The sequence below is a fragment of the Corvus hawaiiensis genome, chromosome 1 (genome assembly GCF_020740725.1).
Source record: "Corvus hawaiiensis isolate bCorHaw1 chromosome 1, bCorHaw1.pri.cur, whole genome shotgun sequence".
Classification (NCBI taxonomy): domain Eukaryota; kingdom Metazoa; phylum Chordata; class Aves; order Passeriformes; family Corvidae; genus Corvus; species Corvus hawaiiensis.
The window spans coordinates 1,995,873-2,066,019 of record NC_063213.1 but is presented as its reverse complement, the minus strand read 5'-3'; the positions used below and the strand labels follow the sequence as shown (position 1 = coordinate 2,066,019).

The following is a 70,147-nucleotide window of genomic DNA, read 5'->3' as shown; positions in this document are numbered from 1 at the left end:
TGGGAAGGCAGCTGGAGGCCGGTGGGGCATCCCACGGAGGATTTTAGATGGCAGGAAGTCGCTGTGGATAAACCCCACTGTGCCTCGAGGTGCAGACACCAAGATTTAGATGTTTCAATGTGCATCCAAATCCCACTTTTTCGAGGTTTGGAGGTTCATCCAAAGGCTTCCTGTGGCCAGCAGAGCTTTAGGGGCAGTGGTGAACGAGGAGAAAACAGCCAAATGGGTGAATTTCTGGCACCGGGGACCTGGGGGTGCTTTTCCACCCTCCGCATCCTTTTCTTGGGCATGAGCTCTGGCACCAGGAGTCTCCTAAACAGTCATGAGCTGCCCTGGGCTGCTGCCAGAGTCTCCTTTGGCCACAGACCTGAGAGCCCCAGAGCTCAGGTTTTATTGGGAAGTGATAAAATAAAACCATTTGCTGCAGGAACATTCAGAAGGGGAATCCCCAAGGATCAATGTCAGGAGTTTTACCCAAGCTGGTTTTGCAGGGATCACCTGGTCAAAAGCAATGGCTTTGTAAAGGACTGGGAGTTTAAACCCTGAAGCTTTTTATTTAGCTGAAAATTAGTGTGGCAAACAATTTAGAGCTGCTGGAGAGAGAAACCTGGCTGGGGACAGACCTACTGGTTGCTTTTATTGGTTTGCAATGATCTGTGCTGGGCATTTTTGGGGATCATCAGCCTCTCCCTTCCCTGGAACAGCCAGGAATTTTTTTGTTAGGATGGTGAAAAGGAGACAAAAAAGCTTTAAAAGAGTGAAATGAGGAAACTGGAGACTGGCTACAAGAAGCAGCAGAGTGATCTGCAGGGAGGACTGATATAGAAACGACTGATGGATGGCCAGATCACAAATTTTCTGTACCTTGCAGATTTCATCAGCAGAAAAGGAGTTGGGATTTGAATTGAAACTGAAGTTCATGGGCTGGACCCTCGGAAAAAGGACAAGTGGCCTCACAAAATGTAGCTGGTCAGACTGGAGAAAGCTCCTGTGCCTCTCATCTGCTGCTCCGTCCCTGGAAGTGTCCAAGGCCAGGCTGGAGCAACCTGGAATCGTGAAAGGTGTCCCTGCCCACAGCAGGGAGTTGGATGATCCTTAAGGCCCTTCAAACCCAAGCCACTCTGTGATTTTGTACCAGCCATTAATGTGCCTTTAAGGTCCTCCTCGGACAGGTTTTTCCTGGATTCCCAATGGAAAACATCAGCCTGGCAGCAAAGGCTTGAAATCAAAGGAATTAAAGCACAGGTGTCTTCCAGGGGATGAGATCCCAAAGGCTGGAGGGTTTGTTGGGATTGGATGGAGAGGAGCTGGGCACAAACAGAGGGGACAAACAGGCAGGTGTGGACTGTGTTTATTTTAAATAGGTTAATTTTTTGTGCTGGCGATGGTTTTTTGTGTTACTTTGCATTTCTCTCATGTCAGCTTTGTCTTTGCTCCCTTGAGTAAAATACTCTTTGTTATTCTGCCACTTGCCGTGGTGAATTTTAGCTCCTGAGTGAGTTTTCTGGGTGTCCTGAGGTTCCTGGAGTTGGAAGCCAGGCTGGTGATTTCTGAGTGACCCCTCCACGCCCGAGCCCTGTCCCTGCTGCTGCCAGCCAGGCCTGCAGACAGGTCACACTAATGTTTAACTCCAGCCTGTGTCACTGCATTCAGAGCCTGTTTTCCCTCCCCTCTGGACAAGTTTATTCCCTCTGCTCCCAGCAGTGCCAGTGGATACAGTGACCCCATCACCTCTCGGTGTCCCCTACACCAAACAAGGCTGTCCCTCCACTGCCCTTCACAGGGCATCTTCTGAGAGCTCTTTTCATCTCAGCTCCTGGGCTCTGACCCTCTCCAGGGGGGCCACATCCTTCCTTGGAGCAGAAGAAAGGATTTTTGTTAGGAAGAACAGGTGGATTCCTGTGCTGGGATGAGGATGAGGTCCTGAAACAGGTCAGATTCAGGGCTGTGGGGTGAGAGGGCTCTGACTTCCTGTCCCTGAGCAGAAGAAAAGCCATCTCTGTTATCCTTTGATGGCGGATTTGCTGCGTTATCTTCCACTTGCAAGGTTGGATATTTCGGTCAGGGCAGTGAGATTACCTTTATGACTGATGGTTATGATATGGTGATTATGATTATAATGATTTTATGTTTTATTATTATCTATAGTTGTAATTATTAGTATGATTATTATGGTTATGTATTTTATTATATACTATTGTCATCTTTGGTATGGTTATGATTGATGATTATTGATGATGATGATGATGATACCAGGTTATTATCATCATCTGCAGTACTGTGCTGTGGGCATTGTCCCACAGGCTACGCCAGGAATGCAGAAACCTCTGGCACAAGGGCACATGGAGAAGTTCCTGCCTGGACCCATGGCAGAAAGATCCCTGCCAGCTCAGGCTGGCTGTGTTTATCTCAGTCTAATTCCTCGAGGAGAAACATGTCCCATTCCCCCTGATTTTAGAACCTTCAGCACATTTCCCCCCCTGGAGACAGGGACTAATTCCTGCTGCCGATCCTCTTCTCCAGCCTGGTGGCCACGACCTCTCCCCAATCATCCTGTGCAACGTTTGCTGCTTAACAACAACAAAACCAGCTCAATGACAAAAGAATCCGGTGCTGGTGGAGCCTCTCCAGGTGGGGAGGGAACCTGCACTTCAAAGCTTACTCATCCCTGCCCTGGAAGGCTGGAAGTACTTCCCAACTTCCTCCGGGGAGGAACAAACACTCCAAGTGTTTGCAGACCATTCTCCTCTTGCCTCTCTCCTTCTGGGATGATGACAAAAAGTCAAGGCCGTCGTTCCTGGAGTGGACTTGAAGAGTGTTGACCCTGCTGAGTCACACGGATCTCAAGGCTGCTGAGGGCAGTCCTGTGTCTGCTCTCTCAGCCCTGAGTGGCTGAGATGTGACTTTTTCCCTCTCGGGTGTGGTTTCTCGGTGTTGGGCGGCCGGGCTGTGTGTTTTAGGAGATAGGAGAATTGCTATATCCTGCTCAGGGTGATGGGAATGGATAAAGGGGAGTTGTAAAGGACATGTTCCCAGTGTATTGGGGTGGTGTTTGCTCCTATCAATTCCCTGTGGGAAGGCACAGATGCTCTGGAAGTGACCATCTCAGGGGAGTGAAGTGGGATGCTTAGTTTTGATTACGTGTGGAATCAAACTCCTGTCAAATTAGGGTGAATCATAGAATCACAGAATATCCTGAATTTGAAGGGACCCACAGGGATCATCCAGCCCAGCTCCTGGCCTCACACAGGACACCCCAACAACCCCACCCTGGGCATTCCTGAGGGCATTGTCCAAACGCTCTTGGAGCTCTGGCAGCCCCAGGGCCGTGCCCATTCCCTGGGCAGCCTGGGCAGTGCCCAGCACCCTCTGGGGGAAGAACCTTTTCTTAAACCCAACCTAAACCTCCCCTGGAACAGCTCCAGCCATTCCCTGGGTCCTGTCACTGTCAGAGAGAGAAAAGCTCAGTGCCTGCCCCTCCACTTGGGCTGAAAGTGCACATTTGTCACTGCCACACAGAGATGTTCAGGTCAGGATGAAATAATGAAGTTTGATATTTACTGAATACACTAAGGGAGAATATTTGACCCAGAGGCTCCTTCCTTGACACTGGCAAACTCTGATTTCTCATATGGATGAGTCCAGGTGGCCAGGTAGGTGTCCCCAGGGACACAGCAGATGTGGTGCTTGGGGACACGGTGCCAGTGCACCTGTGGCAGAGCTGGGCGAGTGGTTGGGCTTGATGATCTCAGAGGGTTTTCCAACCTTAATAATTCCTGGAATTCACATTGAAACAGTGAATGTCTTGGGGTGACTTTATGATGTGTATCCCCTAGCACTGCTCTATGCCCAGAAATTAATTTTGTGCCTTTCTGCACCTGTAAACTGACCCTGAGAGGGGGGAGAGGAAAAAAACCCGAGCAAATTTCTGAAAGCAGTTGTTCAAGGACACGGACACACACTCCTCTGCATTCTCCTGCTGCAGCAGCAAGAGCAGAGGAAGCACCCTGCTTGCTTTCCAGCCAAGCTTTCGGCTCCTCTTCTCTGGAGGGAGACCGAGAGTTGAACTTTGTTTTCCTGGGACTTTGGCTTTTCCCTTCTTCTCTTCTGGACTGTTTCAACATCAGAACACACCAGGAGAATTTTCCACCAAGGCCCCAGAGGTGGGCCCACACCGACCCAGCTGCCAGGAGGAGGAGAGAGACCACACCTATGGAAGGACTCTGAAATCCTCCCAGGTTTCTCTCCACGGCGAGAGGTTTTATTATTTAGCATCATTATCCTTTTCCTGTGTGTTTGTTAAATAAATAGTTTTTTATCTCTTTCACTTTCCTCCAAGAAAAATTTCTTTTTTCCCGAACCTGGTGAGGCAGGGCTGGTTGTAACCTGCCTTCTATCAGAGGATATTTTCCTCCAAATTTGTCCAAACAGGCACAGTGGAGTATTCCATGTGTTAGACATGCCCAAGCGAGAGACACCTCCAAAATCACACCAGTGAGTAGAACTGGACCCCCTGACTGCCCCACAACATCTCTGATGGACCTATTCAGGTGTGGGGTGTGATGTGCAAGGACTTGCAATCAGAGTAAGAGCAGATAACGCTGAGACCCTGAAATCCTGAGTGGTGATGGCCCTCAGTCTGACCCGCTGCTAAAAGAGTTTGGAGTGAGTTTTGCCTGTCAGCTCCCAGCCATTTGTGCGAAATCATCCCACCTGCTCTAGGGGAAGGTGCCCAGCCCATGGCAGGGGGCTGGAACTGGGTGATTTGTAGGGTCCCTTCCAACCCAAGCCATTCTCTGATTCTGTGATATCTGATAATCAGCTCATTTAACTCTTCCACAATCATGTGGGGTGGCAATATTGATTTTACGTGGATCTCTGCGTGTTTCTGCTCTACACACGTTGTTGCTTGTGCGTGCAATGTGTGTTTGTACAGACACATACGGATTTATGCGTGGTTTTGCTCACGTTGTAACCACCACAGCCTCCCAGCCTGGCACTTTCCCTCTCCCTCCTTGTCCTAGTGTGAAATCCTTTCCCTGCTCCCGCCGGGAAGTCAGCCTGTCACATGAACCGCAGGCCAGGAGCATTATCTGCCTGCCTTTCCCCGCTGAACAATGTGAGTAAATGATTAACCATTAAAGCAACACACTTTGCTGAGCCATTAACCCGAGAGGAAGGCCTCTGCTCCGCTGAACAATGGGTTCCACACAGAAACCAGCCCTGCCCGTTCATCCTGGAAGTGCCTCTCGGACAGAGCCGGCTGGATTTTGCCACAGAATGACTCGGTTTGGGCTCTCATGCAGTCAAGCCCGTGCTGCTCCCCAGCTTTCCATCTGCCCCTGGAAGTTGATCTTGCCCAAATCCATGCTTTGGATCAAATCTCGGGAGGCTTAGGAGCTGCCACTCTTTTGCACGCTGCAGGAATGCTGTGGGGGAATTCAGGAGCTCCTAGACCAGCCAGATTTACTCATCTGGAGGCAATGGCCAGACACATGGGATGGAATTAATCATTTCTCTCTATCTAATAATTACTAATGAAAGCCTTTTTTGGGGATAATGGTGTTCCATCCCATCCTGGCTGCATCTGTCAGATTCATCCCCAACCAAACCACCACAGAATCACTGAAAGGCTTGGGTTGGAAGGGACTTTAAACACCATCCAATTCCATCGCTCCTGTGTTTTAAAATCCACCCACTTCCACCTGGATGTGTGTTTTAGAGTCCATCTTTTTGTGTTTTAAAGACCATCTAATTCCATCATTCTCGTGTTTTAAAGACCATCCCATTCCATGACTTTTATTTTGGGCTCATTCACGCTCAGCTGTCCCATAATTATCCCCTGTCGTTCTCCTTGGTGGGTGGCACTGGAAAATCAGGGAGTGATGTGATAATACAAAGGAGGGAATTCTTCTGTCTGGATGTCATCAAAATCAGGATGTGACACAGAAACTGGATACTGTGATGGGAAGATTCCCTCTTTTTTTTTCCCCTTCCAAGGCGGGTACATGGATACAGACTGGGGGGATGTTCTGCAATGGGTACATTTGGTACATGGAATATTCCTTTGGTCACCTCAGGCTTCCCAGGAATGCTGAAACAGGAAATCCCCCAAAGGCAGAGATCCCTGGAGTTGCATTTGACTCGGATTTCCAAAGTTCTTTAGTACAGTGGACATGAAAGCAGAACACAAAAGATTTCTTTTGGGGCTGGGAAGAAGAGTGAAAAAAAAGGTGAAAATCCTGCATTTGGAGATCCAGTTTTGGGGTGATTATGTTGGTGCTGGGTTCATGGTTGGAGAGGATGATCTTGAAGGTCTCTTCCAACCTTGATGACTCTGTGAATTGAATTGAAACTTTGAGAAAAACATTTATTTGAAACAAATAAGGATGAACTCCCCTACATACTGAGCTTCATCTCTGCTTCCCCCCACAAATCCCTTGAAAAATTCCTTGTCAGGTTAAGCAAATATATGACAGCAGTCGGAGTTTGGGCCAGATCTGGAGCGACCGAGTCGGTACCTCTGGGATGAGTATCTTGCCCTGGAGTGTGCACATCCATCCCAGCTTTCCCCTGGCATGGGCCCTGCTTCCCACTGCTCTGCTTCCCAACCATCCACACCCCCCACATGATGATGTCACATCCCAAACACCCACCAGGCAACACAGGTGGGCACATCCAGCCCTGAGGGCACAGAAACCGGGATGCTCCAAGATTCCAGGGCTTCACGTTGTCTCCCGAAGTGGATTTGGTGTTGAGCTGAGGCAGATGACAAAGGGTGACAGAGAACACAGAAGGCCCTGGTGACACTGAGATTTTCCCCAGCTGTGAGTTACCTGCTGAGAGCTGGAGGTTTTGTTCTGCTGCTTAGCTGAAAACAAGCAGGGAAGGATTTCAGGGACGTAGCAGGCTGGGATGGGCTTTGCCAGAACTCGAGCAGCAACTGGAACTTGTAAAATGATTATTTCAGTATTTTGGCTGGGCAGGGAGGCAAAACCACTGGCAGCAGACAGGTAGAGCAGCAAGAAAAATACACTCCAGAATCACAGAACGGTTTGGGTTGAAAGGGACCTTAAAGATCATCCAGTTCCACCCAGGGACGCCTCCCACTATCCCAAGGTGCTCTGAGCCCCGTCCAACATGGCCTGGAACACTTCCAGGGATCCAGGAGCAGCCACAGCTTCTCTGGGCACCCTGTGCCAGGGCCTCACCTCCCTCACAGGGAGGAATTTCTTCCCCATATCCCATCTAAACCTCCTCTCTGTCAGTTTGGATCCATTCCTCTTTGTCCTGTCACTCCAGGCCCTTGTTAAAAGGGCTTTTGAATGTGAGTTTTCTTTCAAAAGGCTCATTTTACTCACAGGAGCGGGGAATCACTCATAGGAGCCTTCTTCTAACTTGGCCAAAACCTGGCCGTGCTCACAAACCAAGCCAGGTGACAACACCCAGCTCCCAGACACTCTGGCTGGGGACCAGACAGATGACAACCTTCAGGACAATGACATTTCAGTTCCAGCAGGAAATCATAAGCCCAGTTTCAAAGAAAGCAAAACACAGTGAAATAAAACACTTTTATTAGCACGAAACGTCCAAAAAAAGTGAAATAACACCACCGGCATCACCCGTCCTCTAAAAATAAAAGCAAAGAGAGAGAGTTCTCAGCAGGGCTGGAAAATCCCCGACACGCTTTTGATGGGTGGGTTTGATGTTGTGGCTACAAAAATATTTCTGCTCCATTTGTTTCTGGCTGTTTTGCAGCTGAAGGGTTGCCAGATCTCTTGGCTGGATCCCTTTTCCTTTGGCATTCCGTGAGATGGGATTGCTCATCCCAAAAGGCTTGGAGAGACGGTGGACTCGGGGAATAACTCCCCTAAATGTCCTAGAAATATCCCAACATTTTGAGCCACAGCAACTGTCAACAATTTCAGAGAAATTGCTTAAAAAAAAAAAACCCCAAAATTTCATTTTTCTCCAGCATTTTGGACAGGGAATAGCGGGAGCGAGGAGCAGCACTTTTCCCATTTTTGTTGAAATAAGCGTGGCTGCCCACAGGATGGAGGAGCACGAGGAGGACATGTCCCTGGGGATTCTCCTGCCATCCAGGAGCTGCTGGGGAGGGGCTTTGGACAACGTGGGTCTCCCAAGGGACAGGCTGAACCCAAAAACAGGCAGGGGAAGGGTGACAGAAGGAAGTTTGGGTAGGTTGGTAATACCCAAAGGAGTTTGGTCTTTTTTTTCCTGAGGCTTTCCAGCAAAAAGTGAAACTGGAGAACAGAAAACGTCATTTTGGCTCAGCCTGTGACATCCATGGGAGCTCAGTTTTGTTCCCATCTGAGGGCATTTCACTCCACCCTTTCCAGCTTTTCCTTTGCACACAGGGATTTTAGTGTAATTTGCAGACAAAAAGGTCCCATTTTGAAATATCCAAGGAAATCTGTTGATGTTTTGGACCCGCCCTTGGGAATACTTTCATTTTTTTCCCCCACAGAAGATTTCTCCCACCTTTTGTGCCACCCACGGAATTTCAGCGTGGATTTTTTTGATATCTTCTCTTCCCTGCCAATCTCCATTCTCAAAAAATTCACTATTAAAAGACAAAACAAAAACCAAAATCCCAACAAAAGACCAAAACCAATCAACCAAGCAAAAAGAAAAGAGGAAAAGCACTGCCCAGTGCTGCTCCTCATCCGCTGCTTTTTATGATTTTTTTATTCTTGCTGTGCTAAAAACTGATCAAACATCCCATGTCCCTTCCCAGTGGAGCCAATGGAGGGAGGATTTTTTAATTGGAATCATTTTATCAGAGCAGTAATCAATTAGAGGAACTTCCAAAAAAACCCCACCAAACCATGGTGGAATGCAGCCCCCATAGACAACGGGGATGGTTGGAAACTGTTACAAAAATTCAACCAGAAATGAATTTGTAGATATTTAAAGAGGTTTATGTCACCTCTCTCCAAGGTGACAGCAGTGACCACAGCCAGGGACAGCTGAACTCCAAAAAACCAGCATCTACTCCCCACTTTCTACTCTTTTTTCCCTTTTGTTTCCTTTCCCTTTTTTCTCACATTATCTCATCTCTCCTCTCCCCTCTCAGGGAGCTGCTGTCAAGTGGTTTAATGGATGTTCAAGGTCAAAGAGCCTTGACTTGGGCATCTCCCTGGCCACTGCCATCAGTCCCTGACAGGCAGAGGTGGGTGACCTGAAGGACAGAGGGACAGGTCACCTGTCACCCTCGGGGTGAGTAAACAAGAGGTCCTGGAGGAGCAGAGTTGTCATTGTCCCCTACAGATCTGCAGAGGGCATTGGGATATTTACCCTCCCCGTAACCCTTGAGTGTCCCTCTGCTCCCCCAATTCCTGCCCCCACAACCTCCGTTTCTTAATTTCTCCCTTCCAGTCGCTCTCCTGCCACCTCCAGTATGTCCCCAGTAAGCCCAGGAGTGTCACAGCTGGGGAATGTTTCAGGGCTGGCACTATAATGGAATTAATCAGCTGGGAGGAGGTGCTGAGCTCACACAGGGGCTTCTCCCTCCCTGTGCACAAATCCAGGTCTGTCTCTTCCACCTGATTTTCATCAGGAAATGACAATTTTCCAACTGTCCTCACAATCCTTCAAATAATGGCTGGTTAATCCACGTGTTTTCAGAAGTGGGAAGAGTCCCAGCTTCCTTGGCGCTGCTCCTTCAGACCTAAAAAATCCCTCCTGCAGCTCTGCCTCACCAAACTCCTTCATTCCTGACGCGCCCCATTGTCATAAAGACAAAGACCTGACGTTGTGCTGGGATTAATTGTATTTAAAATCATTCTGGTGCAGACTATAAAGTCCATGATTCTCCATGAAATTACCAGCAGAAAGGTGATTTCCAGGTGAAGAATTCCTCAGAGGGGCTGTTTCGATGGTGTGGATGCAATGAAGAAAAAGCTTTGCAAGGGCAGAGCACGACTCTGGAAGGGTGTGCATGGAAGCAGGAGGTGAAAAAAGTCCCTTTTTAGGTACTTTAAAAACTAATTTGCCAGCTCTTGGAAACATCAGTGAAAAGAGATGTGCTTGGTGCCAGAACAAAAGGATTGGAGCTTAAGAGAGGCAAGAAGAGAGAAAAAGAGGGTCATGAAGATGCTCCAAGGGCTGGAGCCCCTCTGTTCACCTGGCAAGGAGAAGGCTCCAGGGAGAGCTCAAAGCCCCTTGCAGGGCCTAAAGGGGCTCCAGGAGAGCTGCAGAGGGACTGGGGACAAGGCCTGGAGGGACAGGACACAGGGAATGGCTTCCCAGTGCCAGAGGGCAGGGCTGGATGGGAGACTGGGAATTGGGAATTGCTGGCTGGGAGGGTGGGGAGGGGTTGGGCTGGAATTGCCAGAGCAGCTGGGGCTGCCCCTGGATCCCTGGAAGTGTCCCAGGCCAGGCTGGACATTGGGGCTGGGAGCAGCCTGGGATGGTGGAAGGTGTCCCTGCCCATGGAAGGGAGTGGAATGGATGAGCTTTAAGGTCCCTTCCAACCTTTTCATGCTTCCATGGTTCTCTGTGCAGCCACCTCGAGCTCACTTCATACAAAAAGGCAAAGAATTGGTGCTTCCTTCTGTTTAACTTGGAAGCAGCAGCTTCCTAAATTAGAGGGAAAGGAGAAAAAAACCTGCAAATCACCCCTTCCTCTTCTTGCACGAGGTACTTCCAAATTATTTTATTCTGTCTCCTGTAATCCACTGAGGGAGGGGATCTCTGGGGGGAGGGAGGGCTTAGGGAAACCTCCACCTTGCTGAGGTTTGAGGGGCCCTGCTGGGGGTCATTTTGACCAGCTTGGTGCCCTGGCTGATTCTGTTTCCACCAGATTGCCCCATTTTGGGGTGGATTTACAGAGGAGCAAGGGAAAATTGAACATGTGCAGCCCAATGAGCCACAGCTTCGGGTCCACAGGTTCCAGATGGATCCCAGATGGATCTCAGAGGGCAAAGCTGGTGGCTCCACACCTTCTGCAGCAGGGGACACACTCAGCCTTACAACACCCCCATATCCCTCAGCCAGCTCTGCTTTGCATGGGAAGAGTGGGCTCCAGGATGGAAAACTGCTCTCATTTGCTTTTTGTTTTCCATAAAACTGCAACGGGCTCCGGAGTCTTTTGTTCACTTGGGAAAGTGGGAAGGGGCAGGACTGGGGGCCAGGGCCACGCTGCTCCTTATTCCAGTGGTTTGCACCATCCAGAGCCCTGGGGAAGCCCGGATGCTCTCAGCATTCCAGCTGAAAGGAACAGGCGTGTCTTGAGCACAGTTTTCCCCCTCAGAATTATTGACCCAGGGAAGGGATGGAGCCGTAACAGCACCAGTAGCTGGAGCTCAGAGCTGTCCCCAGGGTGACTCTTGATGGAAAAGAAGCAGGAATGTGGCTGCCAGGCCATGTGTGGTCACTCGAAGGGAGGAAACACCTTGGAAGTCCACATGGTGGTGAAAAGAGAGTGCCTGGAAATGCAGGAGGCGGTGGCAGGGAAGGGTTGCAGCGTGATGCCAGTGGAACAGACGCTGTCCCGTGGGCAGGCGGCGTTCCCGGCCCTTGTCTGTTATTTCAGCCTCTGTCCGGAGGGCAGAGAAATGCCATGCCCACTTCTAATTCAGGAAACCGAGGAAGGGAAATGTGAGTGGCTGCTCTCGGAGGCGATCTGCCGGGAGGAAACGCTGCCGGAGGCTTCTCAGCTATCCCGGGAACGGCCTCGGACACCCAGCCCAGCCCAGCCCAAGCCTGGTGAGGTCCCCACCTCTCGCTGCCGCGCTTGGGTCACTCCAACCTGGGAGTCGCTGCCAAATATCTGGTGGGGAATCCATGCAGGACTGGCAGTGAGGGATGAGCGGGATGAGCTCACGTGTATTTTCCTTCCCTCTCACCCTGCTGTGAGTCAATCGCCCCGCTGAGCTGGAGTCGCTGCCCCGGAGAGGTTGGGTTCATGCGGAGAGACCTCCACGGGCAAAATCCCGAGCTCTCCGAAGGGACTGGGGAGGGGAGGTGGAACCTGGTGTCGCACTGCAGAGAAAAAACACCTGGAGCAAAGCCTTAGGGGAGTCCTGACCAAACGATGTGCTGGGATTCCTGCAAAAAACACGTGGATGGGAGTGAGGGCTCCTCCGGCATGGGGAAGCCTCAGGGAGCTGAGTCATGGAGCAGGAAAACATGAAGTCACCCTCCAGACTCCCCTGGGAAGAGGCTGACGGTGTGGACACAGCAGTGCTGGCTGAGATCCTGTCACCTGAGCTGCCGTGAGACAGTGTCACCCGCAGGGCTGCGACACGGCGCTCACCCCGGCTCCCGGAGCGGGATGTCGGGACCCTCCGCAGGGTTCCAGACTTGGATCCTCACAGGTCACTCCCACAACCGCTTTGCGGGCAGGAGCTCATTCCGTGGGGTGGGGTTAAGGGGAGGACACAGGGCTTGTGCCGGTGCCAGACCAGAGGTGACAACCGCTCTGGGTCTCCGTGTCCAGCATTATCCCTGCACCCGGCACCTTTTGATCCCAAAGGAGACAGTTTTGACCCTTTGGAATTGCGACTTAAACCATCCAACTCCTCGGCTGCTTCCCGCTGGCTCTGCTGTGTCCCCCTGGCTCTGCTGTGTGCCCCCCATCCCGGACAGAGAAATTCCCACAGCCAGAGCCGCGGCACTGCGCCTGTGTGGCACTGCCCTCTGCTGTCGGTGGCTGTGGGGACACCGCCCACGGCCACTGCTCTGAGGAGAAACACCGAGATTTATGTCACCCGAGGGATTCCTGAAGGACCTGGAAGCCGCAAGGCTGTTCCAGGAGGATGCTGCATCCATGGTCCCCAGGCATGCCAAGCACCAAAGCCCCAATGCCTGCTTGGGCTTCCCTTTTTCCCTGGCTGGAAGCAGAAGTGGGGACTATTTTTGGTGCTGCCTTACTTTGGAAAGAGTCACACACGCCCAGGGCATCACCCCGGATCCGGCACCTCGCTGCGGGCAGAGAAAATGAGTAACAGCGAGGGTCTCACTGCCTTTCCATGACCCACAGCTCTGCCTCGGGGCTGCCTGGAGGAACCGGAGTTTCCTTCCACGTGCTGGGATCACCAGCTTCTTGGGGATGTGAAAAATGACTCTTAAACTGCTTTTTTCCACCACAGAAACGCTCAGGCAAAGCCTGCCAGTGATAACATTGCTCGTCCTGCCCTCCACGTACAGCCCTTCATTGCCTTTTCCCAAGCTGGAAGAGCTCGGGTGGCAGGATAAGGACACCCAACATGACCCCAGCACTGCTCCTATCTCCCAAATTCTCCTCGAGGAAAGGCCTCTAGATGGGGCTTTAATGCAATATTGCTCTGGCCTCTGCCAGGCTGTGATGGCTTCTCACCCCCAGCACCCACGGGGGGCTGACTCGGTGCCACTTCATCCCAACTGCCGGGATAAGGAAATGGAGATATTCCCAGATTTCCCAGATACTGGTGAATCACGGGGATTTGAGGAAGCTGGATTGGATGTGACACCCCCTCCAAGCAAGTTTCAGCCCCCATCCCAAGGGGTGCTGATGCAGAGCCACAGTGGGAGCCCCACATCCCAGGTACGAGTGGATGTGGGAAGCTTTGAATGGTGCTTTTCCACGAGGCCGCTTTTTTTTTTTTTTTTTTTTAATTGGCAAAAATTTGGTCAGGAACTGGGCTGAGATGTTTTATACATTAAAAAATAAAAAAAAATCTTTCCCCTCCCACCCCAAAAATAAACAGAATCCACACAGTTTGCACAGTGCTGGGAAAACTGGAAATGCCCGAGGGCAAGGTCAGTGGTGAGAATAAATTCACCGAGCTCCCAGTGTCACTCCAGGAGCTATTCCAGGACAAAAGGTTCATCGCCATTAAGCCATTCCTTGTGTGGCTCGTGAATTGGTTTGTCCACAGATTCTGGGGGTCAGAAACACCGATGACCCCACTCTGAGCACTCAAGCATCTTGCTGCTCATCACACACCCAAATGTCACCTGCTGGGCACAGCTCTGTGGGGCTGAGCTTAAAGCCCCAGGGATGGCGGCTTTTGAGAGCCCAGTGGTCCTCCTGCCTCTGTCCCCACAGGGACACGGGGTGGCTCAGCAGCGTGACACACGCACACGCTCAGGAGGGGAACCTTCCTGTTCTTGGGTGCTGGAATTACCTCCAGGATGACGATGGCAGTGACGTCGACAGACCTGGAAAAACGCTGCCAGCGAGCCCGGCCAGAAGGGTGACATTTAGGGCATTAACCACTTCCCACCCGGGGCACTCGCTGTCCTGTCCCTGCGCTGCTCACAGCAGTGTGGGTGTGCACACGAGTGCCTTCCCACATCCAACCTCGGCACGGCTGTCCAGATGTGGCAAATCTACCCCTTGCACAGCTGCCTGCCCCTGGCACATCCAGCCCTTTCACGACTGCCTGACCCTTGCACAGCTGCCCACACGTGGCACATCCACCCCTCGCACACGTGGCCCTTGCCCGGCCCCCACCCCAGGCACATCCACTCCTCGCACAACTGCCCTGATCCTTGCACGACCACCCATCCCTGGCACCCAGCCTTTGCACACCCCATTCTTGCCCAGCTGCCCACGCCCGGAACATCCGCGCCTTGCACACCTGGCCCTTGCACTACTGCCCATCCCTCGCCCAGCCGCCCACCCCTGGGACACACATCCCTCTCACGACTGCCCATCTCACTCAACCCTCGTCCCCCCATCCCTTTCGCCCCCAGCCGTGTCCCACCATCCCGGGATCCCCGCTTCCCCACTCCGCTCCCGGCCCTTCGCGCTCTCCCCGCCCCGCCGCTCCGTCCCTCCTCCCGGGGCGTGTCCCCTGGTCCCACCCCGCCCCTCCGCCGTGTCCCGCCCCCCCGGCGGCCCCTCCCCGGCCCGCCCCGCCGCCGGTCGGGCTCTCGCCGCCGGCCGCGCTATAAGAAGCGGGGCGGGCAGCGGGGCCGCAGCGGGCGCGGCGGGGGAACGAGATGAGCAGCGCCGGCGCCGCTGCAAGATGCTGGATGGACACGTCCTGCTGGGATGGCTCTCCTCCTGCGCGCTCCTAGGGCTGCTCGCCTGCGCCCCGCGGCCCTCCGCCGCCTACTTCGGGTAGGTGCCCCCCGCTCCTGCTCGTCAACTTTTGCCCGAGTTTATTTTTTTTTTTTTTTGATGCTGAAGAGGTTTTGCGCCTTGCCCGTCCCGCCCGAGGTGGGGATGCTGCCGTGCGCCTGCGGGCACCCTCCGTGCCTCGGTGGGCGCGGGCATCCCCTCCCGCGGGCGCTGACAGCCGGCCCGGGACAGGGGCAGCGACAGCGCCGTGTCCGCGGCTGTCCCGCGTCCCAGCGCTCGGAGCCGGGCGCCCGGAATCCCCTTGGATTTGCCAGTCGGGGCCGGGCTCTCCGGGAGCCGCGGGTCGCAGCCCCCCGGGAGCTGCCGGTCTGTGCCCCGGGGCCGCGGGCAGGAGCTGCCGCGGGCGAGCGAGCGCTCCGTTCCCCCGCTCCCCGCGGGGGTGACCCGCACGGAGCGGACCTGTAGCGCACCAGCCGCGGGCTGTAACCCTGTAACCCCCGCCCTCCCCCAGCACGGGACAGCCCCAAAAAACTCCTTTTCCCCCGCAATTTAAGCGCGTGCTTCAACACCGGGCGCTGGCAAGCGGGTGCTGCCATCCCGCCGGCGGCGCTGTTGGTTGTCTGGGCGGAGGGGTGCGCGGGGCGCTGCGGGGCCGGGGCCGGGGGCTCCGCGGGTGCGGGCGCTGCGCGGCCGCCGCATCCCCGGCGCTCACCTGTGCGCGGGGCGGGGCGCGGCCGGCAGGGGGCGCTCCCGGCCCGGCGCGCGCCGCGCAGGTGGATCCCGATCCCGATCCTGATCCCGCTCCCTCCCATCCCGACCCCCGATCCCCGTGGTTTTATCCCCTTTATCCCACTGGCCCGTCTCTGTGGGGCGAGCTGGAGGAGCCAGATCAACCCGCGCCCCGCTCCTCTTCAACGACCCCCGCAGCCGCGTCGCGGGGCCTCAGCTCCGTGCGGGGCTTTCCCTCTGTGCTTTATGGGGTGTCGCTGCCTCTTATCCTTAATTTTAAACCATTTGTCCCAAAATGTTGTCGGTTTGAGAGGGGAGTGGGACGCGAGCACCTGTGTAAGAGGTTTTGGTGTAAGTTTACACAAGAGTGGTGATTCTTGCTTTTTTTTTTTTTTTTTTTTTTTTTTGCCCCCCCTTTTATTTGGGATGTTGTGTTGTGACCACTGGTAGGAGCCACTGGACCAGCCCTGGAGAATGTTTTAGCAGACTTGAGGTTTTCCCCCCTTCTTTCCAGTAAAACAAATCCTGGTGTTGAGGCTTGTCCATTGCTTGTGGTCTGGCAAACTTTTCCAAACAGTGCTACTTACATCTTCTGTTTCCAGCTCCAGAACCGTTTCACTTCCTGCTGCTGGGGCTGGTTTTCTAAGGAAACAGCCTGTCCTGTGTGTGCAGGTTTTTAGGAAAAGCCCTCTTCTCCCTCGGCAGTGTACAGAGGGCTGTTCCCAGCCCGTTGGCTCATGTGTCTGCCGAGGACCACCGGCACTGTGCAGCCGAATTGTGCCTTGGGGACTGACAGGCTTTGGAAGGAGCTTGGCTCTAACTCCCCTATTAATCCCTGCTGTGCTGGTATCTGCTCTGGAGCAGCAGGTAACTCATTCCAGTTCCTTCTGGGATTTCTCTCCTGGCTCATGGAGGTTTTAACTTAAGAAGGGACATCCTGAGCCAAGGGCAGTGTCTGTCTGTCCTGACCGCTCTGGGTTATTCTGTCTCTGTGCCGCTGCTGTTTCTGATTTGAGGCTCCCTCCCTGGCAATAAGGAGGGGAGAGGAGATGCTGCCAGATGTGCACCCAGCCAGATGTGTGCTCCAAGTGCTGCAGGGCTGCCGTGGTGTGCAGTGGAGTTTGCTTACGCAAAGCATCCTTGTCTGTGGTTAAAGCCCCAGCGAAGGAGCAGCATCTGCTGCTGATCCCCTCTTTGTTCTTGCAAGAGGCATCGAGCAGAGGTTGCATTTGCTGTGCTGCTGGGGACACGGGGAATAGTCAGGGCTGAAGTCCCAGGTCCTGATAATCCACAGCGAGATCCAACAAATGTGTGTGGAAGAACCGAGCCTTTCTGTCCCTTGATAAGGCAAGAAATCCCACCTGGTAGAAGCTGGATGTTCCTGCAGAACTCGGTGGCTCTGTAAGTGCCCTGGGAAGGCTGGTATTGATCTTTTTTCTTATGCCAGGTGCGTGCAGGAGCTGCTCCAGGTGAGGCAGCACATCTGTTCATTCTGATAAACCCTTGCTAAAAACCTGGCTGCATCACCTGAGCTACAACACGCCCTCCAGGCAGGAGAAGGGATGCTCCTTTTGAGTCCAAGGCATCACCAAAACCACCTTTTGGTGGCCTGCTGGCCCCTCTGGGTGCTGACATCCCTGTCTGGAAGAGGTGGTGGGGCACAGAGCGAGGCTGTGCTAAGCAGATGTCATGCTGGGGCTGCAGCTTGGCTGCTCCCTTCCACAGTCTGGAGGGGGATAGGGACAGCTGTGGGTGATCCCTTCCCCCCGCCAGCCCCAATGTCTTATTTCAGGGAAAGAATTCCGTGTCTCCAAATGTGCGGGCTGGTGGGGAATTAGTGCCCGGGGACAGAAATGGGGCATGGTTACACGATAACGAGATTGTGTCAGCATGGAGTTATGTCTGTGCCTGTGCTGGGGGGCGGTGGGAAGGATGCTGGGCTGGGAAGACCACGGCTGGAGGCTGCTGCTTCCCTGGAAGTCTGGCTCTGGTGTTCTTGGAGGGATGCACAAGCAGCCAAGTAGGATAAGTGCCCTCTGGAAGCAGAGTTTGGGGGCTGTGTGTAAGTTAAAGCCTGGGCACAGGTGGAGCTCTTGCTGCTGTTTTGCTCCATCCCCAAGCTGCCTGACTCGGAGATGTGCTGAAGGCGATGGTCCAGGGAGGGATGGGCAGGTTTTCCCTTTTCCTGAGGGGAATTCTGGCAGCCTGGGTGTTGCTGATCTCTGTGGAGCAGGAGAGGAGCAGCTGCCAGCCTGACCTGAAGCTGCTCCACAGGACCCGAGGTGATGCTGGTGTGCAGCACTGAGCAGAGCTGAGACCCTGCAGACACCTGCTCAGGAGGGGTTTTTAGGGGTTTGGCTCAGCCCTAACCCCTGGGAAATAGCTGGAGGAGCCTGGCTGCAGGGATGTGGTGATGCTACAGCTCCAAAGCCTTGTCCGATAAGAAACTTCTTGATAGAAAGGAGAAAGCGTGTCTGCAAAACTGAGCACAGCCCTGCTGGCTTGTTGTACACTTAGAGCTGCACATCAGGTGACTGGGGGTGAATTTTGGGCTAGGATGGCTGTGGGAGGCTGTCCCAGGCTGAGCCTGCACCAGAGGGGGAGGCATTGCCTCGGGATCGGTGTCAGCCTGCTGGGATGCACTGGCTGCTCCAGAAGTGAGGCTGCTTTTATGTCCAGCCACGGCCTCTGCAGCTGGGCTGTCTGAGCACTAATTTGCACCATATTCCAACTGGCTGCTGGGGGGAGTTTGGAGCAGCCCCAGACTGCCGGGATCCCTGAGAAAGCATTGCATTTCAGTTTTCCTCCCTGCTCTGCTTTCCCGGTGCCTGACACGCTCTGGGCGTGGGCACCGCCCCTCCCTCCTTTTCCTCTCTCAAATGTGGCTGGGGGTGGTGGAAATGCCAGAGCGGCATCTGGGAATTGTGTTGGGAATTGCGCCCTTGGGCTTTGGAAGCGGCAGATGACGGGATTAGCCATGCTGGGGTGACAGGCAGGCTGAGGAACTTCAATCCTGCTGTGTCCTGTGCTGGTGGGAAGGGAAACCAGCCCGTAGGAGCCGCCGCTTTCCTGAGCGGCCCGATCAGTGGATCTGAAGTGACCCGGGCCATAAATCAACCCCCCCCCTCTAATTCTGGGGGTTCTGATTTAGACTTTGATTCAGTTTTGATGCACCTCTTTAAAAAAAAAAAAAAAATAAAAAAATTTAATTCTTGCTGGAAGAAGTGTTTTTCCTGCAGGTTGGGATTTGCTGTGCTTCCCCTACGGGAGCAGAAGGATCCCAGCAGCTCTGCCCCCCTCTGCAAACACTTGTCAAGACAGTAGTAATGTTACAAGTGGCTCATGCTTACATAGTGTTTATATTGACAGATTGCAATGTTCTGCATAAATGTAACTGATCTGTCCCCTGCACGCAGGCAACAGGAACCCTCAAATGCTCACGGGGGGAGAGGGAGGGAGGCAGGGGAAGCATAGCTTGCCCTAATTTACCAGCACGCCGCTCCTGGGAGCTGCGCTGTGGCGTTTGGAGTGTGGGAAGCGCGATGTATTTTTATTCCCTTTGGCAGGTGCAGAATAGGTGCCCTGCCCTGCTGTAGGATAGAAACCTCGGCGTTCAGGCTGTAGTTTTGTTAAGAGAGCCTTGGAAAAGCGCGGCATGTTAGACTGGAAGGGGCGCTCAGGAGCGGGTTCCTGAGCGGGGCGAGAAGTCACCGCGCGAGTTCCCGAGCTCCGTGTGGCGTCAGCTGGAATGTCACCTCCAGTAAAAGCAATCCCACGGGCTCTGCCGCCTGTTTTTCCAGCACGTGGGACTAACCCAGCCGTGGCAGGTCCTGGGTGTGTGTCCCTGTCACTGGAGGGTGGTGTGGGGCCACGCGCTGGCGGCCGCGGCCTGCGCGCTCCTCCACGGCGTGGCCAGGCCGCGGTGGCTTTGCAGACGCACCCGCCGCGCTCTGGCGTGTGTGAGATGGAGCAGCTGCTTCCCAGCACAACCCAAAAAAACAAAACCTGGCCTCGGCTGGCGGGGCAGGAATGCGGCACGCAGGCAAACACAGCTGGAGCGGCCGGAGGCAGCGCCCGGAGAAGGCGGCTTGGCCATCCCGCCCTGAGCGGTTCTGCCTCTTGTCCTGCCTCTTGTTCTGCCTCTTCCACACGGCTCTGCTGGGGTTAAGGTGCTGGATTTGGGGTTTTCCTTGGAAAACTGGAAGGGTTTGCCTGGTCTGTGTGGGTTTTTTTTTTTTCCCTCTCCCTTGCTTTTTTGGAGCTGGGTGAATTGTCACTGCTGCGAGTCCTGCCTGGCTTCTCGCCCGAAGTTGGCCTCTCTGGGTCAACTCAAAGCAGTGTTTAACCTCCATTTCTTTGGAAAGAGAACCCTGTGCCCAGAAGCAGCATTTGCTTTGTAGGCGCTTGGAAGTGGCCCTGGATTTGATGATGAGGTGCCACAAGGGTGGTGACAAAGCCAGGAACATTTGGAAAAACAACTGTGCCAGACCTGCATCTTCATCCCTGGGGAGCAGGATTAGTCCCAAATCAGGCTGGGAAGTACCTGGAAGCTCCTCCTGCCTGCAGAGGATGGAGGAGCATTAACTCAGGCAGGAATTAGTATTTTTTTGGCTTAAGTAGCGGATTGACTACGTTGCTTGACATTTTGGAACCACTGCCTTGTGCCTCAGTTTCCCTCACCTGGGGCAGTTTCTCTCTGAACTCAGGTTAATGATGAGCATTGTTGCAGCCTCCATGTCCAAATACTGCATTTTTCTTTTTCCCAGAACTGTAAATGACACCTTGGAGGGGGAAGATGGCTTGTTAGGAGAATATTGAGTGGATACCTGGCAAAGCAGGAGGCCAGTGACTTCCTTTAGCCTGACTGGCGATGCAGAACCAGAGACCAGGAATCCACAGGACTCTGGTCTCCTGCTGAAAGGCCTGGTCAATGATTAACTTGATTTCTGGAAGCTGCTGACAACAATAAAAGGGAGTCCAGCCCCACAACCCCAACACAAAAAGCCCCTGAGTGTTTAATAATTAAAGGCCTTGTGCTTTATCGGGGTAATGAGAATCGCCTTAGGGCTTATTCAGTGGCAGGTAATTGAATTAGGCTGTGGGATCGGGAAGGGGGAGGGAGTTAAGTGGAAAGTCTGGAATACTGCACGGAGAAGCCTCCATGATGCTGCTCAGTCTGAGTCTTTCTGACCAGAGCAAGTTTTGTCAGTTTTTTGCTGCTTTCTTCGTGCTTCTGTCTGGTCAATTCACTGTGCTGGCAGACTTGGTGTAGTTGCCTCTTGGAGAATCGTGGAATAGTTTGGGTTGGGAAAAACTTTGTAGTTCCAGCCCCTGCCATGGCTTCCACTATCCCAGGCTGCTCCAAGCCCTGTCCAGCCTGGCCTTGGACACTTCCAGGGATCCAGGGGCATCCACAGCTTCTCTGGGAATTCCATCCCAGCCCCTCCTCACTCTCACAGGGGAGGATTTCTTCCTAATACCTCCTCTAAACCTGTTCTCTTTCACTTTAAAACACTCCCACTTATCCTATCGCTATCTACCTGTGTAAAAAATCCTCCCCATCTCTCTTGTAGATATTCCTGGTCCAAGGGTGCTCCATTCCATTCCCTTCATTTAAGGACATGCTGACAGTGTTGTTATTCCTAATAAATGTTGATATTTAAACATTCTTTAAGATTTTTTTTTTTTCGAGTGGAAGATCTGGGTCAGAGGAAACTGCTGAACTTGAGATATCATGGAGGTGGCTGGGCAGCCAGTGGGGGTACTGGACCAGTGGACATCACTGGGGTTTCCATGGAGTGAGGCATTTGTGGTCCAGAGCTGCACAGGGGTGGTGGGACATGGAATCAAAGGTGGGGTTTGCCTTCCCTGTCTCCTGTTGCATCCCTGTGCCCTGATGCCTTCTAAGAGGGAGTTAGGTTGGAAGGGGACTGCGAAGATGTTAAATCGGACTGTCCTCACTGGAGGGAGAGTTTTGAACCTCAGAACTCTGGGGTCACCAGAGGTGGAAGGACTTCTGCTGCCAGAAGCTCCATGTAGATGCTCCCTGCTCCAGTTATGTGGAATAACGTGGCCCCTTCAGGGCTTGGATCCTGTGGCCACCTGAGTTCTGTAGAAGAGAAAGGGGTCAGCTCTTCCCTGATGTTTGAGGAGAGGACTTGGTGCATTAGAAGTGTCTTGATCTGCTCTGTTTCTGCCCCTGTGGTTCCAGCTGCCTCCTGAGAGACCCCTCTGGGGTGGGATGGCTCTGAGTTCATGGTGAAACCTTTTGTTAGACACAAACTTCCCAAGTTCCCAGCTTCTGGGGCGTGTTGGAGCAATCCAAGAAGTCTCCTGGACCTGGTTTTCCAGCCTCAAACCTGCTGAGCCTCTGGCTCCCCTCCACACTGCCGCAGCCCCTTCTCTCTGCAGCCAAAAAAGCTCTCTCGTGGCCTGTGCTGTGTTCATACAACTGGTTCCTCGGTCTGAGCACAGGACCTGTTGTTTGCACTCTTAAATGGTCTGGGGGGACCACAGCTCCTCCTGCTGCAGAACGTGGCTGCAGGTTCTGGGCCAACATGAGCTAGGTAGGATCTGTTTTCCTGACTTTTTCCAGAGCTCAGGAGCCAGCTCAGGTCAAGTTGAGAGGACCCAGAAATTATTAGGATTATTCTTATGGAAAGGGTTAACCCTTTAGGAAGTTTTTTTTGATGTCAAGATGCAAATTTTTTTTTTTTCTCCTCTCCTGTTTCTAACTCTGCTTTTTAAGGTTCCTTCAGATGGTGGCTGTAAGTGCTAATGAGCCTTATCTCTCCAGATACTGTCATAAAACACACTTATGAAGTTTATCAGCTCAGCAAGCTTTACGTTTTATTGTAACGTGTGTTTGCACTTCCCTAAGTGGAACAGGGAGTATTTTGACTCCATGGATAAACACAGCAGTTACAGGGTTTGCTGGAGCTGATAGAAAAATCTATCCTGATTTTTGTTTGGTTTTTTTTTTTTTTTGTTGTTTGGGCTTTTTTTTTTTTGTTTTTTTCCTTCTTTTTTCCCCCTCAGCTCTTGCCGGGAACTCTTGTTTCAGATGGATCAGGCAGCTCCTGCATGTCCTCTGTAGCCTCCCAGTCCGGTGTGATCATAAATAATTATTCTCTAAGGTGTGGGGAATATTTTATTTATTCAGTTGCTGAAGGATTTTAGGGGAAGAGAAAATGACAGGTTAAAAAATATTGAGCTTTTTTTTTTTTTTTTTGGGAAGAACAGAGAAAAACATCTTTTCTCTCCATCCACCACAGAACATGCAAACTCAGCAGTGTCTTGACAGTAATGCTGAGTCTGTGCTGGCTTGGGATGCAGCATGGAATACCCAATTCCTGTTGGTTCCCAATGAGCTGGATGGGAGTTGGCAGGAATTTTATGAGCAGATTCATTTGGCCTAGGTGATTAAAATAGTGTTAATTGGGAAGCCACGTGGTTGTTTGGGGTGAAACTTGCTCCGATTTCTGCATTTGCCACACACTGGATGGAGGAGTTTCCCAATTGGAGCAAAACTTTCCTTTCTTGGAAAAACTTCTTGGAGTCTTCCAGAGAGTGAAGCAGCAAAATCGGCCATGGAGTGTAGCAGGAGGTGGCTTTTTGTGATGTGGGGAAACACATGATCTCCCCTAGACATGAATGAAGCACTGAAAGAAGCCCACAGGGATATCTGAGCTTAGCTTAAAACTCTTCCTGATGGTCCTGGCTGAGGCAATCCTGGGAGGAACGGGCAGAAGTTTAACCAGAACCTTGGTCTGCTGTTGAAATTCTTGGAATTTCTGTGGAGCAGCCTCCCAGCACAAGGGGGTCAAGGCACGGTTGTTTTCAAGGCTCAAATCCTTTTGGAAGGGGTCAATTGATGAGCAAAAGAGAGAATAGTCAAAAATGAGCTTATTTTGAAGTACATGGGCCTGTGTTGAGTCTGAGCCCTGGGTGATGCACAGGAGGTGACACAGGTGACAAAGATGAATTGTTCTGGAGCACAGAGCCCACAGCTTGACACTGGGATTTCTGCTTCTGGATCTTCAGCACCTCTTTGCTCTGGCCATGGAGACACCTTAGAGCTCCTTCCAGTACTTCAAGGGGCTCCAGGAGAGCTGGAGAGGGACTCTGACAAGGGCCTGGAGGGACAGGACAAGGGGGAATGGCTTCCACTGCCAAAGAGCAGGATAAAATGGGATACTGGGAAGAAATCTTTCCCTGTGAGGGTGGGGAGGCCCTGGCACAGGGTGCCCAGAGCAGCTGTGGATGCCCCTGGATCCCTGGAAGTGTCCAAGGCCAGGCTGGATGGGACTTGGAGCAGCCTGGGCTAGTGGAAGGTGTCCCTGCCCGTGGCAGGTTCTTCTCATGACTTGCTGGGATTTTTGCAGCCTTCCCTCACCTGATCCTAAAAGGAACAGCACAGAGGCATTGCTGTGCCCTGCTCCTCATGGTTTTCCTGCAGCTAATTCCCGGTGTAGAACTCAGTGGGAACCCACTGTCAACCCCTGCTGAGTTGGGGGCATTTTTTTTGACTGTTTCAATATCCTCACTGTCACCTCCTTTTGCAGGTTGATTATTTTTTTTTTTTTAAAGATCGATGATCTGATGTTCGGTGTTGCAACAAAACAAAGCCAGGCAGCCCTGGGGGTGCGACTGCACTTTTTTTTTTTAGAGATTGCAGCTGAAGATTTTAGGTGAAGGTGGCTCTCTCCAGAGGACCCTGTGGGGCTTTTCAGCTCTGTTTTAGGACCACTGTCAGCAAACACCTCTCTCCCTGAAGTGTCCGAGGTGTGAAGGTTAATTTTCTGGGCGTTGTATGGTTCTCCTTGGCTGTGGCTGAAGCTGAGCTTGGGGTGGCTTCGTTTTGCCCTGGTGACCATGCAATGCCACACTTGGGATCTGTGGGAGATCCCTGGCAGCTGCCTGCTCTCGGGGTGAGATTTTTGGAGTGGTTTTACCGTGCGGGGCCTTGGTGCTGGAGCTCCTTGCTGGCTGCAGGAAGGGTCGCTGTGTTGTTTGCAGGAGCTCTGCCAGATTCCCAGAGGGGGAACAATTTTGTTTCTCCCCAGATCTTGCTCTGGGCTCAGTGTCTGCTGATTCCCGTGGAAAACCAGGCAGTTGTGTCTCCCATGGGCACAGAACCTCTCCTACAGCGGAGGGGGGTGAGAGCTCATCAGACAAAGCCTTGAAAATTACTCAGATAATCAAAGAAAATGTTTCCACTCGGGTTTGACAGAAAGGCCCCACTGTATTTTGGTGTTTCGCAGCTTCTCTACATCCTGCTCAATGGTATGAGGTATCCCAGCCCATCCTGGTGGGACTGGGAGCCAGCTCAGTGATTGCACTTGGGATGAGTGTCCGCCTTGGACTGGATCCACTGGTGTTGGCTGCAGGGCCTCTCCCAGGGCAATCCATGACTTCAGGGACCTTTCCCAGCTCAGGAACATGGAGTTCAGCTGCTCTCCAGTGCTGCCCATCTCCTCTGACAGGAAACCCAATCCTGCAGCCCAAAAACCCCTCTGGGGACAGTTCACCAGAACTGATACTTGATTTAAAAGAACTGGCTTGTTTGGCTTAATCTTGACAAAATTCTTTTCTAGCCCTAATCCTCTCTCAGCGTAAGGTGAGATTGTGAAATACCTGGCAAACCTGGAGCTCAGCTCTCTCTCTCTGCATCTCTGGGCCTCTCTGCAATCCAAAGGTGAGGGGGGTAGGGGTGTTTCCAGCCCCTGCCGAAGATAAATCTCCTGCTGGGAGCAAGCAGGGAGCTCTTTCCCAGTCTGTGGTTAACAAGTTGATCTGACAGGCCAGAGGTGAAGCAGCCACTTGAGCTGAATTACAGGCTCTGACCAAAGATCCAACACTTCCTCTGGCTCATTAGCACAGCTGTGTTGCATCCCTGGGGACTATTTCTATCTTCTGGCTTGTCCCATGTTGACTCTGGAAATCCGGAGGCTTAGCATGAGTTTGGAGAGAGGGCTGGAGCTGAAGAGCTGCCCTTGGGAGGGTGTGAGCAGCACTGAGGAAGGCTTTGAGCAGCCCCTGTGGTCAGTGTTACGAGCTGTAATGTCCATACTGGTTTGTGGAGCTGAGGAAAATGGGTTTCCAGGCAGAGTCCTGCCTCTCTGCAAGGTGTAGGATGGATGTTGGGATGCTGCTTGGAGGGGAGTGGGGCCAGCCATAATTCCGCGCTTGCAGGATCAACAGCTCTCCTGAGCTTGCAGAGGGATCAGCAACCCTGAATTGATGTCATGGAGATGCTGTAAAAGTGACTGCAGTGTCTGTGGGGATTTTGTGTTCCCCGTGCACGGACTGGGTTCAACAGGGCTGTCCCAGGCATGCAGGGTGGGAGGCACCAGGGTAGGAGAAGGGCATCCTCCCTCAGCACTGCACCCCTGGGCTGCTTGAGGCTCATGGAAAATCTGAGGCTGGCGCTGGGAGGGGGGAGCTGAGCTGACAGCCGGGCCTTGGCTGACTCATGGGGACAAAAACGCCTCAGTTTGGGACTGCATGGGCTCGGTGACCCCATTGCACGATGGCTCTGGGTGTTCTTTGCCAGGGGCTGGATGTTCCCCCTTACAGACTGGGGCAGAGGAGTGGGGGGTGACTCCCTCTGCTCCCAGAGGCTCCAGAGAGCTGGAATGAGGCGAGTTGCTCCGAGGGATGCTCTGCTGCTGCTGGACACATCAGGGGCAGAGGCAGGGATGGGTCAGTGGCCTTGTCCACACAGCTGCTCCTCCCTCCCTGCCTGCCTGCCTGGAGCTGCTCACTCTGCTCCCAGAGCTCTCTGGAGGCTCCTTTCAAGTGCTTGTGATTGCAGTGGCTCTAAAGCTGGTGTCTGACCCGTCTGGATGTGTTCAGTTTTACCCAGCTGTGGGTGAAGGGAGCAGAGTTTGCTCAGGATCTGCGTGGCTTTGGGTGCTTCAGCTGGGACACAGGACTGCTCTCACAGTGAGCAGGCTCTGAGCCGAGTCAGGGATTTGGTGCACATCCTTTGGCTCTTCTTAGAGCCCCAAAGGGCTGTTGGACTATGGATTATATCTGGAAATGCCCTCAGTTCGTGCCTGACAAAGCAGAGCTCGCTGAGTTGGAGTTTCTCCTCCTGTTGCAGCAGTAAAGGGGATCCAAAGACAAATTTATGGGAGTCCTCCTGCTGACTTGGTGAGCTCTGAAGTGTTTAAAAGCAGGAAACACCAAGCTTCAGCTCATGAGGTCTGGCTGCAAAACAAGATGAGTGGTGCAGGCTTCACTTTCGGGGTGCAGCGTTGCACCTGCTCTCCTTTTCCAGAGCCTGGCTGGGAGATGTGTGGCTGGATTTGCAGGGCAGCTGCTGCCCTTGCTTCAAGCACCAGCCACACGTTGCTCTTGCTCCTGTCAGCTGCCCGAGCTCCTCTGTTTGTGTGTCTAAAACTTGAAGGCTGGGAGAAGGAAGAAACCTGACCAGTGCAATGGAAACCTTCAATTCCCCACGGTCCCAGGAGGAGAAGAGCAGCTCCAGGCTGGAGCTAGGAATGAACTCCGTTTGTACACTGCCTCGCCTCTCCAGGAGGAGCAGCAGCCAGGAAAAATATCAACAGTTCCATTAAAAAGTCTGCTGGTTTGCTAAAGTAGTGGAATAAACATACCTGTAGGTAAAACAACCCGAACCGCACAGGAAACATTAACGGGAGCGAACACACGCAGCCTCGCTGCCTCTCCCTGTGGATCTCCCCGGTAAAAAACACTGCATCCATGGCGATGGGGACATCAAACAGCAGCTGGGGGGATTATTCTTAGCTGGGGAAGAACTGCCTTGCGTGAAACAGGGGCTCGGTGCTTTCCTAGAAAGGCTCAAACCTGGGCTGAGCCTGCCCTGCGTTGCTGCCTGGTCAGGGGCGGGGGGCTGGAGTGAAAATCAAGGCAGGATGTGGTTTGGGGTGGTTGGTAGCCCTCTGTTTGATTTTTTTCGTTGCCCCTTCTTGGCTTTCTGATCCCTGTTTCTGTGGGAATGGTGTGAGGCTGACCTGCTTTTGCTCTAACCAGTGGAAAGTGGGAAACACCCTGGGAGCTCGCAGAAGAGCGGGGTGGGTGTGGTAGCGCTAAGTGGAGGATCCAACCACCCCCAGCCATCAGTGTGGGGTGGAGCTGACCCCTTCCCACCTGCACAGACCCCAGATGCATCCTCTGACCCCTTCGGGACAGGGGGAATGGAGGGAGACCTGTATTCCGTGCTTCAGTGAGGGGACGTGAGCCTCGAGCGTGGCTTGAGTGGGAGATGCTGCCAGCACTTCTTGGAGCGGTGAGCTGCCCATAAAACCCAACTTCCCCTTGGCCATGCCCAGCAAATATGGTCCGCCCAGCAAATCCGTGTGGAAAATGCCTTTGGTTGCAACCAGATGGCACCTGTCAAGCACAAGGAGACATTTCTATTAGTGCTCTTATTGGAGTGTTTTGGATCCCTCCCAGGCCAGAGCTGTCCTCCCCGAGGCAGATTGATGGGATTATTGCATGCTAGAGACAGTCCCAGTGCTCCCAGGCCTCATCTGCACAGCCACTTAGCACAACTAATCTGAACTGACTTTTAAAGTGGATTAGTTCAATTACTCTTAACTAGCCCTGGTGGAAACACTCTCCTTGGGGATTAAAGATCGTTAATTCACTTTAACAGACTTGATTTCAATGCAAAGCAGGCTGAACAGGAGACACTCCAAAACTGATGTGGTTTAACCACCCCACTTTGCATTCCTGGGCTCGATTCATTCCAGTTGAGAGTTGCTGGAGTGTCCCCTTACCGGTGACTAATACAGGCAGCGTCTCAGATAGAGATGTTTTACCTCAGCTGATGTGTGAACCCGCTCCTCTGAACACCTCCTGCATCTGCTGAGCCACTGCTTAAAATCGGTGCTTTAGAGGTGTTTACTTTCCTTTAATTTTTTTTTTAACTTTTATTTTCTTTTCCTGATGTTGCCTTTTTTTTTTTTTTTTCCTCCCCTTTAACTCTTCAAACCAAGCTCTTTGCTTTTTCACTTAAAAATGCAGGGCAGGGAGCCACACGTCAGCTTTTCCCTGCTGTCCTGAAGTCTCTGGATGAACTGGGAATACTTGACCAACAGCACACTCCTCCTTCAGCTGAGGAGTTTCTCTCCAGTTGAGGGTGAGCTGTGGTTGTGAAAGAGTTTTTGGCCTCTGTTTTCCTGAAGTTTGAGTGAAAAACAGTCGTTCCATGTGGTGCCCTGGATAATTCTTGCTTCGGAAGGAGCTGGGTGGGACAGGGCTTTTCCTCTGCACTTGAAGTGTTGGATGATGTGGGTGTGGAGGAAGAGAGGGGAATCCTGCCAGTGCCAGGGAAGATCCCTGAGGGGAAAAATGATCATGACATTATTTTTTTCCCTTCATGCTGATGCTAAACATTTTCACTCTGAAGGGGAGAAGAGGTAGCACTGACCCCCTCTGCAGATGGGCTCTTCACTCTTGTCCTCATGCCTACACCATTACCTGATCCAATACCAGCCTGACCCCTTGCCCTTCCCACGAAGAGCAACTTCCAGCAGATTGTGGAGGGAAAGGTTGCTTGGCACAGCTTTGCCACCTTTCCTGGGGATGTTGGCCGAGGAGAGGAAGGGTTAAACGCAGTGACCGAAGCGAGTGCCAGCATTGCTCTGGGTAAGGCTTCTCCGGCGTGCCAGAGCAAGGTTTATTTTACTAACAGCCCTGTGTAACTTCACCCTCCCCTCCTGCTTAGGATATTTCAGCTCCTCTCCTTAGTTCAGCATCACTTCAGACCTGGGGGAGCAGTTTGGGTGGCCACAGCAGCAGCTGGCAGCCGTGGAAGGATTTTTTTTTGGGGGGGGGGGGGGTTGGAACAAACCCTGAGTTTCTTTAGATTGGGTTTTTCACGGCTCTCCTGAAGAGTCCCCACAAGGCTGTGGAGAAGGGAACAGACACTGCACACAGGCAGGACATGGATGCTGCTGCTGCCCTGATGTGCTGGGGCTGTGAGACCTCTCTGTGCTGCAGCTCAGAAATCCTTCAAAGGCCCCTCTGTGCTGCCCTGCAAAGGCTGTATCTCGCTTACGGCTCTGCCTGAACCCTAAGCTGATCTAATCTCCTTTTCTTGCCACCAAGGAACTCCTCCTTCCCTCTCCACAACAGCCCAAGGACATCACCAAGCTGCTCCTCAGTCCCTGGTGGCCTTCAGGCTTGGCTGGGAGCTTGGCACAAGCAGTGACAATGTGGCTGCTGCCGTTGTGCACTAAATCTGGTTTCTCTGGTGGAGTTTTCTGGGGCGGTGATGGAAATCAGTAGCCAGATTTGGGGAGGTTTTTTCTTGTGCTTATCATGGAATGGGTTGGGTTGGCAGGAGCCTTAAAGATCATCCAGTTCCACCCTCTGCCGTGGGCAGGGACAGCTTCCACTAGCCCAGATGGTTCCAAGCCCCATCCAACCTGGCCTTGGACATTTCCAGGGATCCAGGGGCAGCCACAGCTTCTCCACCCTGTGCCAGGGCCTCCTCACCCTCACAGGGAAGGATTTCTTTCTAACATCTAATCCAAATCTCTATTCTTGCTCAAAGAGTACCCTCAGAAAGAAATACCTTCTTTAATTTTAATTTTTAATTACCTGAGCCAAGAGCTCTGCCGCCTGAGGTTTTGGTGGCAATGCCTGGTGAGTTTAGCACCGTGAGGTGCTGCTGTTTTGTTCTTTAAGGCACAAGGCTATTAACTTCATCTTTAGCGTCTCTTAAGACTTTTTTGGGGACAGTTGCTCTGGGAAGTACTGAAAACAAAGACTGTTGAGAACATACCGATTTTGTGTCAGTGTCCAACCTGTAATTTCACTTCTGAGAAGACACTAAGGTGTTGCTGAGAACTCTTTCACCTCAGGACAGGTTTTTATTTGGGAATTATGCTGTCTTCCAGTCTCAGGATCTATAAAGAGGTGCATTAATACATCCTTCAAAACCTTCCCCTCTCTTAGGGATACCTGGGGGGGACCCCCATCCTTGGAAGTGTTTAACAGGTTGGATGGGGCAGCCTGAGACAGTGGGAGGTGTCCCTGCCCATGGCAGGGAGTGGAACTGGATGATCTTGAAAGTCTCTTCCAACCCATTCCATGATTCTCTGCCTGTTCCAGGATAGCTTTTTGGAGGCCTTTTTGAGGTCAGGCTGATGAAGTTTGAGTTTGTGACCATCACCTAAAGAGGGAGTCCAACAAGCTGCCTTCAAGGCAGGAATCGCTCACATCCAAGAGCAGCCCAGTGGAGTTGTCCATCCCTCGTGGCTTCCTGGGGGAATTGTAGAGCTCCAGAGCTGCTCTTGTAAGGAGTCAGGAGCACTGGGAACCTAAATGCAAGACCTGGGAGCTGCATTTTAGACCCACGTTAAAGGATTTCGCTTGCAGTGCCCCTTCTTCCATCGTGTGTTGCTGTGACCATTGGGTGGGGGTAAAGGATCTGCTGGAGTGGCCCTAAAATGGCTTTTCAGTCAGCAGAAGATACCTGGCAACACCTAAACTGATTTTTTCCTCCCGTAAACCTTAAATCTGAGAGATCTTGACCCGTGCCATTCATGGGATTGGTGAGGTTTTCCTTATTTTCTGTGCAAGTTGCCCCCTTCTTTCTACTCCTGCAGCTTTTCCACAGGGATGGAAACTCTCTGCTGCAGGAGAGCCTCAACTTCCATCTACAAAAAGGAACTAGTCAGTGTCAAAATTGGGAGTAGTGGATCGAGTGAGATGCTGGTGTATGGATTTTATGGCTTTTTGTGGTTTCAGGTTGGGAGGGACAAACCTGGGAAGGTTTGAAGAACCTAAGAACTTCTTGAGTTCTTGGATCAAGTGGTGGTTGGGTGGAGGAGCTGAACAGAATTAAATCTGGGGTAGAATCACAGCTGCTGCCAAGTCCTGTCCCTGTGACTTTGAGGACCCAAAGGAGAAATTTCTTTTCAGTGATTTGGAGAACATCATCCTTCTGTTTGGAATTACTGGGGAAGATGTTGGCCTCATCTAACTGGACAAGAGCTTGGTCTGCAACCTCTTAAAATCACTGAAAATCTCTGCTGTGGGATTTATATACATCCTGCTTAATGGGTTCACACTGGAACACTTCTTGATCTCTTGCTGCCTTGTTTTCAGCAGCCTCTGGGCAACCTGAGGGCCGTTGCATTTAGATGCCAGGATAATTTGGTAAGGATTTGTCCTTTTTAATGGTTTCTTTCCCACCTCACTCTTTAAAGCTGCTCTAATTCCATGTTGCCCTAATTGTGATATGCAAACTTTAAAAGGAAAATCGCAGCCAATGTACTTTAAGATCCTTTTGGGCAAGCAGCCCCCTACTTAACGTGATAAATTTGGACAGCTTTTCTCACTAAGGAAAATAAAAAGCTTTCCAAATCAAGAAAATTATGTAAGCAAATCCGATGAGTGTGCTCTAAAATTAAACCTGCCTCACAAGCTTTGGGACCTTTAGTGTGGAACCAGTGCTGGGGGTTTTGTGGTTGGGGTTTTGTTTTTTTGGCTTTTTTTTTTTTTTTTTTTTTGGAAGCTGTAAAACCTGGCTGGGGAATGTCCAGTGGTGTCCTGACTTTCTCTCTGGTCCACCCGTCCACTTATTATGACTAAATGTGGAGGAACATAGAATTATCTGGGACCATCCTTGCCCAGGACCCACTTCCCATCATCCTAAATGAGCCACCATAGGTATTGGCACAGAAATTTTATGGGAGCACTGCTTGACTTGTCCTGTTCCTTCGTGGATCTCCTGCCATGCAGCATCCAGAGGCATGACTGTAGAATTCCAGTATGGTTTGGGTTGGAAGGGTCCTCAAAGGCCATCTCATTCCAACCCCCTGCCATGGACAGGGAACCTTCCACCCTCCCAGGTTGCTCCAGGCCCTGTCCAACCTGGCCTTGGACGTTTCTAGGGATGGGGAATCCACAATGCCTCTGGGAACTGCAGTGCAGTTGTAGCTTGGTGTGGATTTTCTGTGCTGGAACAGAGTTGTGGTGTCTCATCATCTGTGACCCAGACTGTCTGGTGGGAGCTTCCTAAACCTGGAGCTATCAAACTGCAATGGGCACTCTACAAATGATAATTATTCCAGGATGAAGGTGGGATAGAAAGGTTTTACTGGTCACTTTTCCATAAATCCCTGTCTTCTCATTCCATGTGCATTGGGAAATTCCCTTTTCTTGCGGCTGTCTTCATCCTCCCTCCCATTGTCTCACCTAAACTCTCCTCCACTTTGTCCAAGGTGTGTTTTCCTGTGGCACGTGGCCAAAGTTGCTTTGGAGACCTTCATTCCCTTGGAAGAGCTCAGCATTTTCCTCCAGGAAAGCAGTAAACGGCTTCCTCCTGATGGAAGTAGGGGTCCAGGCACTGATCTCCTCTCTGGTGACCAGTGACAGGATCCAGAAGAACAGCAGGAAGCTGTTGAAGGGTTTAGGTTGGAGATCAGGGAAAGGTTCTTCCCCCAGAGGGTGCTGGGCACTGCCCAGGCTCCCCAGGGAATGGGCACGGCCCCGAGGCTGCCAGAGCTCCAGGAGCATTTGGACACCTCTCTCAGAACAGGGTAGGATTGTTGGGGTGTCAGTGCAGGGTCAGAGCTGGACTGGATGATCCCTGTGAGTCCTTTCCAACTCAGGGTATTCCATGATTTGAGCATCTCCATGAGGTTTCCCTGTTGGGACTGCGGTACCAATGCCCTCCCAGGTTGGAATGGGAGGAAGGAAGATCCTCACCTCTGCATGAAGTTGTTTTCTCCAGCCAGAGCATGAAACTAATTGACCTTCTTGGCATTTGTTCTGAGGGGTCTTTGAGCTGTTGATAGCCTGGGGTGACCTTTAGGGGTTCATGGCACCTTTCCTGGCCAAAGCCCGAAGGAAACACCTGTAAAACCTCATCTTTTCACTCTGTAGAACCTCACGTTGTGCTCTTAGTTCTTGCTGCCCCCACCAGCTGTGTCAGCTCGGCCTCCCAAGGTGTTTCCATGCGGGGAAAATCTCCCCTGATCCTGTTTGACTCCTTTGTCTGCAGCCTGGGGACAGGTTTCCAGCAAACACACGGAGCAGTTGTTAGCGTTGCTATCCTTTCCCGCTCTTGTTCTTGGCCCTTGGTCTTCCTGAGCTCATGCAGCCAGGAGACACTGAAATCCCGACTGTGCAGAGCACAGGATGGATAAACATCTTAATCTCACGGATCCCTCAATCTAAATGTTTTCTGGGGCCCTCCTTCAGGCAGGATTAGCCGGGAAACGGCCTCCCAAAGGTCGTAGCCTTGCTCTGACTCGCGCCGCCGCTCAAGATGCTGAACGTGTGTGAAAGCCTCAGCAAAAGGCCTGAGATGCCATCACTGTTCTCCGAGGCTCTGGGGAGCATCTGTGTGTCCTCTTGGGCTTTGGGCTTTGGTCTTGGAGCTCTGCCTGCCCCTGTTAGCCATTGTGATAGCGTTGCCTGGAGCGCCCAAATGTGACATGTAGCAACTGGCATTTTGGCTACACTTAAGTGTAAGATTTTTCCAGTGTAGGTTTATATCTGGTTTGTTTTTTATTTCCCCCCCCCCCCTTCTTGCTCAAGTGTGTGCACATTACTGCTGTGATTTATTTTCAGGCTCCAACTTGGGTTTTATCACTTGAAATGCTTTGGAAACTTGGAGGGCTTTTTTTTTTTTTTTTAATTAGCAGCAAGGCCCTCTTTACCTTGGAGGAAAATTCCAGGGTGAAGAATGCTTTTGATTCACAAAGAAATTAGCCTAGAAAGGTTTTCCTCTTATCTTTGTGTTCTTTGGGCATTACTTTCCTCCTCAAAGTTGCCATTTGCTTTGCTGAAGTCCACTTTGCTTCTTGACAGCTCTAGAATGGATCAGGGTTTGTTACCAGAATGTCAAAGCCCTCAACATGGATATCCTTCAGCAGAAAGTTGGGTGGAAAGTCACGATCCAGGGAAAATAGTCTTGAGTTCTTGCTTGAAGTGACACAGGATGGAAGAAATTAATACAAAGAGTGTTTTTGGTGATAAACAGCAATATTTTTGTGCTAGCATGGGTTATTCTTGTTCCCTTCATCCTGAGACCTGTAACAACGAAGTGAACATCTCCCATCGTTCCCTCCCTCTGAAATGTCTCTCCGTGATTCTGGTTTCAGTGTTTTTCATTGCTCCAGCCGCCTGTGAGCCATACGTTGTTGGGGCGCTCTCAACCACTGCTATTTTGGGGCTGGAGAGGGGTAAACTGGAGGGATTCCTTTCTCCACCACCAGGAAAACAAACGGCACCCTGGGGATTGTGGTGGAGCGGGAGCTGGCGAAGCCGGCGAGCTCCTGCCGCTCTTGTTCCTGCGGTTCAGTCGACGGCATCGCTCGCGGGGTGTCAGGGCAGTGAGGTGTGAGACCTGCGGGTTGGTGTCCCTGGGGATGCAGGGCAGGGGGTGCTGGATCCTCCCCAACCCCGGGGAGGGCTCGGGGGAGGTTTGGCAAGAGGCTCTCGCAGGGATGAGCCACCAAGGCTGGGGGTGGGACAGGGCTCTTGACACGGGGCCAACGGGAAAGTCTCGGGCTCAGAGAGAGGGGCTGGGGAATGTGATCCTGGCTCCCAGGGAAGGACGTGGCCAAGTTTTGTCACAGAGCTTTTGGGTTTCAGCTGCTGCTTCAGCAATGTGGTTGTGCAGGATTTGCTTAAAAAGCTTCAGTTTGTCCAAGAAATCAAAGGGAGAGCTCACCCTGGGGTGCTTAAACTCCAAACTTCCTTGAATCTCCTGAATTTCCCTTCAGTTTACATCTATACCCTTCCTTTTAAACGTGTTTTGCCACAGGATTCAAGGAAAAAAAAAAAAAGACTCAGGCTAATTTGGAGTGCAAGCAGGGCTCAGCCAGATTTTAACTTCTTTTGCCCTGAATGGTCTTCGTGTATTTGAGTGGGCAGCTCTGGTCCTGCTTATGCTCCCTGCTGGGAAGATTTATCCACAGGCAAGTTTTTCTTTAAATTTTTAAATTGGAAATACAAGTCTACTCTTGCTTCAGTATCATTATTCATATTTCTTTGAGATTTTACTCTATAGCTGATCACCTTTGTGACACTTGGAAATCCATTTAGATCCTTCTGGGTTTATTTTTTTAATATGGTTTTTTTTTTGGCTTATTAACTCTAATTCTGATAGGCTCCATGTAGCTGTGCCCTGTATCCTCCTGGGAATAATGACTCAGTCTCCAGATCCGCAGAAATAGGTGGGATGTGGGATTTGTACAGCTAAGCCCACGTGCATTTCGGAGACAGATGGAAACTCCATTTCAGGCTGGGGCTGCTCTGGTTGTGATTAGCTCTAATGAGCATCTGTTGATGGAGTAGTTCAAGAGGGGTTCTCAGTGTTCTTTGTCCCTGCTCGTGTTGGGATATCAAGAGCTAAACTGAAAAGGGAGGATTCAGGTTGTTTGTGAAGACTTCCAGCAATGATGTCTTCTTGCTCATGGGATATGCCCGATGGGGGGCTTTAATTTTTATTTCCCTTGTTGTCGTGCTTCCCTATTGGACAAATTCCACCTGCATTGTCAAAAATACTCACTTTTTATTTATTCATGCCCCAGGATTTCCCTGGTGTGTCTGTACCCCCAGGTATAGGCTGGACTTCCCTGGAATTTGCTTGTCCCTTGTAGTGCTGGACACAATTCCTGGCAAATCCATGAAAAGCTGAGCGTAGCCACCAAAGTGCATCTGCAGGTGAATCCAGCTGTAATTTGTGATTCTGTGCCAGCACCTCAGGTATCTGGAGACACCTTTTACTGCTAATTAAGAGTTCCCAGTTTAATTTGGGAAGCTCCAGAGGAGAACTGTAGGCGTTACCTCAATCATCCTCTCCGTGCCTGCGCCCTGCCATGGAATTCTGTCCCGTGCTTCCATGCAAGGCTTGTTCTGCAATTCCTCACCTCTTCCACTGAACAGGCAATTACTGAATATTTCTTTACTGTTCTCATTAACTGCCTGGCCCCAGGGCTGATTTAGAGCACATTATCCATGTTCTGTATTCCATGGAAAACACATTTGGGTCCTCGTGGGTGTTTTTAAGGTGCTGTCTGAGACACAGAGCTCAGAGAAAGCTGTCCAGAGTCCACTTTGCCTCCAGCATCCCTCCTGATGCTGAAAGTCAGCTTTCCTTTAATTACTTTGGAGTACTTGGGATTATTATAGGTCATCCCATATTTAGCTGTCACACCAGGGAAACCTAAAGCCTGGAAAATGAGGAATGCTGATGACTTGGGAACAACTGTGAATGTTCTTTCCCTGAATTTGCCTTTTATTATGGCACTACGAGCATGAATTTTAATTCCCAAGAATGAGTTCGTTCCTCCTGTTGCCCCACTGCCTCCTTTCCCTTTAGTTATCCTGAGGGAATGAGGGCAAGATGGGAATGTGGAAAAGGATTCTGCTCCCTTGCAGAATATGGCCATTTTTCTATTCTTTTAACTGGAATTGAATTTCATACATGGAGTTATGCTGATGTTTCCTGGCCCTGGAGTTACTCAAATACAGGTAATTTTTATGTAATGGTTTTGTTCCTTTTGCTTCTTCCACTCCTACTTCCCAAAGGAATTCACAAGGAATAATTTAGACACCAAACCTTCAAATCTCTTCATCTCTTTCACAGATGGATTCTGTAGCACTCTGGATTGCAGAGAAATTTAGGGATGTAGATAATTATTTCAAATGAGATGTCAGCTAAATGCCTTTGAATCTTAAAAAAACTGATTCTCCCGGTCTGGATTGGGAATGGATGCTGTGTTTTCAACACAAGCAATTTATGTTGTGAGGCAGAACGTCCTCTTGGGTCAACGCTCTGTGCTGAGTGCAGAAATTGCACCAGTTGGCTTTGGCTCTTTCCAGTTGGCTTTTCCCAAATGTGTTGATTATTGGGATATCTCTCAGCTGGGACTTCTGGCCTCACTGTAGTTTCTCACAGACGAAACCTAACGCCCTCCATTCAGCTGCAACTCAACAGTCTTTTTAAAGGAAAAGATTCAAACCCCATACTGGAGATGTTTTGGAGAATAGATCCTCCCCCCAACCCCCATTTCTGAGGTCTAAAGAGTCAAACTGTTAAGGCAAAGGGAAATCATAGAATCACACAATGGTTTGGATTGGAAGGGACCATAAAATCATCTCTTTCCACCTCCCCTGCCATGGGCAGGGACATCTCCCACCATCCCAGGTTGCTCCAAGCCCCGTCCAACCTGGCCTTGGACACTGCCAGGGATCCAGGGGCAGCCACAGCTGCTCTGGGCACCCTGTGCCAGGGCCTCACCTCCCTCCCAGCCAGGAATTCCTTCCCAATACCCCATCTAACCGTGCCCTCTGGTAGTTTGAAGCCATTTCCCCTTGTCCTGTCCCTCCATCCCATGTCCAAAGTCCCTCTCCAGCTCTCCTGGAGGGCTCCCTTTAGGTATTAGAAGCATTTTCCTTTTTCCTCAAGTTCTTTGGGACTTGGAGGTGCCCAGTGTGGGATATTGAAAGGACACAGTGTTAGAGCATGGCAGCTTTACTGATCCCTCAGTGCTGTTCAGCAGGTGAAGACACATCATCGTTTTTCTGGGTAACCCATGATTTAGGAACTGCCTTTCTGCTCCACTGTTTTTCTGAGCTTTTGCTGCGTGTTTTAGGAAATGGGAACTTGCACAGATTGTTCAAAGGTCTTTTGGGGTAACTCTAAACCTGTGGACCCTCTTTCCATGAGAGTTTTTCCTCAAGGTACTTCCTAGCAGGTTTTCTTGCACTTTTTAATGAGAATTGAAAATGTTTCTCCCTTTGAGGCACCAGGGAAGAGGGATGCAGGGATTGGCAGAGGAGTAAGAGTGTAGCTCTGCTTTTGTTGGGACTTCCTTCTCAAACATGACCAGCTTGCAAATCAAATGGTTTCTTTACCTGCTCTGCTGCTCCTGAGGTCACCTTTTTTTAGGCAGCGGTTGTAACTCGAGGCTCGCTCTGAGCTGGTTCTTGGAATTGAAGTGAAACAGTCCCAGTTTGATGAAGGATGAGTCTCATGGAGCTGGGGAGCAGCTCTCAGCTCGATGAATATGGATGCAGCTGTGGCATCCCACAACTCCACATCCAGCCCTAAAGCCAGGCTCTGTCCCCCCCCCCCCCCCAAAGTAACCCGAAATCTCCCAAAACACCGTGAGGAACAGCTGCCACATTCAGGGAGGATTGGGCTGGCACAGCACACAGTGACATAATATGTCTTTGCCCTCTGTAATCTTTTACCCCTTCCACCATCCAGGCACACAAGAGCCGATTCAATTCTTAATCTTGGTGTAAGGAAACCACCTCGTGGTTTGTGTATTTGAGTTGATCTAAATTGGGATGGCAGGAGCTCTTGAATCCAACAGCTTTAGGCTATTTTAGGTGGTGAAAATCTGCCATTGGCACTATGGGAGGCATTTATAAGTAACAAGCTAATTATGTAAAATGCACACTGTCCACTTGTTAAGATCTTCTTAAAGTTTCATAATCTAATCAGAATCTGCTAGGTATAACACCTGGCTTGTTGTCCTCCCCCCTGGCTTTTTAATGCCACTTTGTGGGGTGGGTGGGTGATCAATACAGGAAGGAAATGCTTTCCTTAATACTGGTTGGTGGAGTGTGCCCCACGTGCTGCTTTAATGCAAGGCACAAAGGATTTTCCTTTTCATTACTGAGCCCAGATGCATTGCTTTGAAGTGGATCAGAGAATCAGAGGTTGGGTTGGGTTGGAAGGGACTTTAAAATTCCACCCCCTGCCACGGGCAGGGGCACCTCCCACTATCCCAGGTTGCTCATCCAACGGGCCTTGGACACTTGAGGGATGGGGCAGCCACAGCTTCTCTGGGAAACCTGTGGTGGTGCCTTATAGGGAAGAATTTCTTCGTTGTATCTAATCAAAATATCTCCTCTTTTAGACTAAAACTCCTGCTTATCCTAGCACTGTATAAAAAAAAGGCTCTCCCTCTTTTTTCCCATTTTTTATGGGTGCTATGCAGTCCTGTCTGCTCAGCAGCACTCACAGAATAAAACTGTAGCTTTCCCTGGCCTGGAGTATTTTGGTTAATGTGGCTCTTTGTTCAGACAGACTTTATGTAGTATAAAAAAAACCCAGGCATGTGCTGAACTCAGCAAGTATCCTGAGGGTGTTCACCTGAAGTGTTGGCCAGGGTAGGTCTGGCTGAGGTCCTTGCCAATGTTCTGTAGTCAAGTCACATTCAAAAGGTAGCTGAAGTCTGTTAAAAACATCAGTATTGGTCTGTTTGTCCCCTCTGATTCACCCCTGTCACAGCATCTGCTTCCCTTCCACCAAACTGGGTGTGGATTCAGCCCTTGGAGGAGGGTGACGCCGCTCCTGTGGGACACGGGCCTGTGATGTGGTGGTGAAGGACCATCAGGAGGTTGAGGGCAGATGTTCACACTGTTTGTTCTTTCCCTTTGCCTCTGCTGGGACAAGCTGAGGTGTGGAGGAGCAGGGCTTTGGGGGCTGGGGGAGTCCCAGGGCAAGAGCAGCTCTGGGGGGGAGGGCAGGGAAGGAAGGACCATGCGGTGCCCCTGAATCTGGAGCCGAAAATGGTTTGTGGTGTTGATGACTCCCTGAGAAGCTGCTCCAGGGTACAGCAGCCAGAACTGGTGGCTTGTCCTTATCTCAGTTTGAAGCCTTGGCCAGGGCTGTTTTGTTTAGCTGGAGATTTGACCATTAAAGTCTCATCTGAGGCTTGTGAAGCCTCAGGACTGCAAGGCTCCTTCAGGAAGTCATTCACGAGACACCTTTTGTCATGGGATGAGTTTTCTGCAAGAGCCTTTGGGTGTCTTCCCGTTGAGTTTTCTGAGAAATCAACCTCTGTGCTCACAACTGATTCCCACAACCCGTGTTGGGGCTCCGGACGAGGATGAACTTCCACCACCCCATCACCCCAATGCCTCTTGTGCATCCTGCTCTGTCCAGTGCCCTGAAAGTTTGTTTTTTCACCTGTTTAGTTTTGGAACCTGCCACGAGGATAATGTGACATTAGAGTGGAAAAGCTATCGGGGCCGTGCAGGGGAGGAATTGCAGACCCGTAAACTGCTCCTAAAATAGCTGAGATGATGTGTCAAACCGCCCAACCATCCCAATCCTCCACGAGCTGACCTCCCAGGGATATCCAATAGGGGCTGGTAACATTGTGAGGGGAGGGGGGCTGACCCCCCTCCTCCCTGAATCCACATGCTTGTTTCTAGAAGTTGTGATTTATCCAGAAGTTGACCCAGAGCCAGTCTCTGCTTCCAGCTGGGACCTCCAGGTCCTGGATATAAAACAAGGGCTGGGGAAGGAGGAAGAAGCTCATTCTCCAGCTGTTTTTCTGTCCCAATGAACTCAATGAGCTCTTTGCACTCGCTGTGCTTCCCTCAAAGGTTTAATTTCATTTGTGTTGTCTGGAGAGTAAAGTTGACTTTCTCTTTAGCTGCTGCACTGCTGGAGCGTGTGTGTGCGCACAGGGATATCTCCAGGCAGCCAGGGAAGCTGCTGCCTTGGCTCCAAGGAGTTTCTTCCCTGGCTGCCAGGCTCTGTGGTCTGGGCAAGGGCAGCTCTGTGGCCGCAGCATCTGCCGGGAACAGATGGGGCAGTGTTCGGGATGGACGGCACAATTTATCCCACAGATGGGATAAGGCAGGGACAGGCCCACGCCGGGTCCTGCTGCTGCAGAGCTGGTCAGCCTTCACTTCCCAGAGTGGACAAAAGGGCTGGCTGAGGTGTTAGGGAGACAAACGGGAATTCAGTGGGAAGTCAGATGCGTTCCCTGGCAGTGGGAGAGTGACACTGACACATGGCCGCGGGAGCCGTGCGAGCCGTGCCCACAGCCCGGCGTGCCCGGGGCTGCCGTGGGTGGGAGCCGTGCTGGGGCCTGGGAGGGTGGTACTGGGATTGCTCCAAGTCCCAGTGTCCAACCTGGCCGTGGACACTTCCAGGGATCCAGGGGCAGCCGCAGCTTCTCTGGACAACCTGTTTTTTCACCAGCCAAGAACTTTTTTGTAACACCTCATCTAAATCTCTCCTCTTTATTTAAAACCATTCCCCCTTGTCCTATTCCTATCTTATTATCTGTCAAAAGTCACTCTCTCTCTCTCTCTTTTATAAGCCCTCTTTAAGGCCCCAATTGCAAAAACATCCATGTGGTATATGCTTGCCACCTCTGGGGCTGTTCTTGCCGCCATCCGAAGGGTTCCAGAGTGCAGGCAAGTTAAATGTTAAACGTCCAAATGCTGTGGCTGGAGCAAGAAGCATCTTGCAGGTGGCTGGGAACACAACAGCTGCCAGATGGGGTCAAAACAAAGGTTTCTCCAGCCAGACTTGGACCTCTGGGGGATCCAAGGAGAATTGGGACCAGTGCTGTGGCTCCTGACGTGTCCTGCTCGCCCCTGGCAGTCTGTGGTTCAAAGGCTTCCTGAGCCCTTGTGTTTCATCACCCATCTGGATGAACCTCCCTTTCCTGAATTTGTTTAATCCCTTTTGGAGTCTGTTCATCATTTTGGGCTTCACAACATCCGGAGGCAGCGAGCCTTGACGTTTAATGATGTGCAGTGTGGAAAAAAAAGAAAAGGCTCTGTTCTCAATGTCTGCCATTTATTATTATTATTACTATTTTTTGAATGCTGTGCCTGGTCTTGAGTCAGCAGGTCTGATCCCTGCAGTGCCCTGAGCAGAGTTCTCCCTGTGGAGCTTCCAGCCTTGGCTGGATCTGCAGGATTTGGTCAGGCCCTTGTGGCAGGAGCTTGAGCTGTGGAGAGCCAGAAGGATGGGCCGGAGGTGCTTCAGGAACTGGCATTGCCCTTTTTGAAGGAATGTCCTTGCCCCCTGGGTGATGTTTTCCCATTCCTTCTTGGTAAACCTGCTGGAAGAAATAAAAAGCAGCATCAGTGCAAGAAGCATAAGGAGCGAACATTTATGGGGGTTTGGGGTGCCTTTGTTTAGGTTTCAAATGCCAAATATCATTTGTTCTGTGCAACTCTTCCCAGATAAGGGAAGCTGGTGAGAAAGACCATGAACAACTTGGATTTTCTTTGCTTGGAACAACAACAAAAAAAATCACTACTTCTGCAGGTTTATAGATGACATTTTGGCTTCTAGGAATTTGGGATTTGTGGTAGGAGCAGATGGAACAGTTTCTATCTGGCTCAACTTTGTCGCAAGAAAATCAGGCCACTGAGCACCTGGGCCACTTCCTTTGGACTCCTGTCTTTAAAATCTGGTATAAATACCTCTGCTGTGTTCTGCCATGTGATCCATGACCTTTGTGCTCCTTTCCTGGTCCTCAATCCCACCAAAAACTGCTTAAAACCAAGGCAGGGATGATCATGGATGTTTTCTGTAAGTGGCATCTAGAAATGTCCTTCATTTTCTGTGTCGTTTTAGGTTAAAAATCACTGACTATCTTGAGTTGGAAGGGACCTGCAAGGCTTGAGTCCAGCTCCTGGCTCTGCACAGGACACCTCAACAATCTCACCTTGTGCCTGAGAGCATGGATTTCTCTAACCCTATGTCAGGGATGGAGCTGAGATCCTGGGATGAAAGGATATTCAGTAGTGTAAAAAACAAACCCTAAAACCCACAAACTCTTCCCCCCTCCCCAAAAACAACCCAAGCAAAAGCCCCAATATTCTGAAAATCTGTCTCTTTCTGGTTTTTTGGTTTTTTTTTTTTCCTCCCCTCTAGACCATGTGGAGTTAATGGGTTAAAACAAACTTTTTATTTTCTTCTCTGGGTTAATTCTTCGTCTTCCATCCCACTGCTCCCCATTTTCCTGCTTCCCTGCACCAAAACTCCCAGCTCCGTGTTGCCTACGCTTGAGTGGGCTCCAGGCCAAAAGAAATGATGCTAGGCTAAAAAAATGAATTAAATAAAAATAACCAGTGGCTGGGCAAGGAGCAGGGGCTTGGATTGGGGGTCCAGGAGCTGTCCAGCCAGGGAGAGGACAGTGTGGGGGGATAATTCCTGGCACAAGCTGCCAGGGGCAGAGCTAATGCCTCTTAAATCGGGAGTGAAAGCCCCTGTTGCTGCTTTGGCCTGTGCATTCCACTGGCACCGTTCGGTTGAAAATCCTTTGTAAATCTCCCTGATTTCTGTTTCATTCTTGAGAGGATGAAGGGGAGAGGAAACAACCTTTCCCTCACCACCTTCTTTCTCTGCTTCTGCTTGTTTGTGGACAGAGTGCATTGTTCCAGGGGAATTAGGTCTTCGGGCTGAGATGTTTTCCCAAAATAAAAAGATCTTTTGCTCTGATGGGCTGGAAACTTCCTGAATGCAGTTTGGTGTAGGGAGAGGAGTGGGGAAAGGGAGAAAATGACTTCAGCCCTGTGGTTCAGATGCACCACCAAAGACCCAAAATTGATTCTTTCTCTGGGAGGTTATTCCTCCATCACTGGAGAAGGGAAGGCAAATCTTTCCTTCCATGAGTTGTATTTAATAACCTGTGCAGGTCTCCTGCTTTGCAGGAGTGGGGAATGCTGCAGCTGCTTCAAGGAATTTCTTGTGATGCTCCTGATTGCCACGGTGCCAAAAGAGCTGTTCCTCACAGCACCTTGATCCCACAAAGTCCTCTGCAGGAATGGGAACATCTCCAGCCCTCCCCAGCTGAACTGAGTCATGTCTTCCCTGCTCATCCACTGAGAGATTTTTTTCCTTTCTATATTACATGCCAAATTTTTTTGGTAATTTGTCCAGGGGAAGGTGAGGTCCTGCTTTGGCAGGAAATTGGATGGGAGTTTATTTACACGTGCAGCAACCATCCTGTATCTGGGAGAAAACCATCCGTGCCTTGTCCCATTCCCAGAGAAATCCCGCCTGGACTGATTGAAAAACCTGCTGGTTGTTGGAGTCCAGTGCTCTCCTCAGTGCAGGCCTGGGGAAATTCCTCTGTGCTCAGCAGCCTGGGAGACCCTTCCAGCTTCCATATAAGCTTCATCTAAGGCGAAAATGGTAGATTCTGTGGTGACACCCAAAATGAGCTTTGGGATCAGAGTGGGTGCTGTGAGTGCTGGAAGCATTCAGGAAAGCTGTGTTGGGAGGGGAAAAGCTGGAGGTTTGCACCGTTGGATTATTTTGTCCAGAAGCAGCTGTTGTTTCCCCTTTTGCTGGGTGCTGGAAATAACTCCTGATAGGACCCAAGATTGTGGCAGCTTTGTGTGGAGCAGGGCCCTTCCCTGTCCACGTGTCCATCCTAAGATGCTCAGGGAGGAGGCTCCAGGAAACCACGGTATGGATCTATCCAGGCATGGTTGAAGAAAGGCTTGAATGCTTGAAACCTACAAGAATCTGCACCCTTTTTCCCTAAAAAAAACAGCCCCAAAATTCTGTTTGAGCAGATTCCATCAGGAATCTGATGGAGGCTGGTGCTTCTTTCCCTGGTAAGTGGGATCTACTGGGTTGGAAGTTTCCCTGTGCTGTAGCTTTCACCCTCTCTCTCCTCCTCCGTCCCATCACTCAGAAGCTGATCCAAGAACCTACAGGCATTTCCCTCTATCCCTAAAATCCCGGAGCCTTCCCCTTGATGAACCCATCAAGCACATGCTCTCCTTTGGAGCAGGACTGTGGGGTTTGGCTGCTTCCCACCTGGATACTGTGGGGTTGGAAGGCCCTATCACCCCTACTTTGTGTTTTTGGGAGCGCATCGAGTTGTAGTAGCCGCTGTGTTGGAGGCTGTGACTCGTGTAAAAGCTGCAGCTGAGATTTGGGTGCTGCAGACTAAGGAGCAAGTGACATTTGAGAGGTTGTCACCTGAAGAAAGCTCTGGCCAGTGTTTGCCACGCTATTGAGAGGAAGATAAGGATCGAAACACTCATTGGGGCATAATTGTGATGGGAATTGCTGTGCTCCTTCCTGGAGTTTCCAATTGCTTTGTTTAATGGTCTCCCACAGCCAGGCCCCGTTGCTCAGGGACAATGACAGGGAGACGTGAGCCCAAGGCAGAGCTGGTTGGGAATGGTCCTGAGGGAAGAGAACTGGCACGGTGGAACTTGCAAAGATGAGTTTTAGCAAAGCTGGGTTTGATTTCTTAGGTGGGGTTCAGCTGTGTCTTGTAAAGCCCTGGATGGTTTGGATTTCCTCAGGTTGGGAAAAACACTTTTCCTCCTGTCACCTTAATTGACCCTCACGATGTCACAGCATCCTGTCAGGAGATCATTGGGAAAATTACACCGGGAAAGGGTTGAGGTCGGAGTGGAGAATTGTGGCAGAACAATCTTTGTGAATGCTTGCCGAGATGTCATTTTGGAAGCCTGAGGTTTGGAGAATCCATAGCCTTATTTTTATGTAATCTAAGGAGAAATGGGATATGTTAGAGTTTAGAGTTCCTGTGGGCACTTAGAGCTGTAAACACTTAAAAACCCCAACCAGACAGGGCAGAATGAGGTGGTTGAGTCTTCAATGGCCAGCTCTTCTTCCAAATACCAAATCTTCACCACTCCCCCTGAAATTCAGATTTTTTTTTTCTTGGACTTTGGGATTTTTCTGCTTCAAATATTCAATAGCCTTTGTGGGAGGGGGAGTGGGATAAATCAGTTTAGGAAAGATTCATGGTGTGGGAGTGCAATGGTGGGAGAGAGAGAGATCAACTGGAGGTTATTGGGTGCAAAATAAAATAATACAGGCCTGGTGTCCAGCATAACTCAGACTCCTTGAGTAGGTTAATTTAGTTAATTAACTTAGGTGTCGTAGTGAAGATTCATGGTCAAGTTGTCAATTTTCCAGAAGCATTTTTAATTATTAAAGGAAAAACAGTGGAAAGAGAAGAAAAAGTGACACTGATCATGCCATAATCAAACCTCTCCTGATGGGAGAGAGTTTTTAAAGTCCTTGCTAGGAGTTCCAGAGACAAACAGGACTCTCAGCCTTCGCTGCTTCTTGATAGTTGTTTATTAAGTATTATCAGAGAAAAGGAGCCACTAGTGTGATCCAGACATAGCACAGAGCAGGGAATACAGGAGAAAGTCGAATTACCAAGATTACACGGCCTTTTTAAAGGTAAATCAACCAATGGTTACTAAAAACGTACATTATTTTTACTTCTCTACCAATTATTCAGTAACACAGCCAGGAACTGCGGAATCCTTTGTCCAATCATCCCAAACTACTTTTACTGCAGAATATGGAGTAGTAGAAGAAGAAGAAGAAGGTTTGGAGAACAACAACAATCCTCCATTTTGATGTTTTTTGCTTTTATCTATTTACTACATTACCAAACCCAAAACCTCTAAATTTTTCACCCAATCTTACATAGTAGTCTATCACCTAATTTACACTAGTTTAGTTTCTAGTTCTTTTCTAATAGTAGGCAGTTTTTTCCAAGGTTCGAGGTCAAAAGCTGTGTTGTTCAGGGGGTGAAACCCCTCAAAGCAGGCAGAGAAATATTCTCTGCACTCTGGGTTCCCACAAAAAAGGGCTGAAAGTGTGGCAATACCACAGGAAAAAAAATCACGTGGAAAATAAAACCAGAATTAATTCAGTCATCGTACAGATGGGCCAAAGAGACATTTCCTAATGCAGGAGGAAGCGCTGGGACAGGGATGGGATGCAGTATTTCAGCAGGCCTGTCATTCCAGGTGGGAACAGCAGAGGCCTTTCCCTGCAGGAAAACAGCTCACCTTGGATCCCGTCTCTGCTGGCACCTGCCAAGGAAACTCTGGAGCGCCTCGAAAACGAGGGTGCACTCACAGGTCTGTGTATGCGCCTCATCTCTGCCTCCTCCCCCTCAAATCCTCATCAGGAAAGTCCCCACTTCAACGAGGGAAAATCCAGGGGCACTGATGGAAGTGTGAGCTGATGAGGCCATAAAAACCCTTGACTTCGCGACGAGCGGGAAGCAGGATCTGTCTGGAATTGCCTCTTGGAAGGCCAATAATTCCATGGTGTCACAGATAAAACTTGGCCACAGATAAAACTTGGGGTTATCGGTGGGAGCTGTGCAGTGGCAGCGGCTGTGCTTGGGATCTCTCCCAAATCCCGGCGACTGAACTCTGGGAAAATGAAGGAATTAGCAGTGTTTGAGATGAAGTTCACAGCTGAGGAAGCTGAGTGACACCAGCAGCGTGTGTGCAAACCAGATGGGTTGAGCTTCTTGCATCAATTAATGATAAACTTTCTGATTTCCTGGCTTCAAACTGGTGGAACTGGAATAGGAATAGCACAAATGATGCTGCAAAGGTTCCTCTCGGCATGGTGGGTGTGGCACAGGACAACCAGGTCCTTCCTGAGGTTTGGATGTTGCACTCGGAGCAGAAGTTGGGCAAGATTAGGTCAAAAAACCCCATAGAATATCCTGAGTTGGAAGGGACCCATGAGGTTCATCAAAGTGCAAAATTCTGAAGCAGGAATTCAAAATTCTGAATTCTGTAAACAGTCTCTTGACTCTGTAGGTTCATGTTGCTCTCAGAGAGGCTGGAGTTAACTTCCAGAGGGGTTAAAGCTTCCTGGGTCGTGTGCCATGAGCTGTTTGCTCACTCTCCAGGTTCTTGGTGGACACACACACACAGTCCTTTGCGATCTTGGGATCTAGCTTAAAATGGTTTGGGTTGGAAGGAACCTTAAAGATCATCCAGTTCCAACCTTTTTCCACTTAGAGGTGCCCACTTATCTCCCACTCAGCCCCTTCTTGGAGCAAAAGAACACAACCATGGGGTTCTGGCCAGCAGTTTAATCGTAACAGTTGTGGCTTGGGCGTGTAAAAAACAAAAACACACACACACACCCCTCCCCTGAAACGTTTCCTTGGAAAGAACAGCTTGGCCTTTGTGAGGAGCTGAGAAAGCGTTCGACTGACACCGTTGCCTTACAGGACCTCACTCAGCCGAGGTTGCATAAAAGGGCTTTATGGGATTAGAAAGGTTCCATGCAGCGGGAGCTCGGAGGCAGCGTGTCAGGTGGGGCAGCTCTCCCTGGCTCTGCCTGCGCTTTGTTATTGATGCCACGCTCTGGAAAGTGCCACCTCACCCCCCTCCCCAACCCGCTCCCGAGGCCTCTGGAATGTGCGCGCGGAGCTGAGGGCCCCCGGAGGGAAAACGCGTGTGTGGGTCCGTGTGTGTGGCTTCTGCTCTTCACCTGGGGGAGTTTCATTGCTTGCTGGCCAGGGAAAAACCCTTTCCCCCTAAATTTCCTCCTTGTCTTGTTCCAGGGATGCTTCTGAGCAGTAATGCAGGCAGTGATGGCGGGTCGCTGTTCGTCACGTGTGTTCCGTGGTCCGTTCTTCCACCCGCTGGGGGAGAGTTGTGGCACTGTGCAGCAGCAGGAATCCTATTTCCTACCATCTCCCTGTCCCTGGATCTTTATTTTGTGTGTGTTTAGGTGACTTTTAGTGGAGATGCACATGATTGGGCTGTGCTGTCAGCAAGTTTTGGATCTGGGGGAAACTGTAATTTGAAGTATCCCAAAGCCAAGCACCTGAGGGGGAAAGGTGGGAAGAGGGTGAAAATCACCCATTGCTCTGCAGAAATCTTGGCTGTAGGAGCAATTCCTGCATCCGTCCTCGCTCCAAGAGCCATCTGCTACAGGATCCTTGGAGCTTTTTTCCAGACCGTTTAGATGAACAGTCCCTGCTCAGCTGGAAAGAAAAAATGGGGAGAGGGAGCTTAGAAAATGCTGCGATGCCTCCCTCTCTCTCCTTTGCCAGCTGAGGGTCTCTTGTGCCAACCAAAGTTGGCAGGAATGAATCTTTCGAGTACCGTGAAGGCCAGGAATGAACGTCCTGGAGATTTTGTTCCAGATCTTTGCTCCAGTGAAGCTCAGACTGAGGCACCTCTCTCATGAATGAGCCTCCTGGGAGCTTTGGCTAAGGAGGCATGAGGGTGGGGTGATGTCCCCTTTCCTTGGGGTGCAGCTGCGACAGACCGAAAATGAGAGGGTTAAAATATGCTTCAAACAGACCTTGCTGTTTAGCCTTTTGGAATTTTTTTTTCAATTATTTTTGGGGGAGCAAAACTTGAGGGAAAATATTTTTCCATGTTTCCCACAAATCACTCAGTGCTTTTATCACTGCAGGTTTTTTCTGGAGGTGTCAATACCTTTGAATGTAACTGAAGGAGAACATTTTCCTGCCTGTCTTTGATCTAAAACTCCCACCTCAGCCATTTTTTTGCTCCCTCCAATAGGGAGCTGATATTAAATCCCCTCATCAATGCCTCAGTGATGATTGGATCTGTACTGGATATCCCTGGCTGGGACTCAGGTCAGGATTTTATGCCCATTGTGCCCCGAGGTTTGGGAGTTAAAGCATCCTGAGTGCCAGCCCTCAGGAGCTGTGCTCCTGGCAGGATGCATCCCACTGATTAGAGAGAAATACTCATTAAAAACAGCCAATCACTGCTCCTGAAGGACAGGCGGGGCTTTAAAGGGTTCCCGGGATCTCAGCAAAGGGGGTGAGCGAGTGCTGCCCTCCCATTCCCATCACCCCATTTTCCCCTGTGCTCCTGCAGCAACGGAGATGCCTGAGCCCCCCAACCCATCCCGCGCTCCCCAGCGCAGGAGTGCAACGTTCCAGCGTGTTTCCAGGTCTGGATTTCAGCCGTTCTTCCTTTTTGGCCGGGGAATGTGTCTCCAGGTGCTCTGCAAGCCCGGATAGCGATTCCCATTGACTCTGTGGACTGGCACCTGGCCGGAACAGGGCAGAGCCAGGAGAGTGGGGTGCAGCAGCCTGGCCAGCACAGCTCTCCGGAGCCCAGCAGATGTTCCTGCAGCCTCTCTGCGCCCCGGGGCCGATGCCAGCCTGGTCCTTTTCCAGCAGCTCGTCACTTGACACCGGGAACAGTCCGCTGGCATCTTTTGTTGCACATTGTGGAGTCAAGGACCTTGTGCTGGGAGAAGGCAGGGGAGGGAGGGGACGAGGCAAAGGGACACGAATTTTCTTCGGGTTTTGTTTTTTTTTTTTTTTAGGTTTTGAGCTTGTTCTGTCTTGTAAAAGCTTTTGGCAGCATCTCCTGGAAAGTGTATCCTGCTCTCCAAGCTCAGGCTGCGGCTCGCTGGGTTTTATGTCAGGATCTCTTCTGCTGAGGGCAGGGTGGCTTTCTGTGCTTTCTCAGGGCGTCTCTTGAGCTTTGATGGGACAAATCATCCTCTGTCCCTCCCCAAGCTGGGTTCTGGCTCTGCTTGGTGTGCTAAAATGCTTTTTTATGTTTATGCCTAGGACAGTGACAGTGGTGCTCGTGTATTTTTGCCCGTTCCCCGAGTTCATGCAGTGAGGCACCTGAAATGATTTCTTTCCACTTTCAGTTTTAAACACAGTCCTATGGTGGAGGTGGCCAGGGGTTTATGTCCAAACAAGCTCTGTGCGAGCTGGTAGGGAGTATAAATCCAAGTATTTCCTCTTACCTTTTCCCTGCTGCCACCTTGCACACGCACCGTGAGGAGCCTCACTGTAAAATCACTGCTGGCCCAGACATGAAGTCCACAGTGCTCAACCAGGGCATCCTGATCCCATCATTGACCCTATTTCTACCATGGGCTGGATTTCCTAGAATCCAAGAATGGTTTGGGTTGGAAGGACCTTAAAGACCGTCTAGATCCAAGCCCCTGCCCTGGGTGGGGATGCCACTCGCTAGATCAGTGTCCAGCCTGGCCTTGGACACTTCCAGGGATGGTGCAACCACAGCCACTCCGAGCAACCTGTGCCAGGGCCTCACCATCCTCACGGGGGAGAATTTCTTGCTAGAAATTTTTGTTTTCCCTTCGCTCACCGCAGTGCCCCTCTGTTTCTCGGCAGGCTGACGGGGAACGAACCCCTGACCATCCTCCCTCTGACCTCGGAAATGGAGGAGGCGGCCGTCAAGGCCCACTACAAGGTGTGTGACCGCCTGAAGCTGGAGAAGAAGCAGCGCCGGATGTGCCGGCGCGACCCCGGCGTGGCCGAGACCCTGATGGAGGCCATCAGCATGAGCGCCCTGGAGTGCCAGTACCAGTTCCGCTTCGAGCGCTGGAACTGCACCCTCGAGGGCCGCTACCGGGCCAGCCTCCTCAAGAGAGGTGAGTCTGGGGGTCTCGGGGGGTCTCTGCACCCCCTGCGCTCATCTCCTTCCCTGGTGGTCCATCTGGGGTGTCCTCTGCTGGTGGTGCTTCCCCCGAGGTCCACAAAGAGCTCTGTGCGAGGCTGGAGCTCATCCCTGGAAGGGCGCAGCAGGCAAAGAATGTGCTAATGGGGGTAATTTATGGGCTTGCCCTGCCTGCTTCCCACTGCTGGCCCTGGCTGCTCTCCTTGGAGGCTGGAGGTGTTTGTGCAGGTCTCTGCAGCCAGGAGCTACATTTTCTCCCCATTTCTGCTGGAAGTTGAGCTGCTGCTGGAGGAGAGGGTTTGGAAGCTCTCAAAGCTGTCCCCTCTTCCTTTATTGTTTTATTTATTTATTTCCTATTTATTGTCCCTATTTATTATGCCGGTCTTTCAGGAAAGAAGTTGAGAAAAGGCCATTTTAAGGGAAACAAGACAAACTAGACTGTTCTGTGCTGTCCTGTTAGAGAGGGCAAGGGGAGCCCTGTCATAGTACCAGGCAAAACCTGCAAATGTTTGTGTCCTGTTACTGGCCTGGATGTGAGCAGTGGGTGATTCCCACACCTTTTCCCAGCAGTGCAGGTGGAGATGGCCAGAAATGAGGAGTATTGGGGGTTCAAGTGGTATTTTTTCCTTTCTTTGTGCTACCATGTCTAGTCCAGTTTCCTCCACCCTCCCTCTGAAATCCAGTTCTTATTTCCAGGCTGCAGCAGCATTTTACAGACAGCATGCGAGAGTCTCCAGGGCTTTAGTGACTTCCAGGAAGTCCCACACTCAGCAATGGGCCTGGACCTGGAAAAGCCAGGGTGTGAAGTCTTTAAAGATAAGAGCAGAGGTTTGCAGGGCTAATAAGTGAGGAGGAGTAATTCAGAAGCACCAGGGCTTAACTAATGCACTGTCACTGACTGGTGGAAACAAGGAAAGTCCTTATGAAACCCAAGAGGTCCAGCCAGAGCTGCAAGACATTTAAAAATATCCCTGCATGCCAGAGGAGTCCCTGGATTAGTGGTGCCTTGGGGAAGCCAAGCACTTTCTCATGCTGACACCTGGAGGCCACAGCTCGTTCCTTCAGACGTGCCTGTCCCCTGGGCAGCCCCGGCCGAGGGGCACTTCAGAGCAAGCTGGAGTTAAAACCCCACGGAGATCCCCCCCATCCCAGCCCTTGTCAGGGGCCTGTGTAATAAATGAGAGCTCTGAGGGCTGCAGGGCTCTGCTGCTGTCTCATTCCCCCGTGTTTTATATCCCTGCAGCATCTCTGCCCTCCCCTGGTGCCATAAATCCTTCAGGTACTGTTGCCGTGCTGTAACACAGTGCCCTGTAAATCTTCCTCCTCCTCTCCAGGAGCTGCTGGTTCCTGGTTCAGCACTGCTGCAAGTGACACCTCAGGGCAAAGGCTCCCATGTATCACCCCACTAGGACACGGCTTCCCAAATTCATCGTTGAGGGCTTGTTTCCTCCCCTCCAGGACCACTGCAGGGAGAAAGGAAAAAGGCGGGGGGAAAAAAACCCCAAACCACTTTTTTTTAACTTAGAAGTTTCTCCCTCTGCTTTTACACTTCGGTCACCAGACCAGCCCTGGCTGCTGGTTTGCAACTTGGGCTGATGCAGCCTCGTTTCTTAAAATAACAGGGGATTGTTTGAGGGACTCGTTATCCTCTTTGGATACCCGTGCACAATTTTGGAAATGGCTGAAACTGGATAGCCAGGCCCGGCAGACTGTCAATGCACTGGGGCTTAGAATGCCTGCATTGATTTAAAGCTCATTATCTTGTTACAAAATATCTTGGTGCAATCAAATAGTGCGTGGTGGAGATGGCTTTAAAACCTGGCCAGAGCCAAATGTCACATGGAGCTGGTTGGGAGCTGCCTGGGGGTGAGATGATCCCTGTGCTGATGGGCACAGGGAATTTGGGAAGCTTTCAGTGATGGAGAGCGGGAGGAGCAGAGACAGAGCTGATGGAAAGGGAGAAGCTGGCAGATGAGCTGCTCCTCCTGGCTTTCCGTCAGGCCTGGAATGCGTAGTGGCCACACGGCGCTGACTTTCTGCTGGGATTCCACAACCACTCCAAATTCAGAGCTTGAAATCAGGAGGGCTTCAAGCAGGGTGGAGATCTGGGCTGCCTAATTAATCAGTTAAGGCTGGTGGCTGTGAGTTAAGTGTGTAAGGCCAGCTTGGATGGGGCTTGGAGCAACTTGGGATAGTGGAAAGGGTCCCTGCCCGTGGCAGGGGTTGGAACAAGATGGATCTCAAGGTCCCTTCCAAGCCAAGCCATGCCATGGTTGCAGTGTCTCAGACCTTCAGGGCAGGGTTTGCACAGCCCACCCCACTGAAGACTCTGGCACCTCTTCATTCTGTGTAGCTGTGGCATGAATCCTCCGATCCAGGAGCACAGAGGCTTGGGAATATCTGTGTTTGGTAGTGGCATCCCTCTGACAGGCATGTGGGCACTCTGACGTAAGGTATAACCTGGAAAAAACAGTTTGCAAAGGATGAGAGATGCTTAGAAGGCATTTTCTACCCAGTGGAGTCAGCTGGATACCCATGAGTTTTTGGTGGGTGAATTAAGTGAAGACTTCTCTCACCACTTCCAGTGAAGTGTTTGCAATGTTGAAGATGTTTCTGGGGTGTCAGAGGATGTAGTCTGACTTCAGGGAGAAGACAAAATTTGTTACTTTAACTCTCACCACCCTCTGCAGTGTCCTCAGTGACTGTGGAGTTGAACCTTTTTGTATTTTAACGTTGTTTCTAGTGAGGAAAAGATTCCTGTTCTCCTTTTCCAGGTGAGCAGTAGAATGATTGGATAATTCCTACCACAAACTGGGAGGAATTAGAACCTCAGAACCCTTGGGAGGACCAAAGCTCAGTCTCCTGGGCTGGATTTTCATCAGCCTTTCCTGCTCCTGGGAGTGTTTTGGGAAGGCAGACTCTGGGAATGGCCACATGAGTTTGCTTGGTCTATCATGAACCTCCCAAGGAACAGTTCCAAAAATGACCTGGCAGTGTCTCTGCATGTCCTTGGTTGACACACCAGCTCACAGATATATCCCCTACTGTCACCATCCACTTGTGTTATTTTTGAGTGGGGGATTTCTTGAGTCCCATCCAAAGCCGTTCTGGAATTGCATCTCAAATATGCAGTCGTTTATGGCTTCCATAGCTGGAGAATGGGCAGCTATAAATACTGCCATGTTTGCTTTTTATTTCTGGCTTTTGTAATTTGGATTGGAACCGTGGCTCCCTCTGGGTGTCAGTTTGCCTGGCGGGGGAGTGGATGCTGTCACATCCCTGCAGGTGAGCGTGGAGGTGTAAAGAAGGGCTGTGCATAGAAGGTTTGAGGGGCAAACTGTTTTTTTGGAGTGAGGTGCTGTGTCGGGTGACACATCTCCTGCTTCCCAGCCCTCAGGTGCCTTCTGTCAACAATTCTGCTGGTCTGGAGTAGGAGCTAGTGACTTGTTTCAGGAGGAGAGGGAAGAATGAGGAGGACTGGAAGTCTGTGCTGGGTTCCTGCTGTTTGGCATCCCCTTGGTAGCAGCACTGGGACCTCCATGTCCCATCCAGCTCTTCATGGAGTCAAACAATGCTTTGGCTTTGAGGGAACCTTAAAGCTCATCCAGTGCCACCCCCTGCCATGGGCAGGGACACCTTCCACTATCCCAGGCTCCAAGTCCCATCCAGCCTGGCCTTGGACGCTTCTGGGGATGGGCCAACTCTTGCTCAACTCTTTCCATTTTCAGGCAGAGACTGTCCGTGAGTGACAAAGAGTGACAGCCCCCGAGCTGGCCAGATTCCACGGGCATTCCTGATTCCTGGCTTGTGCCACCTCTGTCCATCATTCCTTGCCCTCCCCTGTGTCCTCTTCGCCATCAGTGATGCACACAGAGTTTACTGTGCTTTGAGGGTGTCAGGAGCACGGACCAGGCTTTTCCCCGTGGTGCCCAGCAACAGGACAAGAGGAACGGGCAGGAATTGATGCCCAGGAAATTCCACCTGAACTTGAGGAAGAGCTTCTTTCCTGTGCAGTGACTGAGCACTGGAACAGATTGTCCGGAGAGGCTGTGGAGTCTCCCTCACTGGGGATATTCCAGAGCTGTCAGGATGTAATCCTGTGCCCTGTGATCGGGGATGGCCCTGCTGGAGCAGGGAGGTGGCACCGGATGCCCCAATGTGGTCCCTTCCACTCTACTGTTCTGTGACACAACTCGCTCTTCCCACAACGGGTTTTGCCTCCATTTCCTGGGTTTTTTCCTTTCTTCAAGCTGCAATTAGAGCCTCTCCCTCCTGTCCCTGCAGGTTTTAAGGAGACAGCCTTCCTGTACGCCATCTCCTCGGCGGGGCTGACCCACGCCATGGCCAAGGCGTGCAGCGCGGGGCGCATGGAGCGCTGCACCTGCGACGAGGCCCCCGACCTGGAGAACAGGGAGGCCTGGCAGTGGGGAGGCTGTGGGGACAACCTCAAATACAGCAACAAGTTCGTCAAGGAGTTCCTGGGGAGGAAGCCCAACAAGGACCTGCGAGCCAGGGTGGACTTCCACAACAACCTGGTGGGCATGAAGGTGCGTTGAGGGCGGCGCAGGGTGGGGGGGAGGTCACACCGTTGTGGGGTTTTGGGGGTAATAATGCTGTTCTTGGGTGTGGAATAGGAGTGTTGGATGTGAAATGAATGGAGTCATCCTCCTTCTGGAGGGGAGAAGTCTGAGTTAAGGGATTATGCCCTGTTTTTCACTGTGGCTTCAAGAGTTGTGCAAAACCGTTTGAGAGGGAGCAGAGGGAAAGAAGTGAGACTGTCCAGGTCTAGGAAATGTGAGGTGGGGACAAAGATGCTGGTTTCCCACAGGGACGAGAGGGTTTTACACCACAAAGGGATGGAAAGACAGGTTCCTCAGGCTCACATGAGGTAGGACACAGAGGAAGGGATTTATGCTGCCACAGCACGTCCTTGAGGGATGCTTCTCTTGCAGCAGTTCAGTAGAGTGTGGACAGCGTAGCATCTCCTTGGCCAGGTTTCTTTAAAACTGGCTGGAGAAACACCTGCCAGGGAACCAGGGTGGAGAGAATAATTTCTGGTTGACCTCAGACTGAAAAGTCCCTTCAGTTTTGTCTTCTGGCAGAAACCTTCCGTGTCACCTAGAGCAGAAGACACTGCTTGGTTGTAGAATCCCTTTTTTTCTTTTCCCATCTTTATCCTCTCTTCCTGCTCTTTACACCTTCCGTGAGGCTGCCTGGGGCCTTCCCTGCAGGACTGCCAGAGTTCAGGAAGCATTTGGACAATGCTCTGGGGCACACGGTGTGATTTTTTGGGTTTGTCCTGTGCAGGGCCAGGCTTTGGACTCGATGATCCCTGTGGGTCCCTTCCAGCTCAGCATTTTCTGTGGCTGATGTAAAGGACAAAGTGTCTGCAAGTGCTGGGTCATCCCAGCAAGGGGGGAAAGGAAGGGGCTTTCCACCTTCTCCCATAATCTGCTTGGCCGTACCTAGCCTAGAGTTGCTCCTACACGAAAATCCCTCAGATTGGCCAGCACAGGTGCTTAGGATCAGTGTTTCATTGCACCAACCTCCGAGGGGGACATACTGTAAGGCCAGAAATAGCCCTCGAGCCTTGTCATTGTCTGTGTGATTGGATGCAGGCTTGGGGCTGGGATGGGGAACCTGGGTCTCCAGTTTCCCAGGCAAATGCAGCCCAGCCAGTTGTGCATTCTAGGAATGGCCACCCCAGCTCAGTTGTTGCTGTGTCTATGTATAAAATGGCATTCCTCGCGACGGAATTGGGGCATTGGGGAATGCCACCAGCCAGGGCTGGCCAGCAAAATGTCTCCCCCTCTCCCCACTACCAGATGCTCCTAGACAGCGCTGAGATCAGGATTAGAAATATCCTGGATTTAGCTGGTGTCTGGTTCTGGCTGACAGCTTTCCTGCTCTGGATTAAAGGGCTCAGTGTCTCTGAACTCCTGTGGCAGCTCTTTGACGTGTGGAACGGGCTTTGCAGGATGTGATGGAATTTGTTTCAATCCTTGCGTTGGTTTCTCTGTCTCAACCCTTCCTTTTGGGGTTGACTGTGTAGCAGATGGGACTGGCAATGGAGAAGGTGGCCCAGGGAGGCTGTGATTCCGTGCTGGATGTTTCTGTGAGATGTCCTGGCTCTCCTCTCCTTCCAGAGTCACACACTGCAGTCTCATCAAAACCTTCAGGGCTGTGGCTTTAGCTGCCACTGGCAAGTTCTTGTAGCTCCATGAATATCCACCAACAGTGGCGGGGCTAAAATACCTCCCTGATGGGTTTGGCCCAACTCCCAGTGTTCCCAATCCCAGGAGCTGCAGTCAGGATGGCCATATGGCTGCAGCCACTCCTGCAGTTAGGATTTGTGTCCTTAATTATCATCTGTGCTCTACACTGCGTGACTTTGAGCTAAACAAACCCCAAGGATCAGCAGGAGGGATTGAACCTTCCCTTCTGTGTCCTGATCCTTGCGAGTTAGCTCCCAGGGGAAGATGCAGGACTCTCCAGCATCCTCTGCCTCCACTTCCCTTGGCACAGGCGGGCTCTGGGCACTGGCAGTGGTTTCACAGTGTAATATCTGCAGCTAAACAGCTGAGTAACAGTTGTGACGGTTGTCCAGACACTGAGAGCCCTCCTGGCAATCCAAGTCACAGACCTTTGCTGCAGGTCAGTGATCCAGCGTTCCTATTTTCGTCCACCCACAACGTGTCTGCCGAGTTGGGATTGCTGTCTGACAGCTTTCCTTTGCCTGTTTGCAGCAGCAGTTGAAATGATTTCTCTGCTTGTGCTGCTGGAATGATTCATTGTGCCATGGCGTGGTTGAAAGCCAAGCCAAGCAGCCCACCAGGTTCACAGCACCAGCGGGGAGCCAGGCAGGGAACAAGGGAATGCGGAGAAGGAAGCTTTCAGGAGGGTGGTGGTTGAAGATCAGGAGAACACGCATCTGTATGGTCGGGATACGTGGCCCTAAAGCACTGGCACAATTCGCTGTGTCGCTAAGATGATGATCAGAGATGAGGATCCAGGCTGACTTTGTGACTACCAGGTCAAAGCTTGCAGTGCTTGCTTCAGATTCCAAAATGCTGGAACCAGTTTGAAGCCTGAGCGCTGGCCTTCTTGGTGTGGTGGATGGATTGTCTTTGGCACTGCTTGCTCTCAGGTGTAGATTAATACCAGGTTTGATCTCTGTCCTTCCTCCTGGTCCTACTGGGAGTCCGGGGATCAGAGGATGAGAGTTGCTCAGCAGACATTACTGCGTTCCTGCTGAGTTTATGGATATTTTCCTCGAGGAAGGTAGTGAGTTAAATACGATTTTCATCATGTTTTGTTTGTCTTCAGAGAAGCTGCTCACCAACCAACTCGTGCCGTAAAGACTTTGCAACCATTGAGTAGGGTTTGCTCACCCAGTGACTGCAGCAGTCTGAAACCACTTTGGACTAACCTAGAGTGGTTATTGGAAAACAATAACTCATCTGGATTTGATTTGGGGTGGATCAAAGGCAGTACAGGAGTGCAGACAGCCTTGATTTGTGCCATTTTGGAGCTGAACAGTTTGGAACTGGAGCTGCTGCAGTGTGTGGATGTGTGTGTTCGCTGCGGGAGCGGAGAAGTCTCTACTAAAGATACAGCACAAGCTTGGTGGTCCCTCACTGATCCTTTACATGTCATTTTTCCCGTCTAATTACTCCCAACCATGGCAAAACACACAAATAGTCCCTTGAGACCCAGCAGAAAAAGGACCTGTGCCGGACTGACTAATTTGGCAAGCACCCCTCTCCCCTCCTGATCACCACAGCAGTTTCTCCATGGTGTCACACCAGCAAACAATCCCTGTATTTCTACGAGGGTGACATTATCCTATCCCGCCTAGTTTTAGTATCTTTTGGTAGACGTTCTCAATTATGATTTTACTTCTGCTTTTTACAACCTTGATGGGCTGCCTGTAATTTTGCTGCCACCAGTGAAATAACCACTGAACATGTTGTGCCCGTGGTGGCTCACCACGTTATATGATATGACCTCAGTGGTTAATGAAAGGGCGAGCTTGTCTAGTGTGAGGATGAGGTAATTAGACCAGGACTTCTCCAGCCTTCTCTTTATTGAAAAGCAGGAGCTCTGAATAGACCACTTATTAAAAAAGCAATTTCCCTTCCTTTGCCAGATCTACTCTCCCTCATTCAGCCATTCTTTCCGAGGGGTTTTGGGTGGAGAGGGTGTTTTGGGGGGAGATGTGTGTGTGGAGGGGATGGGGGAGAAGTCAACTGTATTAAAGGCCCGTTGCCAGCAATGAAGTTTCTGAGTTATATTAAATGAAGCCCAGGCAGCCTCGCTAAAGCTCTCATCTTCTCTCCATCCTCCCCCCTTTTCCCCCTTGTACACACAAGTGCAGCCCTCTTTTGTAACCCATTAATGAAAAGGCGGAATATTAGAGCACTCAATTAGTTCCACTGGGCTTGAGTAAGTGATGTTTTAATTAAATTTGCCCAGTTTCTCAGCGAAGTATCATTAAACATGACTTTCCAACTCCCTCTCTGGAGCGTTGCTAAGTTTCTTAATCCCAGGAGTGCTGACCTCTTCCAGAGGTATGTCTGGTCAAGCATGTCTTACAGATCCAAGGGGCACAATTAAAGGGGGCTGCTGTTACCCTAGAAAAAAAGAATTATCATGTTCTCAGTGCCTTTTTCCTTCATCCTTCCAGAAGGAGGGACGCGAGCCTTTGCCTGAAGTCTGGCTATAACCACAGCTGTCTCCAGAGTCGAGCATGTTTAAGGCAAAATTATGGGAAGGCAGAAATGGAGAACAAGGTCTCCCTCTAAGCAGTTTCGTGCTTTGAAGCTGGTTCCTTTCATGAGGCTTCACTGTGTTTTTGCACAAGATGTTTTGGTTTGTGCAGACCATGTGTTTCTGAAGGATCATGGAATCCTGGAACAGCTTGGGTTGGAAGGGACCTTAAAGGTCGCCAACCCCCTGCCATGGTCCTTGTCACTCTTGTAGGCTTCAAGTCCAGACCCATCCTGAGACAGCTACACCTGAAACCATCTGGGATGCTCTGGAGAGGATAGTGGGAGGTGCCTGCACTTTCCCTTGCTGTTGACTTGCTTATTTTGGAATTCCATGTGAGGAATGGCTTTTCCCCCCGCCCAGGCGGTGCTGGCAGGGATCTCTCTGGAGGGCTGGAGATGCGCTCTCCATATCAGGGAGATGTTTGCCCAGCTATCATCTGTCTGAGGAACTTCATGGGCTATCACATAACACGTTATCAGAGCATGCCACCCTCTTCATTTCTGGAGCTCCGTTCGGCAGAGGGGGAAAATTGAGACCCAGAAAGATTAAGTGACTCCCTAAAGGTCACACACAGGCGGAGGGAGGCACAACTCTCCCGTTGCAGAGACAGTGTTTACAAGCACTGACCATCCAGTCTCACACAGTTCCTACTCGTTAGCATGATTCCAGCCGAGCTCCAGGTTTTGCTGTGCCCTCACGGTGTGTAATCATTGCTGTTTTGGAGCTTAATCCACTTGGTTCATGAAAAAAAAAAGAGACACAAAGCATCCTTTTGGGCAGCTTTTTAGGGATGTGTTTGCAGTGAGAAATGGGGCATCACATGTTTACCAAGGTACAAATCAAACCCAGCAAATAACAGCCTGAGAAGAGCTCTTAATGTACAGATCAGTTTTCAGGGCCACCACTGGTATTAATTGCTGCAGGTTATGACAGGTAGGAATGCCCAGGCATGCTCTCTGGATTTTCCTCTCCTTTCAGGCTGAGATTGGCTCAGCCAAAGCCTTTCTTAGGTCTGGAAATCAATACTCTGGAAAAAAGTTGCTTGCTGTGTCCCGTAAGTGATTGCAGTTGGTTGTTTATGTGGAGCTTTTTTAGCATGGGAAGCATGCTAGGAATACTGAGCATGGGGAAAATACTTCTGAAGTTCTCAATTTTAAGTAGGGTTATGTTGTTCTATGCTTAAATGTTTGTATTTTAATACCTATGTCACTAAAATATGAGTGTTCCTATTTTTTAAAGAAGGAGGGGTGGTGGGAGGGGAAAACTGTTCTGAAAAAGCAGGTTGAGAACAGGCTGAAAAGAAGGGTTTTTTTAACAAGGTAAAAGGAAAACTTGTAACAATCTGTGAAACTTTTATAATCCAGCCAATGGCACTGGCCAGTGTGAAGGGACAAGTCTGATCTTCTGGTTGTGTGTGGGGACCGTGGCTGCTGTCCAAATAAACATTAATACTTGAGCTGAGAGAATGACTAAGCCTATTTAAATTGAAGAGGGCTCTGCGTACGGGGGATGGAAGGGATTGGATTTGTGGGGAAGCATCCCAAAGCCCTTTCCAAAGCCAGGCAAGGCCAGGGCAGGCTTTTCCCTGGATGAGCTGCCTCCGAGGAGGGTTTGCTGCCTCCTCTGTCCCAAACCATAGCGAATGGTTTGAAGCCTTGGAGCCGCAGCCCAGCCATGACGACAGCGGAGCAATAAGCGAGGAATTCCCACGGCTGGGTGTCCGCCCTGGCCTGCTGCTGCCCAGACAAGAGTTGTCTGAAAACCACCGCCAGAGCCCCGTGACCCAGCTGGGAATGAATGGGAATCCTGTCCTCGGCGTTTCAGCTAAAACACTGAGAAATTGTGTGTTGCAGCATGTCTGAGACTGATCATGACGGGGGCACTTAGTCTGAGCTTCGCAGCGCACCATTGTTGGGAGGAAGGATTACATGTTGCATAGCAATGCTCTGCTGTGATCCCCTTTCCCCGTGGCTCCTTGTAAAGCCAGTTGGGAAGGCAGTCCAGCAGCGCTATCTGATTTCCTCCGAGCCGCAAAGCCCAGGAAAAAAATGGTTCTGTCTTGCTTTGTGTTTTCCTCATTCTGTGTTTGTCAGTATTGGGTGCTCTCACAGCAAGGTCAATGGGAATTTGTGTCCCTAAGTCAAGCTAAATAGCTCAAAAATCCTTATTTTCCTCCCAGACTGCTCTGTTTGAGGCTGCCAAACCAGGTGCTTGCTCAGAGGAGAGTGGGAGGACAGAATTTCCATGTGTGATGCCGTCCCTGACCCACCACTTGTCTTTGGCTTTGTTTTCACGGCAGGAGCTCTCCACAGCACACGACACAAAAAGGATGCTCCTTGTTGCTGTTACTCCTGACTTACTACAACCCTGCTGCTGTGTGGTAGCTGTGGAATTGGGGCCATGGGGAGCATGAAATATTTTGTGGCTTGGATTGAAGCTGAGCCATTCTGCAGGTGGCCACGTCCTTGGTGTAGATGAAGTGATTATTCAGTGCTGTGTTCAGAACAGGTGCAGCTCTGTGTAGGATGGAGGTAAATCAGGTTCTGAACTGTGATGAAAAGAAAGCAGGAGCTACTACAGCTCTTGAAATCATGATTTTACATGGTAAAACCTTATTCTTCCTCATGTACCCAAGAGTTTCTTGGGAATAAACCCCACATTATTCTATCCTGGAAGCCCCTCCAGGTTTGAAAGCACGATCCAGACGTTTGTCCCAGGATGCAGCCAGCAAAGCTTTCTCCAACACTGCTCCAAGCAACCTGCTGACTTGGATCAGTCTTGCTCTGCTTCCTGAAGAAATGAGCTGGATTTAAGTGTCTCTGACAGGAGCTCCCAACAAGAGGAGGAGAGGTCGTTGTGGAAGCCGGGGAGCGGGATGAGAACCAGAAGGGTTTTGCCAAGATTCATTTTGGCTCGTGGGTGGTTGGGGCCCGGAGGCAGCAGTTCCCCATCACGCAGCGCCTCGAGGAGCTGCAGCGTGACTGACAGCAGCAGGGGAGGCTGCCTGGGCAGGGAATTTTTCTAGGATTTTCACTCTTGCTGCCTCGTAACATTCTTGAGCCCTTCCCGGTCCTTCCAGGAGAAAGTTTACGGGGCGGTTGGGATGCACCGCGCTTGCACAGCAGCCGTATGAAAACCCACACGCTGGGTTTCATGAACTGGTGCATTCATGGGGATGGGGACAAGGGAAACCTTTGATGCTTTGGTCCACCGGTTCGTGACACCAGAGCTGTCCCAGCCACTGCCTAACAAGTCAGAAACGAGATAGAAACGAGTCAGGGAAATCCAGACTGGGATTCGTGAGGGACTTTGAGTCCAGATGAGGAGAAAGAATTAATCTACCTAAATATACTTACTAGTAACCATTGGGAGACCTTTATGCTGCTGGAGGGACAGCTCTTGTGAGGAGAATGTTTTGAAGCACCTCAATTAGTGCAAGGTGGTGAGATTTAGACACCTGAGTTTCGCCCAGAGGGTGGGGTTCCGCTCACAGAATCCCCTGGAACTGAGGTGCTTCTATGTGAGCTAGGTCCCCAGGCTCCTGTTGGTGATGGAGATGTGCTCAGCACAGTCAGTGGAGCCTGGAGACCTGTTCAGTGGAGCAGGTGTTTGCCTGACTGCAGGGTCCTCTCCTGCTTTGGCTCCCCTGACTCTGACAGCAGTTCCGAGGTGTTTCTCAAACTGAGGTGTTTAAACTCAAGTGTTTGCCTGGGTGAGGTCAACCCTGGCTGGCTGGTGTGCTGCAAGTGCCTAAACCTACATGCTTATACCTGACTGAAGGTCTTCTGCCGTCAGCCAGCTGCCAAGCCATCGGGATCAGGTTTTCCAACACGTGTTGGGCTGTATCCCCCAGCCCCACATGGATCCTTGGCCACAGTGCTCCTGCAACGTCAGCTCTCCCGTGGAGCTCAGGAGAGGTGGCTCCTGACAAGAACAGCACCAGCTCCAGGTTCCCTTCCTGAGTTCCATGACCCTGTCTTGTTCAGTCAGCTCCAAGTCCAGGAGCATGACTACAAGCTGAGCCAGTTCCCGTTGGTTTCTTGCTTTCCCAACTCCTGTACAATGGGGGTTGTCGCCTTTTCCAGGTGGAGCAGATGCAAATGCGCTGGGGGAGGAGGAAGGGTTGAGGAAAGCCTGAACTGATGAATGACTGCAGTGTGCAGGCCTTTCCCAAGTATCCCAGCAATTTCTGCCCGTTTTGCTGATGGTGTGGGCATGAAATCAGGTGGAGGAACTTTGTTTCACACGAACTCAGCTCTCACTTCTGGACAAGCAGTGAAACGGGACTTTACACAAGGGAGGGCGCGGGTGAGGGTTGGGGTTTTTCCCCCCCCTCGGTGTTGAAATGTGTTCTGCACGCTTTTGTCTGACATTGTGGGATTTCTTGTGGACTTGGCGAGACACTTTGGCACACAAAGCGTGACAGCCCTTACCCGAGCCATCCCAGCTGAGCACTATAACCAGCAACACATCTCCCCCTGTAACCCGTCACCGCTTTGAATGCTACTGTGTATTATTGGATTGCACTTGCAAAGGTCTTGGCTGTCCCAGGAATGAAGTGTGACCATTGGACGGGCTCTGCTGAAGGCTGTATTATGCATATTGTCTTTCTAAAAATGTTTCTGGAATATCACAATTGGGCCAGGCCCCAATTCAGAGTCCATGACCTATTGCATGGTCACACATGGGGCTCGGCAGGATTTGTGCAGCCAAATAATTAAGGACTGGCTGGTCAGGAAATGGACTGGAGCCAGTCCTCTGCTGTCAGGAGGCCACAACGTAGGCAGATGCCATCATGGGCATGGGGAGAGGTTGTTTTCTTCTTTTTTACGTACCGTAGATGCCCAAAGGAAGGGCACTTCCAACAGGACCTTGTCAGGACCCAGCTCTGTAAAACAAACTCTGTTTTCACCTGGCTGTTTTAAGGGGTGGTTGTACCTTACCCATTTAAAGTCAAAATAAAACCTAATTTTGGGGAGGGGGCAGGGAGGGAGAATTAGAAATATAAATTTGTGTTTATAATCTGGACAAAATGTGGGGTATCTGTGGCGGTCCAAATAACATCTCTGCTCTCGTGTTGCCCATGGAGGTATCCCAGGTGTAAATCTCTCTCTGGAGAAGGGGAGCTGGAACATTCCAATGCTGTTTCTAAGGAGATGGATGTGGCTTTGTGCTGTGAAGCTTCTTCATTGCAGCTTCTGAACTGTACTTCATTGATGTGAAAAGGATGGGATCCTTTGTTTAGCATCAGTCAGTTGATGATGCTAAACAAAGATTGCTTCTGCTTGTACCTGGGTTTGGGGTACTGTGGTAAGGAGAAGGTTCCTACTGTCCACACTCCTGTTCTGGAGCATGTGCCACCCCACCCCTTTCCACCAAACCAACTTCCTCCACTTTTGTTATATCTTATACTTACTCTTGACAAGGATAAACAGGTGTTAAAATATGTATTCATCTCTTAGTTGCATCACAGTTTCAGATCTCCACGTACACAGTGAGTGGCAGCACTGGACAATCTTTGTACACCTTTGTAGTATCATTAATTAGCCAATTAAGCAAAGTTCTTGCAGGTAAATGTCATGATCGGTGAACTAAGAGCCTTTTGAAATAAGTATTTCCTGTAGGATGTGTTTTCCGTCTGCTTCCAACAGATACTTTTTGTATTGTCATCAACTTTGTGTCCCTGAAGCGCCTTCTAGAAAATGTTGTGTTTTACTTGGTGTCTTGATTTCTTCTGCCATGACTGATTCTCTTTGGGGCCGTGTGTGTGTCTGCAGGTCATCAAAGCCGGTGTGGAGACCACCTGCAAATGCCACGGTGTGTCCGGGTCCTGCACCGTCCGGACGTGCTGGAGGCAGCTCTCCCCCTTCCACGAGATCGGGAAGCAGCTGAAGCAGAAGTATGAGACCTCGCTCAAGGTGGGCAGCACCACCAACGAGGCCACGGGGGAAGGTGACATCTCCCCGCCTAAAAAATCCATCCCCGGCCACAGCGATCAAATCCCAAGGACTACGGATCTCGTCTACATTGACGACTCCCCCAGCTTCTGCCTGATGAGTCGCTATTCCCCCGGGACCTCGGGACGGAAGTGTTACAAGGACAAGAACTGCGACAGCATCTGCTGCGGCCGGGGGCACAACACGCAGAGCCGGGTGGTGACGCGCCCGTGCCAGTGCCAGGTGCGTTGGTGCTGCTACGTGGAGTGCAAGCAGTGCACCCAGAGAGAGGAGGTTTACACCTGCAAGGACTGACATGACCTGCGGCCTCTGCTGCACGGCCACCCCCGGGGACGGGCCAGCTTGGAGAACTGCCTATGGAGACAAACAGGGTTTGATTGACCTTCTGGGATCTGGAAGCTGTGTTGAGACATAAGCACTTTGTAGGGTACAGGTGACCCAGCTGTGTTGCTGTTTTGGTTTTTTCTGTTTTGTTTTGTTTTTTTGTTTTGTTTTTCCTGTAGACTGAATTTTCATGAGGTCCAACCATGTGGAAATAAGTGCCTGTCACACTGGGGTTAGACACCAGTTGACCTTCACCTTCGTCGTCTACGCAGTTTGATGGATCATTTCTCCTTGGAACATTGTTTCAGCCATCCTCCATGAACTCCTGGGCTAAGATATTCCCTTTGGCATAAATATCCTGTACTTCTTTATTCCTGGAGCTCACCCAACTGCTTAGAGAGCTGAGCAGATACAAAAGATCTTTCTGCTTTGAGCGTGGGAAGCAGCCACTTATTTCTCCTAAAACTGGAGAGGGATTTATAGGGAATGATGGGTTCTTCCAGTGGAGTTTCTGCACATGGAGCAAACCAGGCTCTGACAAAGAGACCCGCTGGGAGCATCAGCTCTTTAATGACAGCTCCGTATCCGCGTGCGTTGTCACCAAGTACAGCTCGAAAACGTTGGGTCCACCACGTTGCAGATGGAAATAGATCCAAGAAAAGAGGTTGGGAAGACAGCAGAACACCAGACGTGCCTGTCCCATTCAGTACAATCCCATGTTCTTTATTTAAAACAATTCCCCCAAATGCAGGTTCTTTAGCACTATCGCTGTCTTAAATTTAATTGGTTTTCTTTTTTTTTTAAACCACTAGATACTTTTGTTTCATTTTCACTTCGCGCATGATTTATTTTTCTCTCCTCTTCCCACCTCTTGCTGATGGAATTCACCCTGTGGTAACTGCTTCAGAAATCTCAACTGGAACTTGTTGAGTCTTACGCCAGCTGAATTTGGACGTGTTTCTCTTGAGCAGAACAAGAGAAATCTGAGTGCATCTTGGAACCCAGGGCTGTCTTGCATTGTGGAGCAGCCGTTGTGGCCTGGATCAGACCTCTGGAGGAGCTGACTTTTCTTTCCTAGGTCATCATTCCATTTACTCTAAACCATGGCAGTGGTACATGACACAAGCTGTATGTAAACCCTATGACCTTAAGATGATTTTTTTTTTTTTTTAACCACTAGATCGAAAACTGTATTTTAAAAACACGTCTGCTAAATCCTACCAAACTCGTGGATTTGGAATAACCCATCAACACAGAGACAACCTGAGAGAAGCCAGAAATTTGACTGCAGGGCTTGATCACTCCAACGCTGTGAAACACATGGCAACCTCCAGCATTTCTTTTTCCCTGGGAAGAGGAGATTTACAATCCAGGACTTGATGTGCCAATATTCTTCATATAAAAGTAGATTGGAGGCAGCCAGCGAATGCCTGAACAAAACTTTCTGAGGAAAAAATGGGGAGCAGAGGGTGTTTTGTTTGATTTTTGGTAGCAATTTTTTGCTTGTCCAGTAGTAGCAATTTCCACCAAGTTTCTATAAGCCATTGATCTGGTGTTCAAAAGAGGACATTTTCAGCCAGTAGTAAAAATTAGCAAAACGAAATGAGAGCAATTTCCCAAGATGGACCATTCTTTTTCAAAGTCTTTTTTTCATTATTTTTATTTAATTTTTAATTTTCCCCTCCCCAGTTGTAGCCACTAATATTTAAGCTGTTCATGTGCATCTACTGGGAAGAGAAAAGCTAGATTTTGGGTTTTCTTGGTAACAAGTACCTGCAGTCCAGCCTGCCTCGTTGGCATCAAATCTTGAGGTGGGGGCATGGGGAGGGACAGGGTGTTACTGTTTAATAGCACCATGGTCCTGCAAAGTGAAGCAAAATGTCTCTTTTTTGGTGTTTCTTTATTTGCTGTACAATTCTGGAGGTTGGGATAATGCTGGAGGAGGAGGAGGTGGAATCCACACATGGAATTCCCACCTTCCACCCCGGCAAAGCACCGGGAAGGTCTCGCAGCTTTTGGGAAAGTCACCCCCGAGCAGTTTATCTAATGGTTTAAAAAATAAATTGCCTAGAAACCTATTATTCAGTGTGTATATATAGATATATATACACACCCTGACACATAAATATATATATATATATAAATATTGAACATTTATTTATTGTAAAGCCCTTCAGAAGGACCTTCGTATGGTTTCAATGTGGTATTGTGTTAATTCTCTTTCTCCCTCTGCCTCTCTCTCTCACACATATGTGCAAACTCACTGTTACATTTTTGTGTGTGCTAGAATAGCTCTTCCCCTCCCAAGTAAAGCCAGATCCAAACCTGCTCAAAACAGGAATTTTGAGGTCTGAATTACTATTTCTGGTTCCATTCTTTTTTCTTTTTTCTTCTTCTTTTTTTTCTTTTTTTTTTAAAAAACATCTGTTCCTAATTAAAGGATGGGCCGCAATTTACGTGCATTATTATTATTATTATTATTAATTATTATTATTATTATTGTTATATTTAAACCATGGGCCTCATTTTCCTCCTCTTCGCTGGTGTCTCTGTCTCCGTTGACCTCGCTGGAGTAACTCCACATTGCACTGGTGTGAGAGGAGAGTGAGTCCCTAGAAGCAGAAGAGGAGGGGAGTGTTGGCATGGATATCCTGGCAGAGAAAATGCCGGGATGGGATGGGATGGGATGGGATAGGGAAGCTTGGTGTGTTTGGCAGTGTTGGGGAGAGAGAGATGGGTGGGAAATAAGGCAGATTGTCCAAGCTTGACTAGAAGAAAGCAGCAAAGAGTGAATGAACTACTGAGTGAAAGAGCTCTTCTGTGTATTATAACTCACGCACTGAAGCCTGGATGCTTTCTGTAAGTATTTAAAAAAAAAAAAAAAAAAAGACAAAAAAAAAAAGACAAAAAAAATTAATAACAAAAAAAACCACCACAAATTGTATTTATGTTCATGTGGATATATTACTTGCCTGTTATATATTGTAAATAGCAAGGTTTATTCTCCTGTGGTTAAAAAAAAAAATTATAAATAACTAAATAGTAGCGGGGCACATGTGTTAAATGTATAGGCAGTGTATAAAATATACTAACACTCTGAAATCAGGAGAACTTGTCTTCTTGGCCTTTTGACCTAGGGTGGTAAAACAAATGTGGGTTATTTTTCTTCTCCCCCCTGCACCACGCTGTGGGTGTGTTTTGGGTGGGGGGTCTTTAGTTCCAGTGTTTTCCAATGTTTGCCTTATCGTCGAAGAAGGAATGGGGGGAAAAGCCTCCTTTTGGAAAAATCCAGTGGAGCTTTAGTAGGAGATGGGAGAGAAGATGTCAAACTATCTCAAAACCCTTTGAG

The 70,147-nt window shown here is 50.5% G+C and overlaps 1 protein-coding gene across 1 annotated transcript; it reads left to right on the top strand.

Moving 5' to 3' along the window:
* The first annotated feature begins 14,894 nt into the window (after positions 1–14,894).
* Positions 14,895–68,038, top strand: WNT9A (Wnt family member 9A). The gene is made up of 4 exons (XM_048307693.1): positions 14,895–15,073; positions 51,460–51,719; positions 56,030–56,292; positions 66,295–68,038. The coding sequence occupies exons 1-4, from the start codon at positions 14,979–14,981 to the stop codon at positions 66,766–66,768; spliced, it is 1,092 nt and encodes a 363-aa protein (XP_048163650.1). The 5' UTR covers positions 14,895–14,978; the 3' UTR covers positions 66,769–68,038.
* Positions 68,039–70,147: the final 2,109 nt, after the last annotated feature.

Excerpts from the sequence above, each read along its gene's own strand:
- WNT9A (XM_048307693.1), top strand. The coding sequence starts at position 14,979 with ATGCTGGATGGACACGTCCTGCTGGGATGGCTCTCCTCCTGCGCGCTC. Across the intron at positions 15,074-51,459 it reads CCCTCCGCCGCCTACTTCGG|GCTGACGGGGAACGAACCCC; the intron begins GTAGGTGCCCCC and ends GTTTCTCGGCAG. Across the intron at positions 51,720-56,029 it reads GGCCAGCCTCCTCAAGAGAG|GTTTTAAGGAGACAGCCTTC; the intron begins GTGAGTCTGGGG and ends CTGTCCCTGCAG.